Raw genomic sequence first — 72,089 nt, forward strand, 5'->3', positions numbered from 1 at the left:
TGAGATTATTGTTCAGTTCTTTTGCATGAATTATGTTCCTAATGAATTAAATATGTGGTCTAGAGAGTTGGAATCGAATTGGGGTTCTTGCACTGAACCAGTCGACCAGTTTAGTTTTGCACTGTAGAACCGGTCTACCAGTTCCCTTTAAGCATACCCCATAGAACTTGTTTACTGATTGGGATTCGGTTTACCGGTTGAGGTAATTTTGGGCATCCTAGATTTTCATGTTTTAGCGATATTTAGGGTATTGCCATGTTATTTATCGATAGGGAAAATTTTAGTTTTAATTTTAAGTCTTCGAAAAGTGATTTAGCGTATCACTCATCAATTTTATGAATATTGTGACTTAGGGGCCTGTAAATCATCGAGCAGCAGTTCTACTCAGGTTGACCGACACACCTAAATTTAGGATCAAGGTAAGATTAGTATAATAATATGCATATGTGATTACATGTTTTGTATACATGTTTATGATTTCCTGTTAGATTACATTAAAATAGTGGTATTAGTATACATAGAGTTATATTGGATACCGATGAATGTATATTTGGCATAAGTACTGATTAATGTTATCACATCGGTACAACTAGAGTACCGAGTATAGGCTGATATTATGGTCAATAGTACTGTCGTACGAACGTTCTAGACTCAATACGCGTGGGACGCGGGATAGTTATGATTAGGTGTATGGGCGCTTAATTATAATTTGTTTTATATTTATTTATGATTATACTTTTCTTACTAAGTCTGTTGACTCACTGTTTACATATGTAGGTATGGGCAAAGCTAAGGCTGAGCAACAGTAAGTGCGAGCAGATGAAGATTGTTTATATCGGAGCGGTTAGACCTGGAGCATGCGATTTTCGAGACAGTATGTTGCATTTTGAATAATCGCTAGGCGACAACTTTTGTATTTTATATTTTGTCATACGGTTGTAAATATTTTAAATATGGGATCCCAGTTTATGCAAAAGATATTTGTTTAATTTAAAGGGTAATCCAGTAAAATTTTAATTAATTATGATTTTTAACAAACCCGTTGATTAGCAACATATTGCACAATTAATATAAAATTTTGATAACATGCCTAAACTAGTAGGGTGTTACATTGGTGGTGGAAGGGATTTGTTGGATATCGTTTGAAGTAGTGTTGGATCTCGGTTTGGTTGCCAGAGGTGGGTGGCTTTGGGGTTTAGTGGTGGCTTCTTTGAGATGGTTGCAGTGGTCGTGACTTTACACTTTGGGGATCTCTTCCTTCCATGATCGTGGACTGTGGTATGTCTTTTTTTTTTTTTTTTGATAAATCAGCAAGTTTTATTATTAATCCACAATACTTTGTACAATCATTTACAATGGCTTACAATGAAGAGCATCTTTGATTCAAAGATCTTATGTACAATATCACCCTTTTTTCTCCATTTTTTTTTTACAAAGAATGAAACCTATCTCTATCTTGTTGACCAATCTTTTGTGGCCAAAACAATTCTATTCTATGTTTTACACTATTTTTGACTCTTTGTACAATTGCCTCTTTACTTTCTAGATGAGTATTCCAAATTTGGTCATTTCTAGCATGCCAAATGGAATAAACCAAGCTTGCAACAACAGCTGCCATAGTTTTCTTCCTAAACTTGCTGATTTTTGCCTTATGAATCCACTATGGTATGTCTTTGGGATCCTTTCTTGCATTTCCAACCTTGGGCACTCCTTGGAGGTTAAAATCGGAAAGGGTAAAATGTGGGTCTGGCCCTCAGGGAAGTGCACCCTCGTGTTATTCTGTCTCTTGCTCCCGGGGGTTCCGATTTGGTATTGTGTTATTGTCTCGATCATTTTGTTTGGTTGTTTGAGGCCTTCTCTAGGTGCAAGTAGTCGGGTGTTTTTTATTCCGTGTTATAATGGTGTTTTGCACTATATCCTTTGTTGGCTTTGTGCCTTTTTTTGTTAGGATTTCCTATTTTTGTCGGTATGGTATGCTATTGTTTTGGTCATTTCCTTGTAAGATCTATGCAGTTTTATTTTTTCCTAACTTGTTAAAACTTATTCTTCCCGTTGAATATATTTCATCTTTCAAAAAAAGATCTCTTACTCAAGAAGTCATTAAGTTAATTTCTTTTGAAAGAATTTTTTAAAATTAAAATTTATTGAAAATCCAAACAACAAACAAAGTAATTTTGGAGTTTCAAAAATTGAAAAATTGATTTCTAAAAATCAAGCCAACCAATTAACCTTTATATTTTATGACAAAAAATCAAGCTAATCTCTCCAATTGAGAATTTGTGAGAATTCTCCTTGATCGAACTCTAAGAATCACAATATATAAGATACAGTTAGGGTGCGTTCACTACTACAAAAAGTATTATTATCATTGATTAGATTTTTTTTTTAGGACCGACGCTAATAAAATTAAGTGACTGTGTAAAATCAACACCTATAACTGAGAATAGTCGTCGATTTTAAACAGTCATTGAGAATAGTTGCCAATTAAAACAACTATAAAATTAAAATGGTGTGTATTTTAATTGGAATCCCCAACAGTTCAAAACTGTCAGATATATTATACCCGACGATTTTAAAACATTGGGTATAGTATACCCTTCGATTTAAAACTGTTAGAGATTCTCGTGATGTATATAAAACCCCAAAATCCATCAAATCTCATATTCATTTGCTCTATCTCTCTCTCTCTCTCTCTCTCTCTCTCTCTCTCTCTCTCTCTCTCTCTCTCTCTCTCTCTCTCTCTCTCTCTCTCTCTCTCTCTCTCTCTCTCTCTCTCTCTCTCTCTCTCAAACCACCTCCAACCACCACCACGAGCATCGGCGAGACAGAATGGATCCACCCTTCCTCCATCTTCCTCCATCCTCTCCACTCGTCAAAAAACTTCAACCGAGAAATGGTATCTGAGCTACCACCATCACCAACTCTTCGTCCTCCTCCCTCCACCACCACCAAGCCACTGGTTAAAATTTTTGACACTACGTGATCTTGACCCCTAAAATATACGACTTGTTAGAAGTTTTCCTTAAAATATATACTAGTACATAAGCATGCCCTTTTATTAGATTTTATTTCTTTTACCGTTAAAAATTAGTATTTTTACCCATGAACTTTAACTAATTCTAAATTTTGCTCAATTTTATTAAAAAAAGTTAATTTTAAAAGTGATAATTTTATATAAATTCTAAAAAAATTTAAAAAAAAAAAAATTAGAAACCTGATAAACGTATTAAATTAATAAAAAAAATATTAAATTTACTTTAAAAAATCTACATTATTCTTAGAAGAAAATATATTCAAATTTTATTTTATTTAAAAACACATATCTTAAGAATTCAATAAATAATTTGAACAAACTAAGATTTTGTGAAGAGAAAATCAAGCTTATTTATATTTACAAATTCATATATTAACAAATAAAGAAAATTAATTAGAAATTCAAGAAAAATATAAATTACTTTTTTTTTTGAAAAAAATAGAAATTAATCTAAAAAAAATGTTATGTTTACTTAAATAAATTTAAATTTTTGGAGAAAAAAATATACTCAAACTTATTCCCGTAAAATTTAATTTTTTTATATCTAAATGGATTTCTTAATAAAAATAATTTATTTTTAAATGGCTCAATTAATTTTAAAATTTTAATTTTTTTTAATTGTCTTAATCATTCAAAATGATTTTTTTAAGATTTTCTAAAAATAAAATGTTGAATCTTTCTTATTTTTATTTGGATAGTTGTCAAAGTTTAAAGGAAAAAATTACTAATTTACAAAGATCACGTCAATATTTAAAATGAATAATGTGACGAAACGTAACACATTGACTAAATTTTTATAAATGTAAAAGTTCAGGAGAAATTTTTAATAAAATGTATATTTTAAGGAACAAAATCAAATAATATTTAAAATTTAAAAAGTAGAAATACTAATTATTTTAATTTTGATACAATAAAACTATGTGATAGCAATCATTGATATTATGATTATAAACAACAATTTTTAACTGCGGTTAAAAGTTGATACTTTTGTTAATAATGATCATTATTATAAGATATTGCTTTTAAACCATAAAAAAGTATTCAACTAAGAAAATAGTGTTTAAAGAAAATGAAACTTTTTTTATATTGTAGGACTAGAATTTGGTGATATGGCTATTTTGTGTGAATACTATTTAGATCATGTATTTTGTAAAAGCTATTATTTGGACCTTTTGTTTTGTTAAATGGCAAAATAGACCCTATATTTTTTAAAATAGTAAAAATAAGATTCTGATTTTAATTTTTAATAATTTTATTTTTTAATATAACTAATTTTAAGACAATTTCTAACACGAACAGATAAAAAAAAATATAACCAGTTTTGTTATAATGTCTCTAGATCATATTGATATTAAGTTTTATTTTGATAAAAAAATCAGTTTAGGGTCTTATTTGTATAATTTTAAAAAATACAAAGTCTATTTTATCATTTAACAAAATAGAAGGTCCAATTAATAACTTTTACAAAGTAAAAGATCCAAAATAGTATTTACTCTTCAAACTAAAATTAAAACACGATAACATCCATTTACAAATTAAGTACCCCATAGTGAGTCACATTTTGTTCAAAAAGAAGTAAATTATTATTATTATTATTATTATTATTATTATTTAAAGTGGGGTTGGAACAAGTTACAAAAATGAATGTACACCTAAAGTTTGGCGTACCTTTCATTGAAACAACCGTGGGTCCAAATGCAATTTTGTATACTCTAAAAAGGACTTCATAACAAAATATTAAAAACACCATTCCAACATCACTTTTCCTACTCTTTATTTTAAATAAAAATATAATACATTCATATTAAATAATTAGGGTGGATTGGTTCAACTTAAGAAAAGGTAGTTGGGTAAATGTTAGGATAGGGGATGAAGTTGACTTTATTTAAAATATATATTTCTCTTATATTAAATTTAGCTATCTAGCTCTCAATCTCCGTTGAAGCTCAATTGAAGCTTCAATCTTCGTCGACTTGAAAGAAAAGAAAGATAGATCTCAACAAAAGAGAAGATATGTCTGAATGATAAAACCAAGACCTCTGTTGACCTTTCTTTGCCCTTTTATGTCGATAAGAAAGCTAGAGAGAAACGAAAAAGAAACGAGGAATCAAGGAGAGAGATAGGACATGAGAGGGAGAGTGTCATTGGGGGTTAAGGTTTCTCGGGGTTAGGGATAATAATAGTGCGGCCCATTTGGGTTGAGGATCGCCGACGGTAACTCCTTAGGAGCTAGGGTTGGTTGTTGCACAAAGAGGAGAGAGAAAAAGAGGACATCAGTTTGTGTAGGGTTCGTGGCCTAAGATTTTATTTTAGAAAAAAAAAAGATAGATGAAAAAAAGAAAAGAAAAAAAATTAATAGAATATAATACTTTTTTTATATAGTTCATTTATTTATATCTGGAAGTGTAAATTGAAATTTTTAGATAAAAGTGTAAAAAGCAAAACGAAATGGAGTTCAGTAAACTTTGCCATCAAAATTTTAATTTATATGATTAAATATTAAAAAAATAAAATTCAAATAATTTTACTACAAATATTCAAAAAAAAAAACTTACCAAAAAAAAACCATAAACAGAAAACTTTTTATTGATATTTATTCCTATTATTATAGAACTTCAACCCATGTCAGAAATCAACAATATTGAAATAGATCTCATTTGTAATAAAGAGCTTAATATATGATCAAATATTTGAGTAAATGCTTGGAAAAAACAAAAAGGTCAACATTAATAAAACTATATATATTAATGTTGTTATTCTTTGATGTTAGTAAAATTAAATATCATGGAAAAGATAGAAATGAGAATGAAAAGACTGGAAAAATTAAAATAAGCAAAATATAAAAATGAAAAACAGAAAGAAAATGAGTGAGAGATATAAAATATTTGGTTTTTTTTTTTTTTTGCTCCCACACAACACAACCATTAATTCAAATTCCATCATTGGAGACCAAAAACACACAACTGGTCCTACCTATAATTATTAAGCTAATTAATAATTAATACTTTCTAAAAATAATAATGAATTTTCTTTTTCATTGTTGTTATCTTTTTCTCTTCTTCTTCTTTATTCTACCCTCCCTTTAAGTTTCACCAACTACAAGTTAATTTGATTTTAAGAATCCAAGCTAGGTTTAGTTTGTTCTTTTTCTAATAAACTATAATTAGGGTTAGCAATACTAAACTATATATAAATTATCTTAGATAAGTTATTAGGGAAATTACCTTACTCTATTTTTTTTAGCTTTATATACTATCTTTAGGGAAATTACCTTACTCTATTTTTTTAAGCTTTATATAATATTTTTAGGGAAATTATCTTATACACCGATTTTAGTTTCAATTTAAGTTGCTTTAGTAATTGTTATAAGAGTTTATGTGAAATTCTGTAAAAATACAAAAAGAAAAAATATTTTAAAATGTAAAATGAAAAATCCTTTTTTTTTCAGGGAAATTAGCTTTTTTTTTTTTTTAGCTTTATATAGACAAGTTTACATAATGCTAATTTTGTATTATTGAACATGGCTTATTTTTTGCCTTAATTAATATTGAGAATTGAGAACTATATCATTGATTTTTCAACGAAATTAATTAGAGGACTTCAACAAAAGTTGAATTGTAATCCTGGTTTTATTTATTCAATTATATGATGAAGATATATGATTTGATAAAAACACCATTTTCTCAGTAAAAAAAACAAAACAAATTAAAATTGATAAAGAAGTTCGATGATCAAGTTGTTACTAATATTATCAACATTGTTGGGTGCTAATGGTGCAGCTTGATCTATACTAGATTTTATTGTTGTTGATATTTGGTGATCATGTAGGGTATCTATGTAAGTACATTTATATATACATATATATAAATACATTTATATATATATATATATCAATTGAGAATAGTGACAAATAATGTAGGCTATTGTATATAATAATAATATGGGGAAAAATAATTGTAATTGTGCCGTGAGAAAAAGCAATTATAATAAAATTAGAGAAAAACGCTGAACTGAATGTTTAATAACTTATAAATTTTAAACTGCTGAAAATAGTTAAGATTTTATTATAATAACAATAATGTTATAATCTAACTCATTATAATCACAAATATAATATAAATAATATGATATATAAATTTTTTTATTATTAATTATTTTTAATTATGTTTTCTTTGTAGTATAAATTTTATGCATTTGATAAAAATAATTTATAATATTTTTAAATTATATTATATCACTTGTAAAAAAAATTATAGTTTATAAAAAATTTTGGTTGATAGAGTATCTTATAACCATCAAGCCCAAGAATATCGGCCCACCTACAAGAACGAAGGAAGCGGCTACGTCTCTCGCTTCACGACCAGGAAGCGGCTACGTCTCTCGCTTCACGAACACAACAGCTATAGGAGCGTCGTCTTCCTCGCCTCACGTCCGTACGTCGTCGGCCGGCGTTGTCGTCGGCCGGCCACCGTCTGAGAGCGGTTCAAGAGCCGTCGTCGTCAGCCGTTGTGAGGGGTTCAATAGCAGTCCTCTGAGAGTAGTTTGGTTCGGTTCAACGACATCGTGTTTCATATTTTTGTTTTCACTTATTAATTTACTATTATTAGTTTAAATCCAATTAGTGTTTTATGGGATTAGAATTTTAATGTTGTGATCGTGTTTATGTGTTGAAACTAATTTAATTTTTTCCATTAGTCTTGTCTTTTGACATGGTTCTTTAGTCTTTTTCTTTAGTTTTTTCAGGTTCGATTCTTGTTGGTTCTTGTTTTCTTTTTTTGTTTTCGGGATGCTGCTGGTTGTGGTACGATTATGGAAGACAGTACATGGGTGCATATAGTAGAAGCATTCAAGAAGGGGACGATTGGTTGTATTCAACTCGAAATTGCTGAGATAATAGGCATTAAAGAAGCTTTGAGTTGGATTGCAACTCATTGGAGGGATAGAGACATGTTGGAAACAGATAGCTTGGTGTGTGTCCAAGCGATTCAGAGCGATATTTTTATGCCTTCACAGTTTGGTCTTATTGTTCAAGATGTTCGAAATTTGTTTTTGGCTTTATCTTTTGTTGATTTGTGTTTTCTAAAACGATTTGCAAATAAGTGTTTATTGCTTGGCAAGAGACTCTTGTTTCTCTACAGGTCGTGTGCTTCAACTGAAGGACTGTTCCTCTGAAGTACGTTCTATTGTTTCGAACGAATTTATTAATTAATAAATCTTATGATTTTTATTCAAAAAAAAAAATATAAATATAAATATAAACTATTTTTTAAAACAAAATTAAAAAAATTAAAAATTTAAATGTTAAATATTTTAAATATTTATTTCCTTCAAAAATAATATTTTTATTTTTTGTAATATATAATATATAATTAAATATATTTTTAGTAAAAAATAATTTATTATAGAGTTTTTTAATCACAACAATTTTTTCTCAAAACTAAGTTGTACTATATCTTTAGTTTTTAGCTGTAATTTTCTCATAAATTCCTCAATAAGTTAGATCAAATGATTCAGAGCGATATTTTTATGCCTTCACAGTTTGGTCTTATTGTTCAAGATGTTCGAAATTTATTTTTGGCTTTATCTTTTGTTGATTTGTGTTTTCTAAAACGATTTGCAAATAAGTGTTTATTGCTTGGCAAGAGACACTTAGTTGTAGGTGAGGTTGACACCAGTTTTGTAAACAACCCGAGAAGAGCAGTGGCGGAACCAAACCACAAAACAAGGAGGGGTCAAACAAAGTGTATTTTTACCTATTTTGTTTTTAGTATATAGTATTATATAAATTAATATAAGAAGTTAAATAAGGAGCTTTATCCAACACATATAAAATAATATAACATATGCAAATATATATCATTGATTGAGAAAATATAAAGACACATATAAATATATATCATGCAAAGTAATACATTGTCTAAAACTGCAACCTACGTTCTTTTAAAGAAACAAAATCATCAAGTATTGAATCTAAATCAAAAGTCTCGGCTATCTCTCTTTCAATATAAACAACTAAATTGTTTGCTAGAAAATCATCTTCTATTTTATTCCGAAGTCTTGTTTTAATAATCTTCATAGCTGAAAATGCTCGTTCACTGGTCGCTGTAGATACTGGAAGAGTTAAAACAAGGCGAATTAGTCTATCAATAAGATAGTATATCTTTGATTTCTCTGTCTCTGTTAATCTTCGACATAATTCTGCGATGGATGACAAATTTTGGAACTTCGAATTAGTAAGCACATCAAGTTCAAAATGCTTCAATTGAAACCTTAAATTAATTCTCTCATTCTCAGAAAAATCAAGAGGATAATACTTTTCTGCAAGACAACATATATCATCAATATTGCAAGATTTAAAAGCATCCTTTGGATCCAAAGCTGAGGTAAGAGTTAAAAGCTTTGTTGCTCCTTCACCAAACCTGCTATCAAGCTCTTGTATCTAAAAGTCAATGGTAGCATTAAATATATCAAAATGATAATGATGCTCTATTGTAATGTGATCACGTTGATGGCGACCACGTCCTTGGACATAACGAGAGCCAAAATTTAGAATGTCAATGTCAAATTTCTTGGAGAAAGAGACAACATTTTCAAGCAAATTTTCCCAACCTTTATTTCTTAGTTCTTGGATAAGGTTTTTTGTAGTAGATACCATATTCATGGCATTCAATATGTCTTGAGATTTCTGCTGCAAAACTTGACAAAGAATATCAGTAATACCCATGATTTCCTTCATTAAGTGCAATATAAATATAATGATGTAATCATTTTATAAGCAGCATTTGCATCTCCGCGTTGATGGTAATTAGATCCTTCCTTAATTAGGTTTTCAAGCACCGAGCAAGTGGCTCCAAACATATTTTGCAGACTACAAATAGAAGAAAAATGAGAGCCCCAACGAGTATCACTAGCTCGTTTGATTGTACGAATTTGATTTGCTCCTCTTCCACTTTCGAGTTCATCAATAGCTATCATATGTGCAATTTGTGTTGCTTGAGCAGCTTGTAGTTCATCATGATGTTTACATGAACCACGACATTGATAACAAAATTCAAATTTGAAAAGAATTCATGCACATAAAGTACCTCTTTAGATGCAGCAACTAATGCTAATTGTAATTGGTGAGCAAAGCAATGAACATAGTATGCATATGGGCAATCTTTAAGAAATAATGCTTGCAAACCTTTCCATTCACCACGCATATTGCTAGCACCATCATATCCTTGTCCACGAATATTTTGAATATCAAGACAATGGTGAGAAAGAACTCTAGTTATTTCATTCTTTAAAGTCAATGCAGTTGTATCTCTAACATGTACAAGATCAAAAAATCGTTCTTGTATAAAACCATCATCATCAACAAACCTTAAGATTATAGCCATTTGCTCCCCCTTAGACTCATCTCGTGCCTCATCAACAATAATACAAAATTTAGAATTCCCAACATCTTCACGAATTTTGTTTCGCACTTTATTTGCAAGAACTTCTAAAATCTCTTTTTGAATTTTGGGTGAAGTATACTTCGCAAATTTAGGGGCATTTTCCAAAACAACTTGTTTAACATTTTCATCATATGAAGCTAGTAATTTAACCATTTCAAGAAAATTACCTCGATTTTTTGACTCAAGAGTCTCATCATGACCTCTGAAAGCACATCCTTGAAATGCAAGCCAACGAACAACATCAATTGATGTTCTCACTTGTAGCCGATTCTTGAGAATTTGCTTAGAACTTTGTGCATTCATTACTTTATCAATATGTTGTGACTGCTTTAATAAATCCTCACATGACTTCAAGGCATTATTATGAGTAGAGCAAGAATCTTCTCCAACATGATTCAAAAAGGCACAATTTTTTCCATCATTAACCTTCTTCCAATTTCTAAATCCTGTGACAGTAAATGCATCCCATCCAAAACGTCCAGAGGCTTTCATTGTAAAAAGATAACAAGGTAAACAATATGCAGCATCCTTTGACGGAGAGTACTCTAGCCAAGATGCAAATTGCACAAACCAAGAAGGTTGAAAGGGACGAGGATGATTTTCAGGACCAGATGGTGGATACTTTGAGAGATTTATTTGATAAGGACCCATTTTTAAGTAAGCTCTTCTTATTTCATCACGTTGATTGACATGATAGCTCCACATAGGTGGACGTAATCCTGGATCTCGTTGTAGTGTAGACAAATCAACTTCTTTATAACCAAATGTTGGAGATGTAAAAGGAATATCATCATGATTTTCCTCTAGTTCAACCCTTGGAATTTTAGAAGAATTTTCTAAAATAGCACCTTCTTTTCTTTTGAAAAATGAGTCAATAGTTTTAAATTTAGACATACCTCATAGACCTATAATTAAAATACAACATATAAATAAAGTTAGATCATGATATTATAAATTAAAAATATTCAAGAAAGTTGCAAATAAAGAAAATAAGAGAAACCCCCAACAAAAGTCATGTAAGAAATTAACAATCCCTAAAAAATTACAAATAAAGAAATGAAGAAAACTTCTAATTCAATAAAAGTCATATTCATATATGTAAGAAATTAACAACCCTTTAAATGATAATAAATTGGAATGATCAAATTATAAACTTAAAAGATTTCAAATACACACATGATATGTCAAAAAAAAAATACACACATGAGATATAATATTAGAGCACATGATTAAAGTTATGAAATTTAATTTAGGGTTTATCACACAAGATTAAAGGTTGATTAAAATCTCAAATAGAAAAAATGTAAACCCTAAAATAAAAATAACAATAAAAAAGGATGAGAAGAGTACCTTAAACCTTTTCTTAGTCTTCTTCTTTATCCTCCTCCTTCTTTCTATTTTTTTAATTTTTTTTATCAATGACCTCCCTTTCAATTTTTTTTCCAAGCTTGAAATAATTTGGGAACTTGGGGAGGAGAACTATTACAAAACTTGTAGAATACTCTTTGAAAAATAAATCACATTATTATATTCTTAATGGACTATTGAGTTATTGGGTTTCTTAATGGCTATTGAATTTTGGGCTTCTTAATAGACTATTGGGCTTTTGGCTTTTTTTAATTTAAATTTGATAATTTATTATTGGATTGGACTTAGTATAAGAGAATGATCTCTTTCATCTATTAACTTAATTTTGGGCCTCTTTGTTTGTTATATATATATATATATATATATTTTTTTAAAAAATCTAGGAGGGGCCATGGCCACCCCACAAATAGGCATAGTTTCGCCACTGGAGAAGAGTAAGATTTCACTACAATAATCTGAGAGTGAGATTGGTACTTCAGCAATCCAAAAAGGTTGATAATCCTTTGGGAAACTACTGGTGTGAAGTTGGCACCGGTGGAAAAAATAATTCGGTTGGTGAGATTGGCACTTCAACAATCTTGTGAGGTTGATAGTCCTTGGAAGAAAATTATTGAGAAGTTTGAGAAAAACCTTGGTAAAAAATTCTCCAGTTGTAAGGGTTAGTCAATCCCGTTAACTTGGCTCAATAGTTGAACTCAAAACTAGATTCATAGCTTTGAAGACCAACGATGTAGGTGGCTTAGTTCTACCGAACATTGTAAAAATTGATAATGCAATTTCTATCCCTAAACTCTTTACATTTTAAATTTATTATTTGTTTATACTTCTGTTTATCTATGTGATTGCATTAAATTTAAATATTTGTATAAATTATATTTGAGGTTTAAAATTTTTGAAAATATTTAAATTTTCAATTCACTCGCCTCTTGGAAACCTATCTTGGACTAACAATATACATTACTATAAAAAGACTTATGCCCGTAAGTTTTTCAATTGGATTTTTTTTAGAACCATCATTAATAAAGTTACGCGACTGTATAAAATCGTCTCCTATAGTGGAGTATTCTCGACAATTTTAAATAGTCGTGGAGAATCCCCAAGAATTTAAAAGAGTTACAAGCCAAAAAACAAAAATAATTTTTAAAGGGCACCCCGACAGTTTTAAACCGTCAACCATAGTATCTCCTATGGATTCAAACCGCCTGTGATACTAATATATATTCTTCTCTTTTATATCCAGCCCCTCACACTTAGAATAAAAAGCCAAAAAATATAGATCTCTCTTCTTATTTTGAAGGTGGTGGTTGGCAGGGACGGAGCAGGGATGGGGGTTCGCCACCACCGCTCAGTTCTCTCTTTTCTTTGGTGTTTGACGGGGAGGGAATTTGAAGCACATGGCCCAAATATGGGGTCTCGTCGAAGCTCCTTAGGCCAAAAGGCCTTCGTGGATGTCTCTGGGGCTCGATCTCAAAAGCCAAACACCGTTCATTCTTTCTCCTCGTCAGATTAATTTTTTGTTTGGTTTGATGTTCTTTGATGTATCTTAAATCACAAAAATTAAGCAATAAAATTTACATTTCCAAACAACATTAAAATTCGAAGGTTGTACCATTAGAATGAGTATCTTGAAAAGAACACCAATTGTGTGCAAACAAGGATGATATGAACTCGAACTACTCTTTGAGTGGGTAACTTTTGCATGTGATAAATAAGGGCAACAAAATAAATCACACATGATAACACAACTTGAAACTCACACGAAATAAATGAGTTTATGACATTTCAAGTAAACAGTTAACTGATCATTTTTGGATTAACAAACCTAACCTAAAATAACCCATTTAAAAGTATGTACACTTACATTTATTACATATAAATATAAGATAATGATAACTAGTTACCATCATATTACTAATAGAGTAAATAATAAAAAAATTGATAACGAAAACTAGTTAATACCACACTAATTTTTAAAATAGCTAGTTACCATTGTAAAGTTTAGTTATTTTTTAAAATTGACGGTAAATAGTTATCATCATATGGCTAATAATTAAACTAAAGAAAGAATATGATAGTGGTACTTGGTTACTACCACATTAATTTTTTCAAGTAACTAAATATATACTAGTAACCTGTTACCATAAAGAAAAAGACAAACTAAATACTGAGTGAAAAAATCAAATCAAACATTAGCTTAAAAAAACAGAAATACCACATTTTGGTGGCATTATTTTTTCTCTATATTTATAAAAACTCTGTTTAAATTTACCATATTTTTTAAAAAAAAAAAAAAAAAAATCTGCCAAAACACCCACTGTTTTCACTATGAGCCACTCCAGAATATGGGCCCAAGTTAAGCCCAAAGGGCTAACATAATATTTTGTTCAAAAGTTATTTATATCACATTTATAAACAAATTTATAATTTTGGATTATAAGCTTTGCACTTTTTAACTGCAGATATTATCTTCAAATGAAATCATGAATTTTTGAAAGAAAACATAAATGTGACGATAAATATTTCCAATACAATAATTTAAAACTAATTAGTTATTAGTGCTGAATTAATGAAGTTAAAATGTGTGGTGATCGGTTAATATGATATCACTAATAAAGTAAAATATATATTGATAGTGGTAACTAGTTACTACCATTTCGAATTAGTTATGTGTAAAATTTATAGTACACATAGTTACCATCCTATCACTAATAAAGTATATAATTTGATAGTAGATGAGTGATACCGTTATTAGAATTTTTTTTCTCATGTCGGTGTTCGTTATGATTACACATTATTCCTGTAAATTTTTTAAAAAATTTTGAATAATTTATAGTATCGAAAATATAATTGAAATTTTTTGAACATGCGTGGTAAATTAGAATATCAAGAATTTTATTTTTGATATTGTAAACTACTCGAAAATTTTTAAAATTTTACAGGAATGATACTGTAACGAATATCGCTAAAAATTTTGACATGTGATTTCAAATATAGAGATTGACTACAATATTATAATAAGAAATTGTAATTAACACTCCTTTTTTATAATAATAAATGATTACTGCCACATCAAATGAAAAACTAAAATAAGGAATAAAAACAACTCACATATAATTTTTTCTATTATTTTAGAAAAACAAAATGTAAAAATATTTACTTTGGTAGGATTATCTTTTTGTCCATATTTTGAAAATCTATGTTTAAATTTATCTATTTTTTTGTATAGTTCCTTTATCAAATGAGCCACACCAAATATGGGCCCGTATTAAGCCCAAAGGGCTTTAATTGTTTAGGCTCATCACTTTAGTGTTTAGAGAGAAGATCACATTACATACTTTTTTTTTAAATTGATGCATTTATTGTTTAGAGGAAATTACCCTGTATCCTTTTTATATTGTTCTTTCCTAGTTTTACTTTCTTTTTTAAAGTATCATTTTTATTTTTTTTAAAAATATTGTAACAATTTTACCTCTGTCACTTCAAGATACTCTCCATGTTACTCTCTTAGGTCAGAGTATGTTAGGTACAATACATATAAAAAGAGGTATGTTTCAATTAAATATAAAATTAAAGGTAAATTTGATTAATTGATTAATAAAAGTGGTATTTTTCAACTTATCCTTAATTTTTATTCTTTCTTTTCAAATCTATTATGTTTACTTACTTTTTCAATCATTTTGCTAATTTTACTTCTATCACTTTACGATAATCTCCATTCTTCTCTAATTAAAATTTTACCCTAACTTTTCTACAAACCTACACATTCATCTCCAAATAATATAGATCTATTATATTGAAATTATGTCTTAGTTATGTGAGAGTATAAAAATAATTTGGGTATAATATTTATAAAAAAAGTTATATTTAAAAATAAATTTAATTAATGTATTAAAAATGTATTATTCAATTTCTCCTAGTATTTCGGTGGTCTAGCATAGTTTTTTCCTCAAGAGTAACTTATATCACATTTGACTTTTATAATGCAAATTGAATTTATGATATTATAAGAAGAGGACTTTTTGACTTTTCTACTTAATGTAGATGCAACATTTGAGTGTCATGTTTTTCAGAGTTTTATCTTCAAAAGATTTTAGATGAAAGACTTCAAATGAAAATCATGAATACTCAAAAGCTAGCTATTTGATTTATTGTAAATACTTTTCCACAAATTAAAATAGAAAAATCATTTAAAAATAACTATGGGAGCTTTTTTTTCAATGGTACATTTTGATCATCAACTTTGAGTATGGCATTTGGTCACTACAAGAAGAAAAATAAATAAACCTATCATATAGAATTTACAAGCCTATTTAATGTAAAGAGAATTGCTAAAAGTATGTTTAGTATTTTTTTTCGGTGTCATACTGCTATTGATATAATTAAGTATCAGGTCCCATATAATTTAAAAAAATATCTTTTAAGAATATCACTAACCAATCGTGAAACGCTACCTATAGAAGATGCATCACGTAAACTACTAGGAATCGCATAATCCAAATAAATACAACTAGCATTTAACCACGAAACTCTAGCCAAATGGTAAGCAACACGATTAGCAGATCACTTAACAAAAATTAAAAAGACATTATTCAAATTAGAAAGAATCCACCTGCACTCTGAAATGAAAAATCCAAAAAAATCATATCTAGCAAACTTCAAATAACTTAGATCGTGACCAAACTGTTCAACTCTACCATCACATCATAACAATTGTGAAGTTTTTAAGGAAAATATTTATATAAATAATTGTTTTATTTGACTTAAACAATCTTATGCAATATAGAATAACAAATGTCACCATTCCGAGGGATGTTATCCGACAACAACATCCTCACACAAACATTTTTATTAGAGGTTTATATATTTTAATAAATTTAATATGAATATCAAAATATCGAGTTGTAAATATTTAATTATAATTTAATTAATTAAAAAAATAAAAATATATATATATATTTTTTTTTTTTGTTAAATAAGTCTATTTTATTGAAAGAAAGAAAAACTAAAACAGATTCATTGCCACAGAGGGGGCAATGTCCCTCAACACACCTTGAGAACCAGACTTAGACCCTCTAGCCCAACCGGCTAAGGCATCAGCCACACTATTCTCAGCCCGAGGACAAAAGCAAAACACAACCTTGTCAAAACACTTACACAAACATCGACAGGATTCAAACACAGGGTAAGTGCCCCAGGCGAGAGGCAAACAACCAAGATTGAGAGCCATCACTGCAACCTTAGAGTCCGAATGGACTTTGATTCTTCGCACGTTAAGCTGACGAGCCAATTGAAGAGCCAGCTGAATTGCCAGCAGTTCTCCTTCTAGAATCCCAGATACTTTTGTGAAATCAGTTGCAACCCAAGCCTGCTCCCCGTCAACCTCTGCCCTCTGAACAGCTGCCAAACCAGCTTCCTCGCCTGAGATTGAAGCATCAGTGTGAAAAGGAATCAAGTCAAATGCGCAAGAGAGATCAGAAAAGTCCTGAGAAGTCAAAATTGAAACTTCCCCAGGGTCTGCGAAATCATTCACAGTCATCTCTCGCACGGATGCCTGAACATCAGAAATTAGTTCTGCAATCGAAAAAGGCCGGCTCCGAAAAATCACATTGTTTCTCCATTTCCAAATCGACGCACAGGTACAAGCCACGAACATCTGCAAACTCTCATCTTTCACAGAAGTCCACCATAAACCAAAATCCATAATGGAATTCCAATGCAGATCATCAATTCGAATGCCCCATTTGCTATGAAACAAAACTGCCTTAAGAGCACTGCAGGCACCAAACAGATGCAAGACAGATTCATTTGCATTATTACAGAGCACACAGTCCTCATCCAACCTCCCAATTCGCGACTTAGTAGGCAAAACATCAGACCAGATTTTCCAAAGTAACAATTTCAGCCTAGGATGAATCGATGAGCGCCAGAGCTTTTCCCACACCTTATTCGGGTCCTTGAACCTATCTTGCTGACTCACCCAGTAACTGCTCTTTACCGAGAAATTTCCCGACTTAGAAGCTTTCCAAAACAACCTATCATTAGAAGATATCAAAGGTCGAATGCTCAGGATAGCCTGAGCCACATTCTCCTCAAAACAATCTTTGATAAGATCTGAATTCCACTCACGACTCCCATCCACAAAAAGATCAGAAACTTTGACGAAGGCATGTCTTCTAGAATAACTGAAACTACTTCGAACTTCCTCCATAGATACCCCAGGGACCCAGGGTCTCTCCCACAAGTCCGAACCACCATCCCCAATAAGAACCCCGGCCCCAATCTTACAAATTTTCCTAGCCTCCAAAATTCCTTGCCAAACCCAGGAATCACTCGCTCTCATCTCCACCCTCCAAGCATCTAATCCTTGACAGTATCTTGATTCCAACAGCTTAACCCAAGGCTTGTCGGCTCTAGCAAGCAAACCCCAACTCAGTTTTGACAAAAGAGCCAAATTAATGTCCCTAAACCTTCTAAGCCCAAGACCACCACATCTTTTAGGTTGACAAATTTCAGTCCAAGACTTAAACGAACGATATCTCTGTTTTTTCGAATTGCCAATCCACCAAAATCTCGCCACGATCCTGTCCAACTCATCGCAAACAGTCTTAGGAACCAAAGCCGTTGACATAGCATAGCAGGGGACACTTTGCAACACCGATCCAACCAAAGTAGTTCTTCCGGCTTGAGACAAATTCTTCGCCCTCCACCCCTCAAGTCGGCTCTTGACCTTATCTTTAATGAAGTGAAAATCCTTTCGCTTCTTAGCCGAAAAGAAGAAAGGATTACCAAGGTATTTTTCTGAATGACTAAGGCCGTTGATGTCCATTATGTTCTTAGCTTCTTCCCTACATCTCAACGGGGTGTTAGGCGAAAACATTACTCCACTTTTCTGTTTATTAACCTCTTGCCCCGACCAGCGTTCATACCGCAAAATACACTCCATAAGAGCTGCCGCATTCCCCCCATTCGCCTTGCAAAAGAAAATTGCATCATCCGCATAAAAGAGATGTGAGATAGGCACCGCATCTCTCGAGACCTTAACACCACTCAACTCCCCATTAGCCTCCGCCCTTAGAATTAACTTCGATAGAACCTCGCTGCAAAGAATGAACAAGAATGGCGACAAAGGGTCTCCTTGACGCAATCCGCGCTTAGGATTGAAGGGAGCCAAAGGAGCCCCATTAAGAAGCACCGAATATGACACTGAAGTTACACAACTCATGATGATTTTGATCACCTTTTCACTAAATCCATTAGCTTTCAAAACTCGAAGAAGGAAGTTCCATTCTAAGCGATCATACGCTTTGCTCATATCCGTTTTAACAGCCATCACACCATGTTTACCCTTCTTTCTTTTAAAGCTATGCAAAACTTCTTGAGCCATGATTTTAATCCATTCAAAACGATATTCACTTCTTTTTTTTATTCGATTTATTTTGTTTAAATTGGGCGGGTTGGAGTAATATCCAAATCTCCAATGTATTAAATGGACGGTTTGGATTATCGTTGTGTTTTTTCTCTCGATTTGGTATGAAAGTTTTATTTAAGTTGGGTAGTTTGTAAAAAGATTTGTACAGGCCTATATTTGATCATAATCTCTCAAAAAACAAACAAAAGAAATATTTGTATTTTACTACATTTGAAGAAACAAAAAAAATGTAACTAGTACTTTTCAAAAATACTAAAATGGTATACAGAAAAGGCCTCAAGTTGTATAACTATCTAAATTAAATGGGCCCAAAATTCGTTTTTATAAAATAGATTAAGGAATAATTACTTAAAACACTATTTTTTGTAAAAAAAATTACATTTTTATGTTTGATGAATATTTTTTTACATTTTTACGGTTTTTCGTAAAAATAACACAAAAATAAGAAAACTATATAAAAATAACATAAAAATAATATCAAAACAACAACAACAAATAACATACATATAATAAAAAATTAACAACAAATTAACATGAATACAATATAAAAAAACCGTATTTTCTATAAATAAAATCAAAAAATTCGTAAAAAAATATTTACAATTCTGTAAAACCGTATTTTTGTAATTTTTTTATTGTTTTTGTGTATTTGTGAAATTATTCCATAGATTAATGGTACCAAAATAGTATTATAAGAAAAGCCACAATTAATGGGCCCAAAATGGTATTATAGGATTTTAGAAAAGGCCTCAAGGATATGGGCCCAATTAATATTTTTGGTGAATTTCCCAAGAATTTAAGATTAGACAGGCCTTGTTATTTATTTATTATTATTATTCTTTAATAAAATGTTATTATATTAAACAAAGACTCATAATATAATAAGCATAAGAGAATGAAGAATTTCTTCCAACTATGAACACTTATCATCTACCGAGAGCATACTTAATTAATAAATGAGTAGTATTATTTACTGATTTATAAACACGAGAGATCTGCACTTTAAGAAAATTAGATAATTAAAGAAAAATGTTTAATAACAAACAATAAAAATTATAAACAAATACTTCGGTAGACTACTATTCTTTAACCACTAAGAATCAATCTCAATATAATGAACTGATAGTTAAAAGTTTTTAAGCCATTGTAGACTATGTATAAGAGTCATTGCTTCTATCATTTTTTTCATTCAAAAACATAGCAGTGATAATTATAAACCATCTATTTTTTAATGAAAATAAACCATCTATTTAGTACCAACTCATTAATTTCTTCTTCTTTTATTTTAAAGTCATAAACAACAGAAAAACAAAACACTTGTATGGTTTACTATTATAATTAGCAAACCATAGAAAAAGTGGTGCATGCATAGCAACCACATAAAAATGTTACAAATAAATATAAGGGTAACTATTATTTTAGATTTTGTGTTTTGCAAAAGTTATTAATTACACCCTTTATTTTGTTAAATGATAAAATGAATTCTGTATTTTTTAAAATTATACAAATAGGATCCTGAACAGATTTTTTTGTACTAAAATAAAACTTAATAATAATTTAATTTAGAGATTTTATGACAAAAATGGTTACATTTTTTTTTGTATTTGTTCGGTTAGAAATTGTCTTAAAGTTAGTTATATTAAAAAATAAAATTGTTGAAAATTGAGCTCAGAGTCATACTTTTACTATTTTGGAAAATATATGGTATGTTTTGTCATTTATCCAATATATAACTAATTCTAATTAATGTATGAAAATATTATATACCCAGTGACCTTCACATGGCTCTTTATTGTTAAAATAGTACATCTCAATTTAAATAAATATGATTCATTGAAAAGAAATATTATGTGATTGTATTTAATTTTGAAAATTTTAAGAAATAGGCTAAAAATTTTAAAACAATGACAAAATACATTAATATAGAAAAAAAATTATTTTTATGCTTTGAATTCTTTTATTAACAAAAATACATTTTTAGTAAAAATAGTAAACTATATTTTTAGTTGTTTTATAGTTGTATTACAGGTTTTTTTATAATTTATTTATAGTTATCGTGAGTTTGATTTCTCGTTGTCTTCTTACTTTTTGCTGAAAAAAGTATAGTTTTGTATTTTTAAAGCTTTACAAGCGTATTTTTGAAAATAAAAAGTTTAGGTCATAAAATTGTAAATAAAACATTAAAAAGATAGTTTGAAATTTTTTGTGGTGTGGTAATTGTGGTTTGTATTTAATAATTGCGGTTCAAACTGCACCGTACTATATATTACATAGTTACCAATTTTTATAATATGATGTTTATTCTTTTTTCATAAAAGAATAAATAAATATATGTGTTTATTATATTATTTTTTAGAGATAATTCAAGATAATGACTTTATAATTAGTGTATATATTATGATGTTAAAATTTTAATTAGATATTTTTTTGTATTGTTAAAATTTAGGATAAATACCATTTTGGACCCTGTGTTTACAAAAGTTATCAATTGGACCATCTGTTTTGTTAAATGACAAAGTGGACCTTGTATTTTTCAAAATGGTATAAATAGCACCATGAGCTAAATTTTTGACAACTTTTTTTAATATGACCAACTTGAAAATACGAACAGATACATAAAATGTAAATAGTTTTGTCATAACACTTTTAGATCATATTATTATTAAATTTTATTTTGACAAAAAATCAATTCAGGATCCTATTTTTACCATTTTAGAAAATACAGGGTCTATTTTGTCATTTAACAAAATAGAGGGTCCAATCGGTAACTTTTGCAAAATACAGAGTTTAAAATGGTACTTACCCTAAAATTTATTAGATTGATTTTTAGATTTTTATTATAATGATGATAGTGTAAACTGTTCAAAGTGCACTGTATTTTTCACGGTATATTTTTTGCAGTTTTAAAATCTTGCAGTACAGCTGCAGTTTGAAAAATTATAAAATCACTGCAGTTTGGTTTGAAAACAGTTACAAACTGCACCACTCGTACCGCTAAAAAAAATATTAATAAAATGTTAAAAATGCTTAACACGTGAGCAAAGAGTGGGGGTTACATGTGATTTGTTGAACCAAACAAAAGTAAGACTCTTGAGATATTTACCTCTTTTAGTTTTTGTTTTGAATTTTACAAATACTTTTCTTTATTTTTCATACTATATATAGTCTTTTCTTAAATAGAGACCCTATAATATTCCTCATTCACAGAAAACAAGAAGAAAATATCTATTTGTCTTCGATTCCAAATATTTAGCTGGATTTTTATTTTATTTTATTTTTGGCCATTTTAAGTCCTAATTTTTGTGATTACATATATGTATTTTTAATTACATAATTATGTCATATATAACAAAAAGGTCAAAATGCATACTTTTTCATAAAGATATAGTGTGGTCCTATTTTTCTATTTTTTTTCTTTGCTTAATATCAAAGAATTCAGATTTTTGCTTAATATGTATGTAAATCAATTTTATTTTTATTTGTACAACCTAATTTAAATAATAATTGATATTTGTCAAGATGTTTAATTTGACTTTTATTAAACTAATAAATAATCTCATTGTGAACTGTTTTTAACTACAGCATAGACATATATTTTTTTAGCAAATTTTTACATTTTACATTTACACTAATTTTTCAAAAAATTAATATCAACTTCTATTACACGCGAAACACCGAGCTAGGGTTACTCGGAGACCCGAAGCGCTAGGAAAAATTAATGTCTCTTTAGGTGTTAATCATACTTAAATTAATTCTCAACCCTCTTTAATTTCTCATTGTCGCCTATAAATAGAGCATGAGGATTCGCTCGTACGCAAAGTTGGCTTATTTTTTTTTTGAAGAAAAACGTTCATATATTAGATAAAACGATAATTAGACCTCGCGGTCATTACAAACAAGGTGTTTAGGGATCGAGAGAATAGGAATAAATTCAAATCTCTGGTGGGTAAACGCCCACTTAGCCACATTATGGACAGCAAAATTACAATTCCTACTAATATTAGAGAAAATACAAGTAAGGAAAAAGGAAGAGGATCTAATACAAGATGAGACATAGTTCTCAAGCTCCCACCTGGACTCAGTCCGGTTAAGAGCGTTGATAACTACCCTCGAATCACTTTCAACAATAATAAACTTAAAGCCATAAGTCTTCGCAAAGTCCAGCGCAGTGCAACAAGCCGCCGCTTCACCACATAACGCGTCAGCAAAATCTAATTTAGAAGTATGAACCCAAATCACCTTACCAAGATGATCCTTTGCAACAACAGCAGTGCACATAGTGTCCAACCCCACCTTAACATCACAGTTCAGTTTTATCCAGTCTATTACACAAAATTGGCTTAAGTATTAAGTAGTTTCCGCTATTACACAAAATGTGATTTTTTTTTTATTATATATACATAAATTAAAAATTTATAACTCAAAGTTTAAAAACAATCTTAAAAATATAAATAAGCTGGTAATAGAATCTTGTCTTAATGTACAAGAATTTTTTTTTTCTAAATGCATGGCCGAATTTTAATTTGAAGAATATATAATTAGAGCCGAAGCTTTGCCCGAGTTGTAATCCTAAGATCACTTGACGTCCAATGCAAGTTTAATACATTAATTTGTGGATTAAATTTCATTAACCTCTGAACTATATAAAAATTTTAAGTATCATTCCTCTAACAAATATTTAATAAATCTTTTTTTTATTGGTCATAATAAAAAACAACATATATATATTATCTATAAAAAGTATTACTTAATATAACTGAGATCAATTTAATGATAAATTTTAATAATTCTTTAACAAATTATAACACATCAATATCTAATATTTTTATAGAATAGTATATACTTCTCTTTGAGATTCAAACAACCATGCATATTATAAATAATGACCTATATATAACTATTTAAAAATAAAAATCATGTATACCCGTGCCCTAATTGCTAAAACTTATAAATAATATAATTTTTACATATTTTTATGTGAAAATTATAATTTATAAAACTCAAACTTTAATTCAAATAGAAACAAAATTTCATCATCATATTTTTCGTACAGTTTCAGACTCTAATAAATTATACTACAAATTAATTTACAGTTTTCTTCTCCAATATATTAAGTTAACTAATAATATTTACTTAATTATATATTAGACAAATATTTCAATAATATATATATTATTTTCAGGGTCGGATTTTTTCTTTCTTTTTTTGTAATGCATTTATGCATGCCCATTCAGATATTGGAAACGTTAATTAAGAAATTAATTATATGATTTTATTGATCATGACCCTATAGAGCTATAATAAGGCTAAATAATTCGTATAGAATTAAACATATATATTGAACAGTATTTATTAATACATATATATATGAATTATATATTAATATATATAGTTTGCATATATATATATAACTAAACACATTTATGTGTAGATTGGTATTATTTTCAAAGTTTTTGGCCCTTAAAATAGTAATTAGATTAGATAAGACAGGAATTTGGTGTTTTCGTTTATAAATGTGCTTAATTATGTTATATATATTTATATAGAGATATAGGCTTTTGGATGGTTCAATAGACAAAATTGAACTGTTAATTACACAAAAACGTTCAGCCGCTTATAATTAATTATAATTTGCTTCCATTAATATCAATAAATTATAAAACTAATTTATACATTAATTACGTACGTTACCTCTCTTAATTCTCCATTTATATAAATATATAAAAATATAATATAACGTGTAATTCATTCCATCTTATAATTAACCAAAAATAAACCCTGTTCAATTACATCAGGTTCAATATAATTATGACAGCGTGCTATATATATATTTCAACTCTTAGATTTTTTTTTACAAATATATTGAACTCTATATATAGTGTAATTATACTGCTAAGATTATTAATTTTAATTTCATGCAATTTAAACATTAATTATACAAAATACATATTGATGCACTGTATTATCTTTTCAATATGTAACCCAATAATTATATATATAATAGAATATATTGTACATATGTTTAACATTTTGTTAAATTTTTAAAAAAATTTACGTATACATCCAAAAATTACACTTACTAGTTACTAAACTCATGTGACATATGTATATATATGACATATTTTTTAGTCAATCATATTATGATCTAGTGAAGATAATTAAGATCTATAACTTAAAAAAGTATTGTATCGATCGATGTAACATTTTGGTACATATTTTGTGTGTGGATGTGGAGATAAATATTATTACTCTATTTAATTATTATATAATTATTCGTAATACATACTATCATATTATATTTATATATATATATACATATATTTTAATACTCTTTTCATGTCATTTTAGATTTTGTCAAGTTGGGTGGTGCATGTTTAATATTGGATGGTTCAACTTCAAAATTTAGTATTTGTTTTTTTTTTATATCTTTATATATTAAAAGTGTCTATCTAACGACATTTCTTGGTTTAACAGAATATACCTTAAAAATAAAAGAATATTCTGTTAAATTTAACGATCTTAATAGGTTTGATCTCCCGTTAACAAATAAACCCAATAATTAAATCTAAAAAATTAAACAATCTTTTTTTAAATTAAAAAAAATCAGAAAATTAAACAATCTTTTTTTAAATTAAAAAAAAAATCATCTTAGCCACATATCTCTCTAACAAACCATATAAAATAATACATTTTTTTTTTTCTAAAAACATAAAGTTACAGACTAATTTCATTAACAATCATCAATATAAAATTTAAACTCTATATTAAAAAATATTTTTTTTTTCTAAATGCATAAAGCTACAGACTAATTTCATTAATACAAATATTCAAGTATGAATACATCAGAACAATTCAAAATCAAAACCAATAAATATTCAAGTATTTCAATAAATTCATAAACAAATAAATCAGAACAATTCAAAATCTCAAATCAAGAAAATTAAAAGTTTAGATTTATAATCTTTACAAATATAAAAAACTTAAATAGATCTATCATCTTAGCCACATATCTCTCTAACAAACCATATAAAATAATACATTTTTTTTTTCTAAAAACATAAAGTTACAGACTAATTTCATTAACAATCATCAATATAAAATTTAAACTCTATATTAAAAAATATCTTTCTTTTTTTTTTCTAAATCCATAAAGCTACAGACTAATTTCATTAATACAAATATTCAAGTATGAATACATCAGAACAATTCAAAATCAAAACCAATAAATATTCAAGTATTTCAATAAATTCATAAACAAATAAATCAGAACAATTCAAAATCTCAAATCAAGAAAATTAAAAGTTTAGATTTATAATCTTTACAAATATAAAAAACTTAAATAGATCTATCATCTTAGCCACATATCTCTCTAACAAACCATATAAAATAATACATTTTTTTCTAAAAACATAAAGTTACGTACTAATTTCATTAACAATCATCAATATAAAATTTAAACTCTATATTAAAAAATATCTTTTTTTTTTTCTAAATCCATAAAGCTACGTACTAATTTCATTAATACAAATATTCAAGTATGAATACATCAGAACAATTCAAAATCAAAACCAATAAATATTCAAGTATTTCAATAAATTCATAAACAAATAAATCAGAACAATTCAAAATCTCAAATCAAGAAAATTAAAAGTTTAGATTTATAATCTTTACAAATATAAAAAACTTAAATAGATCTATCATCTTAGCCACATATCTCTCTAACAAACCATATAAAATAATACATTTTTTTTTTCTAAAAACATAAAGTTACAGACTAATTTCATTAACAATCATCAATATAAAATTTAAACTCTATATTAAAAAATATCTTTCTTTTTTTTTCTAAATCCATAAAGCTACAGACTAATTTCATTAATACAAATATTCAAGTATGAATACATCAGAACAATTCAAAATCAAAACCAATAAATATTCAAGTATTTCAATAAATTCATAAACAAATAAATCAGAACAATTCAAAATCTCAAATCAAGAAAATTAAAAGTTTAGATTTATAATCTTTACAAATATAAAAAACTTAAATAGATCTATCATCTTAGCCACATATCTCTCTAACAAACCATATAAAATAATACATTTTTTTTTTCTAAAAACATAAAGTTACAGACTAATTTCATTAACAATCATCAATATAAAATTTAAACTCTATATTAAAAAATATCTTTCTTTTTTTTTCTAAATCCATAAAGCTACAGACTAATTTCATTAATACAAATATTCAAGTATGAATACATCAGAACAATTCAAAATCAAAACCAATAAATATTCAAGTATTTCAATAAATTCATAAACAAATAAATCAGAACAATTCAAAATCTCAAATCAAGAAAATTAAAAGTTTAGATTTATAATCTTTACAAATATAAAAAACTTAAATAGATCTATCATCTTAGCCACATATCTCTCTAACAAACCATATAAAATAATACATTTTTTTTTCTAAAAACATAAAGTTACGGACTAATTTCGTTATGATAATCATCAATATAAAATTTAAACTCTATATTAAAAAATATCTTTCTTTTTTTTTCTAAATCCATAAAGCTACAGACTAATTTCATTAATACAAATATTCAAGTATGAATACATCAGAACAATTCAAAATCAAAACCAATAAATATTCAAGTATTTCAATAAATTCATAAACAAATAAATCAGAACAATTCAAAATCTCAAATCAAGAAAATTAAAAGTTTAGATTTATAATCTTTACAAATATAAAAAACTTAAATAGATCTATCTACCATTGTTGTTGCCGTTGCTCAGTTACTGGATTCTTAAACAAAAACCACTAAAACTTATATAAAACTAATATTTACGTGGTTTGCCACGTAACTCTCATCTAGTATAATATATATATATATTTATGTATGTATAGATTCTGGCCAAGCAAGTAAAACACTAATAAATATAATGATGGGGAGACAAGAAAAGATGAGTTGGTTTTTCAAAATTAAAAGCAAAAGAGGACCTTACATACATACATTCATGTCCCCTTATATATATCTCTATAAATGTTTATATATATAAATTACGTCTAATATTTTAAAACAGTTGATGAAGCCTTGAAGGGTAATATAATAATATATACAAATTCATGATATTTATTCTTGACCACACATTATGATATATATAATTAAAAAATATTTAACTATATTCTCCCTCAATCAAGTAATAATCATTTCCTTTATCATTAGCTTACCCTTTTTTCTTGCTTTTGTGTTGTGTACTTCTTAGCTTTACAAATATATATGTAAAGTTTTATATATAAATGTGTGTGGCTATAGAATGAACCATCTGTCACATGTATATATAAATACTAATTAGTTCAATAAGCTTATGACATTCAAAGATTTTAACCAATTAAACCGATTGACTACGTGCCTTCATCATATTATAATTAATTTGATTGGCCTTTTTGGCTTATTTGATAATAATAATAATAATAATTCATAAATTAATTAATTTATTAAAACTCGATCTAATTGCTACATGTACGTTGTTACAATATAGGCAATAGATTTTCTCTTAATTCTTTTTTAACCAGAAAAAAATATACTTATTAAACGAGAAATGTTAAAGAGCATCACTATATATTATGATCTTCTTATGAGTTACAATTAAGTATATAAAATTTCATATAATTTAATATAATAATTCTTAAATTATATTGCTAACTATAAAATAACAAGTTTAGAAAGTAACAATAATCGTACTTAATTAAACATATAACAAATTATCCTCATATGTATATATTATTGTAAACTATTTTATTTTACAATTAATTAAAGTACTGGCGTAGCTTTATATATATATATATGTTTTACGAAAAGACTTGAGATGTGTGAAGACAATAGTGATGAGTGAGTAAATTTCGACCTCAAAAAACCCCTAAAAAAATTTCACTATCAAAACTATAGTACATGCTCGAAGCCAAGACTTTCTTTCTCTAGTTCTAGTCCACACACATATATATATACATATTTATATTATATATATATATGTAGCTAGGGCAATCACAGTACTCATTAATGACAGAAAATAAAGACATTGGAATAAGGTGAAAGACTTGGCTGGCTAGGGATTAGGGTATATACGTACCACTTTATTATACTCAATACTATAGTACTTTTCTTTATAATAATAATAATAATAATAATAAGCAATATTAATTTTCAGGGTCTTCTTTTAAGCATAACCAAAAGTAATGTTTTTGGAACCCAAAATATGATTTTTTTTTTTCTTATATAATATATAACTATCAACATTTATTTGTAATAATTTTCTAAATTTGAAAACAGATTTATATTTAGACATAAATACATGATAGGGAGATTCTTTGGCATTATTTTTGCTCCTACCGATATGCATCTCTAATGCCTCTAAAGAAATTATATATATATATATTTATATATACTAGGTTGAAGTTACGTGCTATGCACGTATATTATATTTTAGTTATTTTTTTCAAATCATATATTATAATTTTTAATTATTATAACATACAATAATATTGATAATTTAATTAATTAAATAATTTTATTTTAAAACAAATAAATATTTAATATAAAGTAAATAAAAAGAACATATTGATATATTAAAATAAAAACAACGTGTAGAGTTTTAGAAATAAGCTCTTAATTCTTGTTTATAATTTAAAATAATTATAAGATGTGTTTCTAATCTTTGTCGATATAATGACTTAAATATTAGGCTTAGTAGCCTTGTTGGATAAATCAACAACCACCGAGTGTTGTGATATTTTGTTAGTATAATAAAATAATTATCAATAAATAATAGTAAATAGCCTATCCAGTGAGTGTTCATACTAAGATATTTTTCGAGTAAATACTATTTTAGATCTTGACTTGCAAAAGTTACCGACTAAACTATCTATTTTGTCAAATAATAAATTAGCTTCTGTATTCTCCAAACTATCTCATAGTTTATTGATACTTGATTAGAGAAAAAATTCATTCATTAATTAGTTGCCTAAAATCTAATGTCACAAAAAGAAAAGAAAAAATTCAATAACTTTAGTACAAGGTCATGAACAAATATTTACTTCCCACTTGATGCTTCTTATAATGCATTGAGCTGCCAAGTAACTGCAAGAAAAATTACAATTATTAAGCAGAAGGCATTTAATTACAGCTTAATTTTTGAAGATTAAAGCTAATACAAATAACCTTGCTTACTCCATAAGTTTAATAACACATGAATTTACTGCCAAATGATAATGAGGAATAGTTTGCTTTGCAAATAATTTATGTGAAGTTGTGACTTATTGAAAGTATATCAGAGTATAACTTCAGAAATGTAAACAATAGAATGTGGTCCATATATGGTAGATAATATAACAGAATCCAATCATCTTAGAATAAAAAATAGTAAGATTACTTGCAGCATAGTTATGAGTTTAGAAACTACCTTTCCTATTTGAGAGTGAGGGCATTGTAATTGTAATATACATCTGCAGGAGTTGCATGCCAGCCTTGGCAGGTGCCTCTTTGCTGCAAGGTGCTACATCATTGGAGAAAATTATTATATTAAAATCTGGCATTGATCTAAATTTACTATTCATCATTTTAGAAAATTGAAGAGAGAAACAATACACATGCTATACAATTAAGAGAAAAAACATATAAGTATTAACCAAATTAAGTTCAATAAAATTAATACTGATTTTCTTAAACTAACATTTAGAATTGAAAAGCAAATTGTATCATTGAATTTTCCATCAAGGTACTAAATTTTAAACCATAAATATCACCATTATGTCAAATTAAACATGAAATTTAAAATACATATACACATGTAGAGAAAGATAGTTACTTGGTGGCAGAGGCAGACTCTTCTTCAAGTTGATTTCTCATGTGTGCTTAACATTTTACTTGAAGATTGAGGTGGACTGCTTTACATCAAACTTGAGAAGAAGAAAGATAATGCTAAGACCAATCAGATGAGAATAAAATTATTATAAGCCACTGAATCCAAGTCATTTTTTTTTCAATTTCAACAATATAAACAACGCTAATCTTAGTTTCAAGAGTTACTTGAGCAAATTTATATAGTTACAAATACTATTGTAGGTATATACACATCTGCAAGTTTAATACTCAACAACATTAAAATGAAATGAAAGCATGATCTTTCATAATTAGATATGATACAACAACATTCCATAATCATAACCCAATATAACAATTAAAATTATTCATTCATTCATAATTCTAAAATATAATAACAATATACAAACCATACCAAGGTAGAAGAGGATGGTAGTTACTTTATCTTCACCTTGTAATTAAGAAAGCCCCCCTTGAGTACATGCTATAATCTTCACTCTCTGACTTTTGGTGTGGTATTCTACAATATCAGAAACTTAGAATATCAATAATACCAGTACAATTCACAACTATAATACATCAATTATTTGAACTTCTAGGCTAATCTTCATCTCATACATTTTCTACTTATAATTAATGAATATTAGTTCAACAATTCACTTACGTACACAACTTCAGTTTTCTACCACTATTTGAGAATTTAGAGCAAATTTTAGACAAGTGAAACTTTATTAGTTGAATCATATTATGTTGTAGCTTTTCCAACATATAAAATTAGATTATTAGCACAAGAGAAAAAATCAGCACAAAAGCAATTCAATGAAAAAAAATTTAAATTATTAGTTGCCAACCAATAAGTCATATAAAATCCAAAAAAAAAAACATTACCTTGGTTGTAACAAAGATGAAGAATCCTTCTTAAAGATGAAGTGAAGGCCTTTCTTCACAAATATCAAGAAATCAATAAAAGATCTTATTAGAATTCATAAAACAGTAAGGTAGCTAGCTCAAAAAAAAGGAAATCTAGGAATTTACCAAACATAAATAAAAGCAACACAAATGCAGAAACTCAAGTCAATCAAATACTTAATGAGACAGCAAATAATCTTGTGCAAACAAGAAAAAATTTATGGGCAATGTCAAATCCACCTAATAAAAAGGAAGCTCCCCCAACTCGTCACCGCCTACATTGTTTGACGTGTTTGCATTGAACATTGATGAATTGGAGGTTGCAGACTTGTCAATTGGGTCTCAGAGCCTTGCGGAATCTTATCAAGGACCACGACGAGTAGTCATCGTTGCGAGGGAAATTGGGTAGTGCTTTTCTAGATTAAGATCCACATTCAAATTAGAAAAATGAAAATTGAGCTCTGATGTAAAACCATGGCTATGGGTTCTCCCTCTTTATGGACACTCGACGAATTGGGATGGGTAGGATTCATGTCTTTGCTCCATAGAGAGAAGAAGAAAAATGGCTGCATAATTGATTCATGATTTTTCTAAATTCGATCCGATTTCCCCTCATTTGAGGTTTGACTGAGAAAAACGTTAAAGCTAGGTGAACGCTGTTAACTTCAATCGTTATAGTAGAGTTTTTTTTTTATAACAAAAAAAAATCGTTAAAAAATCATAGAGTTTTTTATATATAAAGATTTTTCTTTTTTAAAAAATAAATAAAAAAATTTATTAATATTCTCCCGTTTGTTAGAGAGATAGGTGGTTAAGATAATTTTTTTAATTTAAAAAGAGATTATTAATATTTAAAAGATTGTTTAATTTTTTGGGTTTAATTATTGGGTTTATTTATTAACTGGAGATCAAACCTAATCGTTAAATTTAACAGAATATTCTTTTATTTTTAAGTATATTCTGTTAAACCAAGAATTGCCGTTAGATAGGTACTTTTAATATATAAAGATATATATGACATTGCTGTATATATTGTAATTACAATAAACATCTCACTTGTTCTTAATTTTTTTAAATAAATAAAATTCAAAATTATATGTTGCATGCTCCTAATTATTTTGGTATGACATCACATATATATATATAAATATATAAATATATATATATATTAAGTATTTTGTCTGTTTTTTTTTTTTAAATTTTGAATCATTAATTACAATGTACTACCGAAAATAAGTTTAGGGTTTAGGGTTTTTTACATTTTCTCTCCATATACACCGAAAATAGTGTTGGAAATTTATAGGTGCTTCAATAGAAAGACCAAAGTCAAAATACAACTCAAAATGAAAAGTACAAGAACAATAATATTGATAAAATAATGTTACAACTCTAGACAAAATATACACATAAGTATAGAAAATAAGATGAAGAGAAGATTATAAAATACAATATAAATAGTAGTATATATATAGATATGAGAACAATCTCAACAACACTAACACCAAGTGTCAAGTAGGGGAATCAGAAAACTTGAACAAGGTTTTACACCTTTGTCCAAAAGCTTGTTTCCCCCTACCACAAGCACTTAGGGAAGAAAGAAATGGAAATAGCTTTCTGGAATTATCAAGCTTATAGTTTCTAGCAAGGTGTTCTCTTTGATAGAAACTCACAAAAAAATATTGTCTTTTTTTCAAGTGAAAGAAAACCTCTATTTATAGTGTTTTAAGATCACATATTTTGAAATTCAAATAACCTACACCCAAGGGTTGTTACCATTTCTTAATGGGGTGTAAATGAGATTAAATGGGTGATTTGGAGGTTATGAGAGTTGTTAAAAGCCATCCTTATAGCCAAAAAACGTTCAACAATTAAAGCTGAAAAAAACAGTAACTAGTTACTAGTTACCAAATTTTTCAGCTTTTGCAAACAACTCTCCAAACCATTCCAAACCATTGCCACTTTATTTTATATCACTTATACACTTTATAAATGACAAAATTCAATCCCCAACAACTATATTTGAATTATGGTTTTGAATTTCAAAACAATTAAGTTGTGTAACCACTCTTTACACACTTAATTAGTGATCATGTGGAAGTTACAAAATATGAGTAACTCCACCTCTAATGTTACAATTTATGTGAATATTATTATATGTATGTAACTCTCAATCATATTATATACATTAATCTCATATTAATATATAATATGTCTCATTTTAATATTTTAATCTATCTTATATTATAACAATATAATATAACAAATAGAAAATGTTACAAATTTTAGTATAACTACCTCAAATTTAGTTAAATTGCTACCAAAAAAAATATTAAATTATTTATTCAACAAAAAAAAAAGTTAAATTATAATTTTAATAACCTGTGTGACGTAATTAAGCAATTGATGATTAATTAATATTGATGACTTTGATCATTGCAAAAAAAAAAAATATTGATGACTTTGATTAATTATATTTTTAACCAGGGCATCATTAATAATTTATAGAAGCTGGCAAGTTACTGTAAGAATTTGTATTATATAATAATTTTTATTTTTTCACATGTAATAAGAAATTTTTAATTAATATTTTTTCTTAATTAATTACTTATAATTTCTTTTAAGTATGAAATAAAGATATTCCTACCCATATATCCCCCTATGTTAATTTCATATATATTATTTGGAAAAAGATCTGGTAAGTAATAAAATAATGTGATTTTTTTTTAGAATGATTTGCGGTGAAACTCTCTTATATTTTAATTTTTATACACTTAATTTTCTTTTTTTTTTTTTTTTTGTGGCAAAACTTTATTTATTTTTCTTTACAAATTTGACACGCCAGTTAAATATTACCGTTAAATATCAACTGGATGACCATTATATATACCTGTGTACATGTAACAGTAAAACCTCGAAGTCGATATACAGTAGTAATTTAATTGGTATTTAACGGTAATATCTATCTTAAAACTTAAATTTGCAAGAAAAAAGTAAATTTAAAGAGGTACTTTGCCACAAAAAAAAAATAAATAAGAGAGTTATAAGTAAATAAAACTAAAATATAAAAGAATTTTGCTGCAAATTTCTCTTTTTTTTTTTATAAAAATTTATATAGCAACCTACATAGTAATTAACAAGTAACTTAAATCACAACTAAAATTCACATAACAACCTACATAAAAACTACATAGATAAACTAGCAAAACAACACAAATTATAAATTTAAAAGCTAAATTAAAAAATAGTATATAAAATAATTTCTCTAAAACAATTTATTAGGAAACTTAGACATTATATGGAAAAGATATAAAATAAGTGATTATTTTTAGAGATTTTATAAAAGGAAATCAAGATATTACAACTCTATTGCAATATAATACAATGACCAACAAAGAGATTAAATAAATATTACAACACATAATATATAATATATATATATACACTATATTATATACATATAAGAAAGGTAGAAGAAATGAAAAGATTACACAATATTATATAACACACATATATATAATATGAAGAAATATATATATACTCACTTACAACATTGAGTGTAGATTAGTGGGGATCACCATGACTTGAACAAGATATTACACACACTACAAGAAATGTCACTTTTGCCAGCACATATTTGTGCTGGCAAAAGTTAGTTTTGCGCTGGTAAAATAGAATTTACTTGTGATGTGTTGGCAAAAGGGAGTTGGCAAATCAATGTTGATATTAAAACTTTTGCCAGCATAAAATGAAAAGCGCTGACAAAAATAATTTTTCCCAACGTGTAAATGCGCTGGTAAAAGTTAGATTTTAGCCACTGCAAATGTATGCTGGTAAAATTTTGACCTCTTTGTCAGCGCAGTTTGCGAAATGTGCTGGTAAAAGTTTCTTTTACCAGCACAGTAGCGAACTGTACTGGTAAAAGTGACATTTCTTGTAGTGACATATCCAAAAGCTTATTTCCCCCTATCTCTCAGCACTAAGGGAACTCTTTAGGAAATAGCTTTAAGAATTATCAAGCTTTTTAGGGTTTCTTAGCAAAGTGTTTTCTTGACAGAAAACTTCTCTCTCACTTCTCAAATGAGCACTAAAGACCTCCTTTTATAATATGTATAGGTGATCACTTAGAATTCAAATACACAATCCATCATTTTTCTCATATAAATGAGTATTAATATAGATTGTAACAACTATATTTCATAACATTTGAATTCTATCATCAATTTTGTAACAACCCTTTTATCACACTAATAATGTGTTATCAATGAGTTACAAGTGATAACAAATTGTAACTCTTCTCTAAGTTACTATGTAGGTTACAAAAGTATAAATTAAAATTATAGGCTATACATTTATTTACTATACACTTAATATATATTATTAACACAATAATAATATAGGGATATGATTTTGTCCCGTGATGTACTTTCACGGAATATATTCCGTGGTACATTAGATGGATCTCATGGTACATTAAATGAGTCTCGGGGTACGTTTCTACTTTTTAACCCTAATTACCCCTAGATCAATCTCAACCGTCAGATCAAATAACTCCCTCATCTGACGGTTCCCGTACACCACGGATTACAATCCGTGAAAGTACAATAACGGAACAAAATCATATCCCATATAATATATATTACCACATTTTAATCTACATATTATTATATTAAAAATAATATAACAATTATAAGTACGAAAAATACAAAGAGTCAACATAATGATTATAAAAGCTAGAAAAAAAATGATACATAATTATTTTTTTTATGAAGAAAAAATGTGTAGTAGAGCTCATTATTAATAGATCCACAAAAAATATTTTTTATAAATAAATTTATGTATATTAACGTACGGGTCATTTTCGTACTCTTAGAATAAAAGAATATAAGCCAAAAATAGAAAGAGTTATTTCTTAATATTTTATTAAGTGTTTTAATTTTTCTTGATTAAAGATGTGTTTACTAATATAACACTATAACTTACAATTTTATAAGTGACCATTCTGATAATGAAGGGTTATAATTATTTTACACATATTTATATATAAAAATATAAATATATATATATATCTAATTTCAAACATGCATGAGCACTACTAACATATATATAATTAAAAATCTTAATTATTACCATTACGTAATAGGAAAATAAATTATTTTATGTGTTATGGTAAGATATTTTTGAAGAGAAAAGTATATTTTTATTTAGATATTTATATTAGGATATATATATGTATTTATGAAACTTTGACCGTTTACGACATCAACTACTGATGATGATATGTAATGTAACACTTGTGTTGTGTATATATATAGCAATATTTCCATTTGAAATATTTAAGAGCCACAAGTCTTTTTGTCCTCTCTTCCATGAAATTTATATATAAGTATATAAATATATATAATTAGGGGTTCATATTGATTGTAAGAATAGCTATATTAATTATAGGACTGGCTTTTGGATGGTTCAATAGCCATAATTAACGAGCCGCTGCATACACATTAATTATTATTATTATTATTATTATTATGGTGAAATATTATTCAATCTATATATAATTTTGATAATGTGTACTTATTCATTACACTATATTTTTTTTTATAATAATTAAGCTCAAGTATCTTACAATGTGAAAAAGAAAATCAAATTAAAATTATATGTTTGATTATTTTTAATTATGAGATTATGTAATAAAATTTAAGCTCATAATACTATGTATTTTTATATATTTTTTAAAATTGTATATATTTTATTTAAACATATATAGGCAAACTTATATTTTATTTATAAATGTTATAAGTAGAATATAATATTGTGTCAATTAATTAGTAAAGTATATATAATAATATTGTGAGTTATTAATATATGTTGCATTATGTAAATATATATATATATATAGAACAATATAAAAAGTTTGAAAACATTCACAAAATTAAAAAAAAAAAATTGAATCTTAAATTTATAAGACGCGTCATATAGATTATTATTTATTTCAATAAAAATATAGGTTGGATTACAATTTGATTTATAGTTGTTGAAAAAAAATTGCTAATAAAATAGCTTACCTAATTAAACACAAATTAATAATTAACCTAAAAAGGAAAATATATATACATATATATATATATTAGGTAAAAGTTACGTGCCGAGGCACGTAAATATTAGTTTTATTTTAGGATTTAATTTTATTTTTATGTGTAATTTTAAAATAAATAATGTTGAATATAGAGTGACTATTGTAAATAACATATTAGTAATTTGGAAAAAAAGATTAACTAATATATTGTGTAAAGTTTTAAGAAACATATAGTAATAATAGTTAATTTATGAAATTGAAAGTCAAATAATGAGTAAAGTGTTGATATTTATATTTTTTAAAAAAGAGAAAAATATGTGACAAGTTTTGTTAAATGAAAGAAAAAAAAGTGTGAAATTTTCAAAATTAACAAAAAAGCTAACAGTTTTGATAATTTTGATAATTAAAGGGATGAATTGTTAAATGAAGTGTTAAGAAAAAATATCTAAAAGAAAACACTATTGAAAAAGGCCCAAAATCTTTGGAAAGGGCATATAGTTGACCTTTTTTTTTTTTTTTTTTTATAGGGGCATATATTTGAATTAAAAGGCATATAGTTGAAGATCTCTAGATAAAAGGATACATAGAATATTTATTAATACATAGTGTAGAAATTTTTTATATAATATGCAGCTGATTTTATATAATATGCATTTCATCGAATTCGTAAGATCTATAAAAACACAACAAAGGTATACTGGCTCTCTTCTAAATTAATGAAGTGGGAGGCCTTTGCTTATAAACTTATTCTCTATTTATAAGTCATTATCCATGAAGTAGACTGTAATAGTCCCTGCATAAACTTGGATTTGAGTGCTTTCTCTACTTAGTTCTTATCTGATTATCAAATCTGTAATACCAATAAAAAATATCAGAATGCAGTAGTACGATAATCTATACATGAGAACACTAACGCACAAAAACAATAATACAACATAAGCAGCAAATTTAAATGGAGCCCAATTAGTAGAACAAACACAAGGAACTACTATGAAGTGTGAAGCGAGAACAATGAGCTATGAGTCAGATAAATAACTCTGTTGGCAATTTAGGAATGACTTGCAAAGTGCCTATCTACAAGTACGACTACCACATGCATAGACAACAATCTAAATAATATAATAATGTTATTTTAATATCCAAAGACACCATTATAATTTATATTGTATACAAGATCGATACCAATTATTATAAAAGATCTACTGAATGTGGGTTAGGGGAAGATCTCATCAGACCCTAACCCATCCTCTCACCAAAATAGAATCATCCTTCTCTTTCCACAATCCTTCCCTCTAACCCTTATTCTACCTTTAAATCCAATCTATATCGTATGGTATTTTAAATAAAAGTCAATTTATAGTGCTAATGAAGTACATACTACTTTTAATCTGATTAACCAATACTAACAAAGAAAACAAGCAACTAAAGATAATCAATCATGAATACTATGACATCTTATAAAACATTTTTACCTCTACCTAATCAGTTGTCACTTTCCCATATCTAATCACAAGTTTGTGTTGCTGTGTTTCACACAAACATTTTTCACTCTACCTGATCTACATGATTTCAAGGAAAAATCATCTCATGCATGTGTTTTATAAAAGGAACTAACTAAGAAAAAATCTTAAAACAATTGAAGCGAATCAAATACATTTTCAAACAAAGAATCAGAAAAAAGAAAAACAAAAAGACTAACCAGAACGATCAATTTGTCCTTCTCAGGCGCCGCTGGAGGAGTGTCTATCTTTAAGCCAATGTTGTCCAGAGGCTTAGCCAAGGGAACCACTTCAAATACAGTTAGATGTTCATGGAACGAGTCCACCATTGGAAACCTGTGGTTGCTGTAATGTGTTTCTCCCCATCGAACCAACCCTTTAGATGTGATATCTCTTCGCATGTCAAATTCTTGCTAACAGAGCAAATGAATTATCTCCTAAAAATAACAAACTTGATGGAAAATATATATTTCAATAAAGCAAATGAACACATTAAAGCAACATTAACTTAAAAATGGATATTTCAATCTCACATAAACTTGATGGAAAATAACAAACCATGAGAAACTTTTTCAAGTCCTTTCCAGATGCAATATCACGTAAGACTGCAAAACCCCGATTGATTTCAATAGTAAGAGCAGAAACAACCTGAAGAAATGGATCTTCCAGAATCTGTACTTGTGGGATGCGAGGTGGACTCCTGTAATGGAGTTTGCAATTAAGAAAAGAAGGAAGTGGGAGAGAGAGAGAGAGCTGAAGATAATGGTCACTTGAAGGAAAATAAAAGGACAGACAAAAATGACTCATAAAAGTTATCATACTTGTTGATAAAGGTATGTGCCTTTGACCACAAGAACAAGAGACCAAGTGCAGCAATCAAAATGTGACAAACAAGAGTAAGTAGATGGTATTCGAGCAATTCAAAGAAGATCCAAGCTACTGTCACACTCCCAAGAAAGCTTGCTGAAATCTTCTTGTTTCTCCACAATAGCACATCGGCAGCTGCACCAACCAACATATTGAGACAACAATAACATTAACATTTAGCTGAAAGTTGTGATATAAAATTGAAACAGGTAATCTTCCAGAAATTGAGTGAATAGGTCTCTGGATAGTTACATGGCCAACTATAGACTTACAAACGTTTTATCACAAGCATGAATTATGCCATAGACCATAGGTCAACCTTCTCAAAGAAACTCCATTAAATAAAAACTTGTTATTTAGCGTTGCTGTGTAGAGCAACAATACCACTACAAGGTTGTGTTCACACGATCTTCTAAGCAAATAAATTAATAATTTCTTTATTAAATAAAAGGAATATTCAATTTCCCAGTCCTTTGTGTCGTTCTATTTTATTTTAAGGCACAACGATATTTAAAGAATATCAACTGAAACTATCAAAGAATTCAACAAATATTACGCTTTAAACAAGGTCTCAAAATCTATAGGTAATAAATCTAAGAGCGTAAGGTTAGCAAATTAGTGAAAGACCTAGAAGACAAAGCAAATCGGGATTGAAAAAAGAAAAAAGATAAAAATAGTGAAAGAGATCCTTACGTTTTCCTCCACCGAAAACTTGGTGAACTGGTATTTCTCGCCCAAAAAGCCTGAAAATCTTAGTCTTAACAGAAGACGGAGATTCCGGTTTCACTTGCTCCGATTCAGAGTCATATACCCAAATACCCATAAACCTTCACAGTTTCCTGACACAAAATTTTTAAATTTTGAAATATTACATTGTAAATTACCAGTGATATTATTACTCGGCACAACTTCAATTAGAGAGCCATTAAGAAAAATGGAGAGGCCGGAGCTGGGAGATGCCGAGTGTCGAGAAGGGGGGAGAGATGAGTGAAACAGAGAGAGAAGGGTGGTGGAGATCGACGCCGGCAATAAGAGCCAAGAAGAGGGAGGGAATCGTGGAGGGTGAGAGTGAGACGCAGAGAGAGGGAAAATTACAGTAATTTGCGGCAGCTTAATAATAAAATATCAAAAATTGGGGATATACGGTTTGTTAGAGAGATATGTGAGTAAGATGATTTTTTTAATTTAAAAAGAGATTATTAATATTTAAAAGATTGTTTAATTTTTTGGGTTTAATTATTGGATTTATTTATTAACGGAAGATCAAACCTAATCGTTAAATTTAACAGAATATTCTTTTATTTTGAAGTATATTCTGTTAAACCAAGAAACGTTAAACCAAGAATTGCCGTTAGATAGACACTTTTAATATATAAAGATATGACTTTTCTTCATTTTATACATATAAATTTATTTATTTAATTAGGTTGTAATTGCTTGGTAAGGAATAAACGTACGCGTAGAATTTTTTTTTTTTTTTTTTGATACATAATACAGTAAGTTTTTATTTAGATATAGTTTAAAATTGTATATTTTAAGTAGTTGAATATCATATATTCTACAATATTATTTGGAGTAATATTGATCATGATGGCCCAGCAAAGATGACAAGGCATTATTAGACTTAAAATATATAAATTTATGTCATTTATTTATTTTTTGAAAAAAAAGGGAAAATATTAAAATTAATTGATGAAATTGATTCTTAGCCATAAAAAAGATTGCTCCTTTTTTTTTTAAGAAAAAAAAAACAAAAACAAAAGAGTGCCCCCACACACAATATATAACATCACTTAACTTTTTATATTATTAGATGTTTGCTTTATCTTTTTGTTTTTGTTTTTGTTTTTGTCTTATAAATTCAAAAAAAGAAAAAGAGTTTTAATAATCCAAGTATATATATAGCTATTGTCTTTTTACCTCACTATACAACTTTGCCTTTTTTTTTTCTCAATAATAGAGTTGAAGCATGTGGTCTTCCATATTTATATACATATAAGAGATACATGACAAATATATATATATATATATATATAACCTCACTATATATATATATATGAAACTGGATAGAATGATATATCCAATTCTAATCTATATAATATATATAAATTATATATGTATGGAATTGGATTAGTATGCTTTGAAGGTTATTATGGTCAATGTGGTTAATTCTCTCTTTTTATTTAGTCATCTCCAGAAATGTTTTCATTATAAGTCTTGTAAAGTTGAGTACACTACCAAAAATGTCATTTTTATCACTATAGTTAGTTACTGCACTGATAAAAGTTAGCATTTCGTAAATTACACTGATAAAAAGGTCAAAGTTTTACCAGTGCACATTTCGCTAAAATCTAACTTCTACTAACGCATTTACACATTGGAAAAAGTCATTTTTGTTACCGCTTCTTATTTTGTACTGGCAAAAAATTTAATACCAACGTTGATTTGTCAACCCGTTTTGTTAACATATCAGAAGTAAATTCTATTTTACCAGCACAATACTAAACTTTTACCAACACAAAAATATACTAGCAAAAGTAATATTCCTTATAAGTCTATATATTTTATATATTGTATTGATTTTTAAATTAACCTTAGTGAAAATTAAATAGTAAAGACAAAATTGCATTAATGATAATCCAAATTGGATTCTCTTTTTCTTCTTCTATGTAATTATAATTAATTAAGTTAGCAGATTCATCTTGAATTTTAGTGGATTATAATAATAATAAAAAATAATAATTACATAAGGTACTATTTTTTTAAAAAAAAATTATGTTTTTACGTGTGAATAATTTTTTTTTATATTTTTACAGTTTTTATAGAAATAATACGAAAATAATAAAAAAATTACACATAAAAGTAACATCAAAATAACATCAAAAAAATAACAAAAAATAACATATATACAGATAACAAAAAATTATCAACAACAAATTAACAAAAGTACAACATAAAAAGACCGTATTTTCTATTAATAAAATAAAAAAAAATCGTAAAAATATTTAAAATTCCGTGAAATCGTATTTTTGAAATTTTTTTGTTGTTTTTGTGTATTTGTAAAAAAATTGGTTGTTATTAAAAAAAGTTATAATATTTTAAATCAATAAAAAAAAATATGTATTTTTAAAAGAAATTTTTTTTTGAAGCCCTAAATACAAACCTAGCTCGTGGGTGCAATTATAGTGTGTATGTTTTTAATTAATTATAATGAAAATGTTAATGCATTTGGATCTAAATTAACTTGACCTAGCTAGTCTCAATCAGAATTATATTATATTCAGAGGAAAATCTTTAAAGTTAACATGAATGCATTGTTTATCAAGACTTAATAATTCAGATTTATATATTTAACATCTCAAATGCCCGGCGACATACGCTAAAGTGTCACTAAAATTCTTAACAAATCAAAACCAAAAGTTAACGCAACATGCCGAGCAACTTAGATGTTGCGAAAAATAAGTAAAATGTCGTGTTAACTTTTGGTTTTGACCCCATGAAAATACTTTATACAAATTCTCAACCCTATATTTTGACATGATGATTAAATACCTCATATTTTCACTCAAATTAAATAACTATAAAAAATGTCAAACACTATTGTTTTCTATACGTTAACTTGTGTAAGATAATTTCCACATTAATTACATTTATCAAAAACAAAAAAAAAAATAAGATAATTTCCACATTAATTACATTTTACTAAAATTATATAACATAGAAACATTGTGTTCGGGAATTTTAATAATAATGTAGACATATATACCATTTTTTTCAATCACAATTTTACAAATCATTGCATGCAATCAAAATAATTATTGAACTTTTTTATTGCAATTATTTTGATTTAAAAAAATGAAAAAATAATTGAGCTTAATAAGGATATTGTAATAAAGAATAGCTATCTTCTCTTTTGCCTTTTTAATCGTATAAATTAATAATATAGGTGCGTAGTTATATAACATGATGTTGGAAGTTGGGAACCTCTTCCAAAATCAAATTAAAAAAATACCATATATATTATTTTTTAATATTTTTTTCAAATTTACAATTTACATTGTTTCGGTAGTTTCTATATGAGTTATTATATATGTAAATTTTAGTTGCAATTAAGCTATTTCGTTAATTGCCATGTGGGTTACTACGTACGTGAATTTCTGCAAAAATACAAAAAAAAAATTATTTTAAAGTGTAAAAATTAAAAAAAAAAAACCAAAAAAATCCTACTATATATATATATAAAAAAAAAGAATAATAGTGTAAAGACCGCCTATGAATAATACTTTGACTTATTAATTATTTAAAGATTATGTATTAATAATTGTGGAATGCATATTTTAGAAATATATTTTATATTATTTATGTTTTTATGCTATTTTATATTTATATTTATTTACCTAATTTCTGTGATTGTGTCCGGAAGCTGTGGAAAGCGACGTTGGGCCTAGAGAGTTGCATTTTATAATTTAGTTTATTATCGGGACATTATCGTTATATGGTAGAGGCGTTAGAATTTTCGGGGATTAATATTGGACCATTTTGCCCTTAAGGGTTTAGAATTAATTTATTAGGGTCAAGGGGCATTTAAGTCTTTTCCCTCTTTATTTTGGCTTGTAGTTGACTCTTAATGCAGCCATATATTATATGGAATTAGAGGAAAAACTTGAGGAAAGTTTATGGTGAAGAAATTAGGAAAAAACTAAAGGAAAATTCTCAATTCTATCTCTCTCTCTCTTTCGAACCATTATCCCAGCAAGGAGAGGATTATTTCTCTGCTTAAGTCTTCTAATCTCAGCAAGTTATTGATCACTTTGAATCAAGGTAACCCTCTTAGCTTTCTCTTGATGTTTTAGTTGAATTTTGAGTTAAGCTAGGTGGTTTTAGGTTGAATTGAGGGGCTGTGTATATTTATTCAGTTTGAATTTGATTGTTGAAGTTGATTAATAGTTATTCCTACTGTTTTAAGTTAGAATTAAGCCCTAGGTTATGAATTACTCAAGTTAGTGTTTAGAAAGCTTAAAGTTAGGTCATCAATGGTGTTTTTGGAATTGGTTTGATTTATTGAATTTTGTTGATTGGAACTGGTATATTTTAGTATATACAGGTGTTCTGGAAGTTTTTGTGAAATTTGGGGATGAATTGAGGTTTTGGGGTTGATGTTTTGGTTCCCAGACCAGAACCGGAATTCCGGTTCCTGGGAGCCTGTGTCAACCGGTCGACCGGTTGGTCCCAGGAACCGGACTTCCGGTTGGGAACCGGCCTGCCGGTTGAGGCTTTTTCCCGAGCCCTAGCTTTTCCCGTTTTTGGCTAATTTAGGGTATTGGCATCCTTTTCATCGATAGGGTTAAGCTTAGTTTGTATTTTATATTCCCGATAGGTGTTTTAGCGAGTCTCTCATCGGTTTTCGAATATGTTGGTTTAGGGCCCTGTTGTACGTCGAGCTGCACTTCCACTCAGGCTGACCGGCACACTTGAGCACGGAACGAGGTAAGATAGTGTAAGAATATTTATATATATGAGTGTTTATGCTTGTTTGGATGTTATTATAAGTACGGTGTTACCAACACGAGTACCCTGGGTACGTTGTGTTCGTGGTACAACACTTAGTAATACTCGGGAGTACAATCAGGGCTCTACCAACACAAGTACGGAGTTGGTACTTTAGTGCATTTGGTATAGTAGTCGTACTACCCTTAAGAACGTTCTTAACCATTTGGTGAGCTTCGTTGTTAAGCTCAGAGCAGCTTGATCATAAAGCTGGTGTCGTGCTACTTTTATATTTCTTGCATATCTTACTGAGTCTGTTGACTCATCAGTTTGCTACCTTGTGTAGGTAAAGGAAAGGCAAAACTGGAGGAACAGTGAGGTGGAACTCGGCATGATTGTACATATTGCGGCAGTGCAACCTAGAGGGTTTCGGTTTATAAATATCTTGGAGTCTGTATTTTGAAAATGCGTGTCCGCAAAGTCTTTAAAAAAAAATATATATGTATATGTGATAGTAAAATACTTTTAACCTAAATTTTGATACTCGGGATCCCGATCCATATGGTTATTAATATATAAATTATTAAAGTTATCTCCGAGTTTCTTATTATTAAAATACGGGCGTTACAGTTTGGTATCAGAGCCACTGGGTTGTCCACTGAAGACCGTCAAGATATGTACAATCAAGGCCAGTGTCGAGTTCAACTCACGGTTCCGTAAGCTTTATTTCTTTTTGCAAACTGTTTTAAGATATGTGGTGTTGTATATATGATTAAATAAATATTAATTGCGGTCTTGAAAGTATGTTGACCACTGTCTGACCTACGTGCCTTGTGGGTTCGCAGGCTAAGTCCTAAATAATGGACGACCAGCGAAACGTTAGAAGGCAGGGTGAATTGGTTGAGACCGGAGGTGGTCGGGGTGCTAGAAATCCCCAAAACCCCCGAGGACGCGGTAGAGGCCGCGGTCGAGTTCCGAGAGGTGGACAGGAGAATCCACCTCAGGCCCCTGTTGATTGGGAACAAAGGTTTGCTGAGATGCAAACTAGAATTGATCAACAAGAAGAAGAGATCCGGCGACTCAGGCAACGGGATGCCCCTGTTGAGCCTCCCCTGCAACCGGCTGTTGCAATCCCTGCAGCCCCTGCGGTGCCGGTGAGCACTATGTTCGTAACCGCATGGAGCCTTTGTATGAAAGGTTCGGGAAGCAAGCGCCTCCGTTTACGGAGGCCACGATGTTCTTAAAGGCGGCGATGGTTGTTGTTGAGAGAATACTGAACTTTATGGGAGTAGCTGGTAATGATAGGGTGGCATGTGCCACGTTTCAATTTCAAGAGGATGCCCTGATCTGGTGGGAAATGGTATCCCTCACCAGAGATGTAACTAGAATGACCTGGGAAGAGTTTCGAGAATTGTTTAATGCCAAGTATTACAATGAGGCAGTCCGCAGTGCAAAGCGGAAGGAATTTATTGAGTTGGTACAAAGTGAAAGTATGTCAGTGACCGAGTATACTACCAAGTTTGACCGCTTGGCCAAGTTGGCCTCCGGAATTGTACCAACAGTTTCGGCAAGAAAGAAAAGTATTTGGGTCAATTTGAATGCCAAAATCAGACATGACTTGGTTATTACAACAAGTGATACCACAACCTATGCAGAAATGGTTGATAAGGCTCTTCGAGCCGAAGGAGCAGTAAAATTTCTACAAGAAACCCGAGAGTCTTCTGGTGTTGGTAGGGCTACTACTCTCCCTATATCGGGTCCTGAGAAAGAGAGTGGGGGTTCTACCTTTGAACAGAAGAAAAGAACTTTTCCATCTTCGGGAAGTTCAGGGCAAGATAAAAGGTTTCGAGGAAACCAGAATAGAGGAGGACGTCAGACTTATTCTTATCCTGAGTGCCCGCGTTGCAAGAAGCATCATCCCGGGGTTTGTAACCGGAGAGCCTGTTTTCAGTGTGGTTTGGTGGGACATCTCAGGAAAGACTGTCCTCAGCTGAAGAAAGAGGAACCAAAGTCTGAGGTCAGACCTGCACCTGCCCCTGCTCGCGTCTTTGCTATTACTCAGGCAGATGCTGCTGCCAGTCCTTCAGTAGTTGCAGGTCAGCTTCTAATCAATGGTTTTGTTTATACTGTTTTATTTGATTCGGGTGCTACTCGGTCTTATGTATCATCAAGACTTTTAGATCAGTTTGTTAGACCTAGTGAGATTCTTGAGACGGGGTTTGGAACCCTATTGCCTAATGGGGAATTAATTATTTCAAGAAAGTGGATTAGATCAGTAATAATTAGAATTGAAGATAGAGAGTTGAATGCCGATCTCGTGGAGTTACCATTGGCCGAATTCGATGTTATACTTGGTATGGACTTTCTGTCCAAATACTCTGCTAGTATTGATTGTAAACGGAAAATGGTGACTTTTGAACCAGAAAATGAGGAGCCTTTTGTTTTTGTTGGCTCGGTCCAAGGTTCTCGTGTCCCTAGAATCTCAGCACTGAAAGCTAGGGATTTACTACGAGATGGATGTGTTGGATTTCTCGCAGTGGTAGTGGATTCCAGTAAACCTGTGTTACTTGGGCCAGAAGAAGTTGATGTGGTTAAGGAATTTCTGGATGTATTTCCAGAAGAATTGCCAGGATTACCACCTCAGCGTGAGATAGATTTCATCATTGATTTAATCCCTGAGGCAGAACCTGTTTCAAAAGCACCCTACCGAATGGCACCTGCTGAATTAAAAGAACTGAAGATACAACTCCAAGGGATGTTGGATCTAGGGTTCACTCGGCCTAGTGTGTCACCTTGGGGAGCTCCTGTGTTATTTGTGAAGAAGAAAGATGGAACTCTTCGGATGTGTATCGATTATCGGGAGCTGAATAAGTTAACCATCAAAAATAAATATCCTCTGCCCAGAATTGACGATTTGTTTGACCAACTCCAGGGAAAGACTGTATTCTCTAAAATTGACTTGAGGTCTGGGTATCATCAATTGAGAATTCGAGAAGAGGATATCCCGAAGACAGCTTTTCGAACCAGGTATGGTCATTATGAATTCCTGGTTATGTCTTTTGGGTTAACAAATGCTCCGACAGCTTTTATGGATCTCATGAATAGGGTATTCAAGGATTTCCTCGATAATTTTGTAATTGTATTTATCGATGATATTCTTGTGTACTCTCGGTCAGAAGCAGAACATGGGCAACATCTTCGAATGGTTCTGCAGCGACTTAGAGATCATAAACTCTATGCAAAGTTCAAAAAGTGTGAGTTTTGGCTGTCACAAGTGTCTTTTCTGGGGCATATTGTTGGGAAAGATGGAATTATGGTTGATCCAGGAAAGATTGAAGCAGTAAAGAATTGGCCTAGACCTAAAACAGTCACTGAAATTCGGAGTTTTCTCGGTTTAGCGGGTTATTATCGGCGTTTTGTGGAAGGATTTTCCAAAATTGCGATGCCGTTATCCGAGTTAACCAGGAAGAATCAACGATTTATATGGTTGGATAAGTGTGAAAAGAGTTTTCAAGAGCTGAAGCAACGATTGATTACAGCTCCTGTTCTAGCCTTGCCCTCTGATCAAGAAAAGTTTGTAGTGTATTGTGACGCTTCAAGGCAGGGTTTAGGCTGTGTGTTAATGCAAGCAGATAAAGTCATAGCTTATGCTTCTCGGCAACTGAAAGATTATGAGCAGCGTTACCCAACTCATGACCTAGAACTTGCAGCAGTGGTGTTCGCCCTAAAAATTTGGCGACATTACTTGTATGGTGAAAAGTGTGAGATTTACACTGATCACAAGAGTCTCAAATATTTTTTCACTCAGAAGGATTTGAATATGAGACAGAGAAGGTGGTTAGAATTGGTAAAAGACTATGACTGTGAAATCCTGTATCATCCTGGAAAGGCAAATGTTGTGGCGGATGCCTTAAGCAGAAAAGGACCTGATCAGATAGCCAACATGGTTATGATTTCCTCACAGCTAGCCTCGGAAATGACTAGAGCAAACATTGAGTTGGTGACTGAGGAATTATTTAATCTGACACTTCAGTCAGATTTGTTGGAAAGAGTCAGAATGGCTCAGTTAGAAGATTCAGAACTGACTAAGATTCGAGAAGATGTCTTAGCAGGCAAAGCTAAGGACTTCTCCATTGCTGACAATGGGATACTGTTGTTTAAGGCACGGGTGTGTGTCCCTGATTTCATTGCGCTTAAAAAGGAAATTTTAGAAGAAGCTCATACTACCCCTTACTCATTACATCCAGGAACCACCAAAATGTATCAAGATTTGAAACCCTATTTCTGGTGGTATGGGATGAAGAGGGATGTAGTGGACTATGTCACTAAATGTTTAACCTGTCAGCAAATCAAAGCTGAACATCAGCGACCAGCGGGGTTACTTCAGCCATTAACACTTCCAGAATGGAAGTGGGAAGACATTACAATGGACTTTGTGGTTGGTTTGCCTAGAACCACAGGAATGTACGATTCAGTTTGGGTCGTGGTAGATCGTTTTACAAAGTCAGCACATTTCTTACCTGTTAAGGTAACCTATTCAGTGGATCAGTATGCTGATTTGTATGTGAAAGAAATTGTTCGTCTTCATGGGGTACCGAAGTCAATCATTTCAGATAGGGACCCCAAATTTACCTCGAAGTTTTGGATGAGTTTGCAAAAGGCTATGGGAACTAATTTGAAGTTCAGCACAGCCTTTCATCCTCAAACAGATGGTCAATCTGAACGAACCATCCAGATACTTGAAGACTTGTTACGAGCTTGTGTTATGGACTTTGGAGGGTCATGGAGTAAGTATTTGCCTCTGATTGAATTCTCCTATAATAATAGCTATCAAAGTACCATAGGAATGGCTCCCTACGAGCTGCTATATGGAAGAAAATGTCGTTCCCCAATTCATTGGGACGAAACAGGAGAACAGAAATACTTGGGCCCTGAATTAGTCCAGAGAACGAATGAAGTAATAGACAAGATCAAAGCTCGAATGCTTGCATCTCAAAGCAGGCAGAAAAGTTATGCAGATCCCAAGCGACGGGATGTTACATTCCAACCTGGTGATCATGTCTTTTTGCGTGTATCCCCGATGAAGGGAGTCAGACGTTTTGGGAAGAAAGGTAAACTGAGCCCTAGGTTTATTGGACCTTTTGAAATTCTGGAAAGGGTGGGGCAAGTGGCTTATAGATTAGCCTTACCTCCAGCATTATCAGCAGTACATAATGTATTTCATGTTTCTATGCTGAGAAAGTACGTGTCTGATCCAATGCATATTTTAAGTTACGAAGCATTGGAATTGCAACCTGATTTATCATTTGACGAACAACCAGTGCAAATTCTGGATAAAAAGGAAAAGGTTCTCCGAACCAAGACCATATCATTGGTCAAGGTACTTTGGAGGAACAGTAAAGTGGAGGAAGCCACTTGGGAATTGGAATCTGATATGAGGGCCCAGCATCCTGAGTTATTCAGGTAGATTTCGAGGGCGAAATCCTTTTAACGGGGGGATAGTTGTAAAGACCGCCTATGAATAATACTTTGACTTATTAATTATTTAAAGATTATGTATTAATAATTGTGGAATGCATATTTTAGAAATATATTTTATATTATTTATGTTTTTATGCTATTTTATATTTATATTTATTTACCTAATTTCTGTGATTGTGTCCGGAAGCTGTGGAAAGCGACGTTGGGCCTAGAGAGTTGCATTTTATAATTTAGTTTATTATCGGGACATTATCGTTATATGGTAGAGGCGTTAGAATTTTCGGGGATTAATATTGGACCATTTTGCCCTTAAGGGTTTAGAATTAATTTATTAGGGTCAAGGGGCATTTAAGTCTTTTCCCTCTTTATTTTGGCTTGTAGTTGACTCTTAATGCAGCCATATATTATATGGAATTAGAGGAAAAACTTGAGGAAAGTTTATGGTGAAGAAATTAGGAAAAAGCTAAAGGAAAATTCTCAATTCTATCTCTCTCTCTCTCTTTCGAACCATTATCCCAGCAAGGAGAGGATTATTTCTCTGCTTAAGTCTTCTAATCTCAGCAAGTTATTGATCACTTTGAATCAAGGTAACCCTCTTAGCTTTCTCTTGATGTTTTAGTTGAATTTTGAGTTAAGCTAGGTGGTTTTAGGTTGAATTGAGGGGCTGTGTATATTTATTCAGTTTGAATTTGATTGTTGAAGTTGATTAATAGTTATTCCTACTGTTTTAAGTTAGAATTAAGCCCTAGGTTATGAATTACTCAAGTTAGTGTTTAGAAAGCTTAAAGTTAGGTCATCAATGGTGTTTTTGGAATTGGTTTGATTTATTGAATTTTGTTGATTGGAACTGGTATATTTTAGTATATACAGGTGTTCTGGAAGTTTTTGTGAAATTTGGGGATGAATTGAGGTTTTGGGGTTGATGTTTTGGTTCCCCGGACGAGCCGAATTCGGTTCTGGGAGCCTGTGTCAACCGGTCGACCGGTTGGTCCCAGGAACCGGACTTCCGGTTGGGAACCGGCCTGCCGGTTGAGGCTTTTTCCCGAGCCCTAGCTTTTCCCGTTTTTGGCTAATTTAGGGTATTGGCATCCTTTTCATCGATAGGGTTAAGCTTAGTTTGTATTTTATATTCCCGATAGGTGTTTTAGCGAGTCTCTCATCGGTTTTCGAATATGTTGGTTTAGGGCCCTGTTGTACGTCGAGCTGCACTTCCACTCAGGCTGACCGGCACACTTGAGCACGGAACGAGGTAAGATAGTGTAAGAATATTTATATATATGAGTGTTTATGCTTGTTTGGATGTTATTATAAGTACGGTGTTACCAACACGAGTACCCTGGGTACGTTGTGTTCGTGGTACAACACTTAGTAATACTCGGGAGTACAATCAGGGCTCTACCAACACAAGTACGGAGTTGGTACTTTAGTGCATTTGGTATAGTAGTCGTACTACCCTTAAGAACGTTCTTAACCATTTGGTGAGCTTCGTTGTTAAGCTCAGAGCAGCTTGATCATAAAGCTGGTGTCGTGCTACTTTTATATTTCTTGCATATCTTACTGAGTCTGTTGACTCATCAGTTTGCTACCTTGTGTAGGTAAAGGAAAGGCAAAACTGGAGGAACAGTGAGGTGGAACTCGGCATGATTGTACATATTGCGGCAGTGCAACCTAGAGGGTTTCGGTTTATAAATATCTTGGAGTCTGTATTTTGAAAATGCGTGTCCGCAAAGTCTTTAAAAAAAAATATATATGTATATGTGATAGTAAAATACTTTTAACCTAAATTTTGATACTCGGGATCCCGATCCATATGGTTATTAATATATAAATTATTAAAGTTACCGAGTTTCTTATTATTAAAATACGGGCGTTACAAATAGTTTACTATTATACTATGCTATTAATTATTTAATCATTTTTACGTAAAGCATAAATAATTAAAACTTAATTAATATATCAAATTTCGAAACTGTACCATGAATTTTTTTTTTTTTATTTAAGCGTTTATATATTACAACCATGTTTTACTTGGACTCGAACCCACGACCTCTAAGACACACACCCACCTATGGCCACTTAAGCTAGTCTCAAGTGGTTGTACCTTTACATGAACTACACATAGGGCTTAATTAACCAAAAAAAAAACATTAAATTATTTAATTTTTTTCCAAATGTAAAAGTAAATTAATAATGAAGAAAATTCCATGCACCGAAAATAAAATGTACGTTTTGTTTGAGAATTTTGAGAAATGAAACTACAAAAATGATAAAGAATATTTATTATTATGGAATATAGGAATATTAGTATAGGCTATATATGTTGATGATAATATTGGGGGACCAATCGTATGACTTATTAGTAGAATTAGGTGCTCTGAAAAACTAGGAAGGAGTTCGAAGAAGATAATATAATAAAAAACAAATATGGAACAAAATAATTGTAGCCATATGCATGACCAATAATAATATATCTAAATGTATATATATGAGTTCTATTATTCTAATTTATATTAAAATATGAAAAATGTTAGAATTTGAGGATAAGATGAATGAGGTTCCATCCCAAAACCAATTGGTTGGGAGGAGTAGCTCTTTCATCTTATATATCACAATTTATTTCCACACATTAGCAATGTGGGACTAACTCTTAATACACCCTCACTACTACAAAAACACCCTTTAGAGGCGGTTTTTAAGCCCTTTAGGCGTCGGTTTTCGCGAAATTCGCTACCGACGCCTATCAGGGCGACGCTAAAGGGTTTATATGAACCGACGCCATAAATACCCCTATGGCGTCGGTTATTAGCTAGGAACCGACGCCATAGGGTTATATATGGCGTCGGTTCCTAGCCCATAACCGACACCATATATGGCGTAGGAACCGACGCCAAAAGTGAGCAGATTTCAGTTTTTTTCATTTTTTTTAATTTAATTATATAATTTTAATTTTATATTTATTAATTTATATATTATTATATTTAATTTAAATTACATATTTATTTAAATATTAAATTACATATTTATTTAATTTAATTATATATTTAAATTAAATAGTAATTAAATTTGGGTAAAAACATAATTTGATTTGATAAAAATAATTAAATATTACACAAACATGTAAAATTAGTTAAAAATATTAATAAGTTAATAAATCTAATTACAAGTTAATCTATAAAAATTACATAATGAAGAAAAATTCTTCGACCTTTGAACCTCAATCGTCACCGTGAATCACCGCCATCAATTGTTCGATCCACTTTCGCTGTAGTGGTAAAATTTCTGTTTTTGGATCGTATTGCTTCTTACCCCCAAACTGTTAAAAAAATTAAAAATTTATATTAGTTTATGTATATGTATATTATATATTTGTTATTATAAAATTTATATACTATGATCAATAATTAAAACTTACAGCTTTTTGATCTTCTATGTAACGGTTGGGGTTGGCACGTGCGACGATGTCAGTGATATATTTCAAAACATAAAAACCGCATTCTTGGCTTTTAGGTTGTCTTGGATAGTTTGCTTGTGAAATTCCTTGCCACGGGCCAAGATACTGATGTGCGTCCCCTATATACATGAATGCCCTGTTTGGGAAAATTATATTAGCATTTCAATTCGTTAGTTAATTTAAATTCGTTACATAAGAAGTCATTAAATAATTACCTTCCGATCATTTGTTCTATTTCTTCGGGAATTGGGCGGCCTTTTAGAGGGTTTAAATGGATAATTTTCCTTGGCGCAACCACCACTAGCGTCCAATGCATCCTAGAAAATTATATTGGAATATAAGTAAGATAGTATAAAAGTAATTTGAAGACATAATATAGAAATGAACAATTAGCACTAAAGAATTTAATAAAGTTTACCCGATATTCCAAGGAATAAAGAACATTTGGTGGTTGTTGTTCATTAATGATAACCAATTAGCCAATCGTCTTGCCGCATCGTCAAAAGACTGACTCTGTTCTTCATCGCTGATCCCATGCAACCTTGTGAGAAGCTGCGGGTCGTAAAACTTGAAAATTTTTCTCAGACCGTTGATGCTCTCCCATATGTGCCTGCCAAAAAAAGTGTTAGTGCCTTATAATAATTTAACTATAATTTGATATAAGGTTAATTAGATTAAAGAAGAGTATACATCATTCCAAACAGCATTCCCTGGTTGCCGATGTAGTTACACGTAGCAACCTGCTGCAAATCCTCTCCAGATAAAATGATCTGGGTACGCGGTGCAATGAATCCTCGGGAGACAGAAATTGTGATTATATCACGTTTATCTTTGAGCCTTAGGAATTCATGAATCATCCATTTTAGCGAATTAGGGATCAACGCCATCTTCTCTTCCGTGAACAACTCATCTTCCCGTGCACCACGGCTTTGTGGAGAAAGCATCGGAGCTTTCCCCTTTGACGCATCACGTCTTGAGGGCGGTTGAGCGAGTGGACCCTAAACAAAACAGAACATAATATATATATCAAATTTTATCTAAATTCTACCGAAATTTCGGCAGCATAACGGTTGTAATTGAATGACCCCAAAAATTTTGAACATGGCTGTATAACGACAAATAACACATATATAACAGTAGTTTGTTCATCCATCCCACCGCAGGACATATATTCGCAGAACCTACTTCACTACGGATGAATATTGAAGATATTCAAACTCCACTAATCATTAATAATTAATTTCAGTTGAGAAGTTACCTCGGTTGTTAAAATTAAGTGTTTAGGCCAAGGAAGGAACATCTGGTACACGTCCCTAACATATCTGAACTCTTCAATTGGGACTGGGATTTCAGCGTCCTCTTGCAGGATTTCCGAAACCATGATCCGAGCATGTGAATCATCGTAATCCTGGCAGTGAACTTTGATCTTACCCACATGCTCGTACAAATACCCTCGGGCCACAATATTGTCGATGTTGTCAGAGCAGAGATGTACTTGCTGATTAAGGGCCGCATGGTCATCAAAATTGTATAGGATACCTTGGTCGTTGAGGGAAATGAACTCCTCAGCATAAATTTGTGGTTGTACCTCATCCTGAGGAGCGTATGGTTGTGGAACATACGCCTCACCAGCCACCTCTCCTTCTTCCTCTTGTTCGGCAGCGTTCCTCTGCTGCTTAAGGGATTGGACTTCGGCTTTTAATTGTTCAATCTCCTTCGCTTGCCGAGCCACAACATCAGACACTTCCCTTTTCTTCTGCCGAGCAGTTGAGATGCCACAGTCGGGAACCTACAAATCATAAAATGCAAATTAGCAACGATTTCATTTGTGTAACTAAATAAATAACATTTGAAGTAATAGCATACCCGGCAGCCACGACACGTCCGGGATGCTGCGGTGTCCCGAGCGCTGCGTGAGGATATCGTTTTGGCCCTGGACCTGAATTTGTCCCTGACTAAGCTTCTCCTCTAATTGAGCCTAATGCACGCATATATTCAAGCAATTAGTATATGAATTATATACACTAACTCATGAGTAGAACTCAATTAAGGATTAATATATACTTACTATCTTCTCGGCAATTTCCTTGTCGTAATCAGTGACAAGTTTTCTACTCTTGGTGCGAGATTTAATCCAAACACGGTGGCGGGGAGGATCTGCAACTTCGAGGTCCTTTTTCTACATAACGTTATAACAATGAAATGAGTACCAATTAAATTGTATAGCACATTATAGCACATTAAATTTTTAGTATTACTTACCACAGCTTCCCGTACGTTCACCATTCCACTCCGACCACTTCGATGTCTGGATTGAATTTTTGAGGAACGTTCACGTTGCACCTTACTCAATTCCTACAATGCCAAAAAAATACATTAGATACATGTACTTGTATTTAAGAGTTTATCTTAGTGTTAATATAATTAGCGTACCGTAAATTCAGGAATTAGTCTACTTTCAACAAATTTGCACCAATCAGCAGCGTCGATCTCCGGGTGCTTTTCAGGGACTTGTGCCAGTCGTCCCAGATCATTCTCTTTCAACGCGGGCATTATGATGTCTTTTGTCATCCTATTCTTGAAGTCTTTCATTAACGTCCCAGCTAGGATGAGACAATCATGTTTGAAGGTGTCCGGCACAATGAACCCCGTCTATTTTGAAGGAAAACAAACACGGTTAGAGTCAACATTTGGAGTAATAGAAAAACAAATCAAAATTCTAACAAATAATAGCTTACCTGAATGTCTTTCCAAACTTTATTTTTAGTCTGGTTGACTTCTTTCCAATTTTTATAAGCCAACCCTATTGTCCGCCGACATCCGACTCCCGTAGTGGATACGAGCTTCGCGTAGCTTTTTCCACAGTATTGACCTTTATCATTAACTTCGAGGGCCACTCTTTTGCCCTGATCCATTAATTTGGATATTTCATTCATTTGCGTCGGCCCTCGTGTAGGTATTGTGGTTGGACACTCATTTTTCGCTCCCGAATCGGATCCGATTACGAGTTCACCATGTCTACACCATTAACAAACAAACTTCAAAGTTAGCTACATATATAACAAGTAGTGTATATGAAATATTAAAAGCATAAACAAATTGTTAAGTATTCAGGACCATTCACAACCACAATATAAAGTAAGCTATATATCAAGTTACCAATTAGACACGTTTTCTTTTCTTTTTTTGTTTATGTTTGCCTGAATCACAATTGACCCATATTCCCTCATTGATATCGTTTCTAATGTATTCAGCGTCGTCTTCCTCAATGTTACGATCAATTCCCATGAGTTGCTCATGAATTGGTTGTCCAACAATGAAGTCATCGTAACATAAGTCAGCATTCTCCTCATCCTCTTCGCCCTAAGAACCTCCTCTCGGTGTCGATAAAACAATAGACCATTTATCATTAGCCGGATCAGAAATGTAAAAAACTTGAGCTGCTTGGCTAGCCATGATGAATGGATCATTCTTGCTTCCTCTCTTACTTAAATCAACCAAAGTAAAACCAAGCTCGTCAGTTTTTACTCCAACGTTGTTGTCAGCCCAAGAACACTTAAAAAGTGGAATTCGGAACGTAAAATAATTGAGCTCCCATATTTCTTCAATGACCCCGTAATACGTCATAGTACCTAAAACAGGGTTTCTATCTTTTGCACTTGCAAAGTGCATAGTTTCTGCGACGATACGTATACCACTATTTTGAACCTCTCGAGCATCATCTCTTGACTTTGTATGAAAACGTTTACCCCTTACAATGTACGCTTCATGCTTTGCAACCGCAAAAGTTGGTCCAAGGGCAATACGACTCAACACATCAGATACTCCATGATTCGGTTCGTTCAACTTTGCTATAATGGTATTCCTTAACCACCCAATGAAAGTTTGACGATGTTGGTCTGCAACCCATTTTTGTTTATTTTTTTGATTTCTTGGAACCATTGATTGTAACAGCTCCATATGGTCACTGTAAAACAAGTAAGATAAATCAAGTTATTGTTCATCGTGACTTAAGTAATGTTAATCAAACAAAAGGTACTTACGTTATATATGGTTGAACCTCTGCGTTATTGTTCATCCCGACTAATTGAGCTTGATCTAGTTCAAGCTTGGACACTGTCACCATTGTCCCTTTGCCCCTTAATCCTCTATCAACATCATCTGGGTCAGTTCTTGGTTTGCTAATTCCTATTGCCTCAACTCCGGCCATGTACTGCGAACAAAATTCCACAAGCCTCTTCGGATATGTAGCACTCAACCATACATGCTTCGGCCGATAGTGGTTACGCACATAACTTTTAAGTACCTTCATATTTCTTTCAAATGGATACATCCATCTCGCCCACACCGGCCCACACGGCCTTGCTTCTCTCACTAGATGAACCATTAAATGGATCATGATGTCGAAAAGATGGCGGAAAAAATTTTCCAGTGTTGCACAATGTTTTGACTACATGTTCATGTAATGCATCTAACTTATCCAATTCTAATTCCTTCCCGCACAGCCTATTAAAGAAAATGCAAACATGTGTCAAACACTCTCGAACATTTTTTGGCAAGACTGATCTAATGGCAATTGGAAGTAGATGTTGCATTAACGCATGACAATCATGTGATTTCAGACCCATTAGTTTCAATTCAGTCTCATTCACCAAGTTTTTGATGTTAGACGAGTAACCATCGGGTACTTTCATATTTGCAAGTGATTTGCAAACTGTTTGTTTCTCTTTTTTGGATAAAGTGAAACAAGCAGGAGGCAAATATAAACGTTCACCTTTCTTCTCAGGTGCCAGAGATTGTCGTATACCCATTTCAACGAGATCTAAACGACTATTTAGACCGTCCTTAGTTTTGCCGGGAATATCAAGTAAGGTACCAATAATACTCTCACACACATTTTTTTCAATATGCATGACATCCAAACAATGTCGAACTAGTAGACTTTTCCAATATGGAAGACGAAAGAAGATTGACTTTCTTTGAAAACAACCATTAGTTTTTTTATTTTTTTGCGTCTTTCCATACTTAAAATCTACAAGTTGAACTTGTTGGAGAATTTGTTCCCCAGACAGTGGCAAAGGAGCCATATCACCCTCTTCAGTACCATCGAATGCTTTCTTCTTCCGTCTATCAGGATGATTTGCAGGCAAGTACCGTCTGTGACCCATATAACACATCTTGTGTCCATTTGCCAAGCGACGAGCCGATGTGTTAGTGCAACAAATCGGACAACCTTCGTAACCTTTTGTGCTTAAGCCTGATAAATTACTATAAGCAGGGAAATCACTGACAGTCCACAACAACACAGCTTTCAGATTAAAAAATTCTTTTTTAAAACCATCATAGACCTGAACCCCGTTCTCATACAATTCTATTAAATCGTCAATCAATGGTTCCAAATATACATCGATATTATGTCCAAGTTGTTGCGGGCCTGATATCATTAAAGAAAGCATGTTAAATTTCCTCTTCATCACTAACCAGGGAGGAAGATTGTACATAACTAGGAAGACAGGCCATGAACTATGACGACTACTTAGAGATCTATGTGGATTTACTCCATCCGCAGACAGACCGAGACGAATGTGTCTTGGTTCAGATTTGAATTCAGGGTTTAAGTCTCTCACACAATTTATTCATATTAATCTAAAAATTACTCAAATTTTCGTTTTACATTAGTTCATGTTATTAGGTTGTTTAGTTGATTATAATGTTGGTAAAATTAAAAAGTTTTCATAAATGTGAATATTATTATTTTTTATGTGACCTAACTTCTTATTACTATGTTATAATTAACTATATTATGAATGGTTTTAGTAAGATTTATCCTAATTCTACCGAAATTTCGGCAGCATAACGGCTGTAATTGGACGTTCCCAAAAATTTTACAAGTGCCTAAAATAACAAACAAAACAGATAAACAATACAAAATTAATCCACCCATCCGACCGCAGTACATGTATTCGCAGAACCTACTTCACTACGGATGAATATTTAAGATATTCAAACTCAACTAACATGCATTGATAATTAATTATATATTAAGAAAAAGTTAGTAAAAGTATATACCTATAATTGCAAGCCCAAATACGCTACACACAAAATTATGCCGAACCCCTATAATATAAAGAAATACAACGAAATTACAAAATTAATTATTTCATAACTTATAACTAGTTATAAAAAATTGTAACAAGTTACTTAGTTACTAAATTATACATACATATATATAATCAATTATATCTCACACTATTATCTCAAAAAAATAAAATTATATCACACACTAATTCCATTTTAAAATTTTTATTTCTAAACTAATTTTTTTTTTGAAACTAATAAAATCCCTCCAATGTCATTTTATTCACAATAAATATATATTGCAAAAAATATATAAAATACAATTACAAAATTTATTTTCATAAAAAATATACACACACTATATACACACACAATATATACACACATTATATACAAATATTCAATAAAATATACAAATACATATATATACTATACATTGTGGTATAAATTATTACCTAATAACCGCAATCCGACGACCACCGTAAAAAATCCCGACACTATACACATAAAACACAATAATATTACTAATAAAATAAAAAAACTCAAATAATAATTTACAAAAACATAAAATAAAACAATATACATAATACAATAAGAATAGAAGCAATATTTATACCTTAAACGAGGTTGAGATTGAACAATTTCTCAACAAAAATGGGTGGCCGGATTTCACACCCAAAGTTTACTATTTGGGTTCGGATGACACTTAAAGAGGCTAAAAAATCAAAACTTTTTAGGTGTATGTTATTAAGTATCGAAAATGGAGGATTTAAAAAAAAAATGGGCTAAAAAGGTTAAGAAATGGGGGAGATAGGGTGGGGAGAAGGGGGCTGCGGCGAGGGTTTTTCTGGGTTGATGAAGCTCTCTGGTTTGGTTGCTGAGTGAAGTGGGAAGGAAGAAGAAAGGTCGAACAAACATATACTCTGATCGACCCTATGGCGTCGGTTCCTTCATAGGAACCGACGGCATAGGGTACACGTGTCGCCGGACCGTGTACCCTATGCGCGTCGGTTCCTATGCAGGAACCGACGCCATATGGTAGTTCAGAAAAAAAAATAAAAATTAATTTCCAACCGCCTCTAAATGGTATAATGCAATTTTATACCTACGGTTTTTATCAAAAAACCGCCTCTAAATGTCAATTTCGAACATAGCGGGTATTTTCACACCCTTTAGCTTCCCTTTTTATAAATGGGGTTGAAAAAACTGCCTCTAAAGGCTAACATTGTAGTAGTGCCTCCTCACGTTTGGGCCTGGAAAGTGTGGGTATAACGAACGACCTTTAAGAGACTACAGGACCGAACGTGACATTTGAAAGAATCCCACAAGGCCAAATATCGGGAAACTTGTGGGTGTACACGTCGGGAAATTTGTGGATTTTGAAACAGGTCAAAGACCCAACACTGAAAATTGGCACACATTGGCCGAAAGGTCCCAAATGGAGGTTAAAGGGAGACAGCGGAAGTATCTGTTTGGACCGGCGGCACTTTGGCTCACAACGGATCACAAACGGCTTTTTGGACCGGTGGCAATTTGGGCTCACAACGGATCACAAGTGGCTCTGATACCATGTTAGAATTTGAGGATAAGATGAATGAGGTTCCATCCCAAAACCAATTGGCAATGGGAGGAGTAGCCCTTTCATCTTATATATCACAATTTATTTCCACACATTAGCAATGTGGGACTAACTCTTAATAAAAAATAAAATGATAAGAATTAATTAGTACGTCACATACTATATTAGTACTCTTTTTATCATATACATAACACAATTAATAATTATATTTGTTTACTCTATGTATCACATCAATAATGAAACTACATTTATTTTAAATTTTTTATTTCTCACGAGATTATAATTACAGAAAAAAAAAAAAAAAAACTAAGTGTCAGAAGTGCTAATTTTTAGAAAGAGAAGCTCTGATCTTTTGGGTAGTTTTCTAAATGTGAAAAATAAGTTATAGCTCTCCTTTTACAGGTGAAGGAGACCAACCAAAATAGGAAAAAAAATAAAAATAAGATATTTTTGACCTTTGATTATGATATAACGGTAAAAATTAGCTTTTAGTGGTGATGACCATTTTTCGAAGCCTGGTGGGTAACTCAGAGCTTATTTTCGTAACTCCCTTGGGTGAAATTTGACGATGATAGCTTCATAATTATGTCTGGAGTTTGAGACATGACTTGATAGAGAATTGAATTAGCTTTGAAACGGAAGTTGAATTGCATATATTAGATCAAAATAGAGTGAGTTATGGTTGTTTTACTAAAAGTCGTTCATGACCCAGCGCCCAAGTTGACATATGACGTAAACCTGAATGCTGGTTAAGTGTAAAAATATCCAAGTGATGTATTTTAAGATGACTAAGTGATATTTTGATATCACTTAGTCAGTTTCTGTGTTTCGACGAAACTGGTCAATAGTTCTCGAAGATGTTGATGTTCTGCAGAATAAGACACACGAAACTCTTTATTTCAGAGTGAGCCGAAAATCAGAAACGCAAAGTTATGAATTTAACTTTCATGACTTCATGAATCTTAGTTATTATGAATAACTAGATAGACGGTCGAAATGACAACAAAATCGGATAAGCAGCACCCAACGCATTAGGCCATTTATCAACCTAGGGGCTAGGTACTTACTCCCGAGCTCCTGAGATCTCATTTTTGATACTTCCAAGGCTTCTAAACTTGAGGACGAGGTCTCTTACCCTATTTTTGACCATTTTAGATTCATTGATCGCATCAGAGTTGGCATTTGAGCAATTAAAGGAAGCGTCCCAGGATGATTATCAACTTGGGCACTAGGCCTTATTTTTAGGGCTCGAGCTTGTGATTTTCTTCTCGAGTTTGCTTGAATCTTCATTATTTCTGATGATGGAAAAAATGCTCGAAACACTTTTTGGTAAACTCGATCGGAAACAGTCCAAGCTGACAATATGTCAACCTGGGCAACGGGCCCAGCTCCAAGTGTCAACCTGGGCGTTGTGTCCCATTTTTTCCCATTCAGAAATTTCGTTTAATCCCCAAAAATAGTTGAATCTCAATATTTTCTAAAAATAAAGAAGATGCTCGGAAGTGTTCTCAAAATACTCCATTTTAAATGCTTCAGGTTGACAAAATATCAACCTGGACGCAGGGCCAGCCCTAGGTGTCAACCTGGGCATTGGGCCCTGTTTTTAGCACCCAGGTTGTGTTGTTATTTCTTCTTCAAAATGACTTATTTCCCCAATTTTGATGAAGACAAAGAAGATAGAAAAGTCAAATCTCCGATCTGATACTTAGAAGGCACTTAGATTGACAGATTGTCAACTTGGGCGTTGGGTGCTCAGAGACCGGGGCCCCAGGTGTGCAAAAAATGAACTTACTTAGATTTTGATTCTGATGCCTCAAATTTGTCTGTGGTACGTCTAGTTGTTGTCTCAATACAAGTTTTGACCATTTTGCACTAAGACAATCCTGAAAACTGAAACTCTAGTTGGATACGTCAACCTGGGCGTCGGGTGAAATCCTAAATGTCCAGGTTAGCTTTCGGATTGCAGGTTTGTGTAATTTCAGCTCTCAGGGCTTAGATTAGGTTGCTCAATGTCTTCATGGTACATAATATCAAAAGTTAGTAAGTTGGATTCAAGTTATTGAAGTCCAAACTTCCATCCCAAAGATCCTGAAGTCAACCTAAGCACAAGGCCTAGGGTCCCCTCCCAAGTCGACTGCTATAACTCAAGTCTACTCAACTCTGTGGCGTCATTCTTTACATGTCAAACATTGATGTCCACATCACCAGAAAAAAAAAATTGGGTTAACAATATGTTAATAATGAGGCTTGTTTGTATGTCGAATATGCTCTTATATACAATGCATTCATATATAAGTGAATTAGTATGGTAATATTGTTGGAGAACACTTGCGCTCAGAGACGGACCTATTTGGCAGGCTATAGGGGTGAGGTTGACAAAACAGGTCAGACACAATAACATGACTTTAAATCTGCACGAAGATTATAGCAGGTGCGGGTTTGCTTTAAATGAGTTCGAGTCGTGTTCGGGTTTACACGATTAACATGAAACTAACCCATTAATAATTTATTTAAAGTTATTTTTAATACTTTAACATATCATAAATAGGTTATAACGTGCTAAACATGTTATTAATATATTAATGAGTTAATATGTTTAAACAAAAATTATTTATAAATGGGTTACACGATGTCGTGTCAACCTATTTATCGTGTTTAGATTTTATTTTTTTTATATGATTATTAAATAGATTGTATTTGGGTTGAGCATATATACCTATAATATATATGAATTTATCGACACAACGCAAAAGCAAATACAAATTGTCACTCTATATAGGGTTGTAGTCCCAACGGAAGAAAAAAAAAAATCACATAAAAAAGAATTTTGACTGTTTTATTGACACCTAAATATTAAAAAAAAATAACTTGATTTTTATTTAACATGGTTAAATTTATAACAAAATTTACCCCTTAAATTATTTATCACATATGTAATTAATATATTCAAACATTTAATTAATTTGACTCTTACATATATAATCATGTTGTAATTTAACATATAGTTAGCAACATAAATACATAAATTAAATTAATTATGAGAACATGCCAACATGATATCCATTCCAAATATTCATATGGCTATAAAAACAATTAATTAAAATTAAAAAAAAATACTTGTTAATATAATAATTGTTTTTCATTAGTATTATTTACACAGCATTTATCTCTTTTCCCAAAAAAAAAATTCTGTCAGAATTAAGAAGATGAGCTTATTAAAGAATATCATATGATCACTTATATAAAAAAAAAGATATTGTTGTCAGTTGTTATTTTACTTTTTTTACTTTTAAATATTATTAAATATATAGGATTTTCTCACATGTAACAACGTGTAAAATTCCTATTATTGCTATTATTTTAAATCAAAACATTATATAAAGACAAATTTTACAGCCATTCTTGAAAAGAAAAAATTAACAACTATGGCTGAACTTTATAAACAATTAATTATATATTAACATTCGTGCTAATTAATTAACCAAAAAATATACAATAATAGTTATTAAATAATAGAAGAAAATGAAGTAGGTTAAAGATTGTACATTGTATCAAATAATTAAAGTCATTAGTAAAATGTCATGTAATTAATTAAAAATAGAGACGTGCATGTATATTTGTATAAATTAATATAATATATTGTCGGTACATATAAATATAATTATATACAATTATTTTAGTTGTTCAAAAATCTAAATTTCGGTTGATTATTGAAGTGATAAAAAAAAATCTAAATTTCTAAATTAATTAATTATAAAATGGATAATATTTCCACAAGTTAATATAATATAGAGAAATGTGGGGGCTAACATGTTTGATGGTTGTGATCTTCGTATATAAGTCGTATTAATTAATTATTAGCTATATATGCGGATTCCATATATATATATACTAGGTGAATATACGTGCCGAGCGACGTATTGCTAGTTTCATTTAAGATTTTGGTCTTTTTAAGATTTTGAATGTATTTTATTTTTAAAGATTACAAACTTTTTGTTTGAAAAAATTAATATTTATATTTGAAATATTATTTAATAATGTATTAAAAATAATATTAGTGTAATTATAAAATTGTAAATAAATTTATTATTGGAGTAGTAGATTATTCTATTTAGTTCTTTTTTTAACATAGCATTGTAATGTAAGTTTATATCTATAAATATTATGTAAAGTATTAATATTATATGAACATCTCCATTTATATAAGCTAAAAAGTGGGTCAATGACAGAAGTGGTATATCTGCAATCACACAAAACAAAGATAGAAGTGGTATTTCTGCTTCCTATGCTTATCCAGAGAAAACATTAGATAACGTGAGGTTAACTTTAATATATAAAGATCTTTCTTTTTTAAAAAATAAATAAAAAATATTATTAATATTCTCCCAAGATAAGTTTGTTAGAGAGATATGTGGCTAAATAATTTTTTTAATTTAAAAAGAGATTATTAATATTTAAAAGACTGTTTAATTTTTTGGTTTAATTATTGGGTTTATTTGTTAATCGTTAAATTTAACATACATTCTGTTAAACCAAGAAATGCCGTTAAATAGTCACTTTTAATATATAAAGATATAAATATGCTCACTTCAATTATATTACTTATCAAATTTTTGATGTAAATAATTGCAAGTATGAAGTATACACTATTTACCATTATATAAACAAAATATAATCACAACCATACATGTATTAAAAATATTAAATATATTGCATCACATGATTTTAATTTTTACAAAATTAATTTAATAACCATATAATATATAAAATCGATTTATCGATTAATTTGTTTTTTTTTTTAATTCAATATTGCTTCAAATATATTTACAACTTAAACAACACTTTAAGGTAGGCATGCAATTTTTTTATTAATTTTAAAACATACTATATTTCCTTCAAAATAAGGATTCAAATTTTTTTTTTTTTTTCTAAAGCTCATTATATTTCAGAATCAACTCTCCTCAAAGACCTAATTATATTTCATCTATATATTTTATAAATCTTTACAATATTGTTCAAACTATTCTATATCCATTTGTTTCATCTTTTGTGGCAAAATTGTTAAAATTCTCGTCTTCACGCACCTCATTACAAATTTCAAATATGTTAGTATCGTCTTGTTCCAAAAAAAAAACTATTTCTACTCCTCCAAATATCATTGTAGGCTCTGTATACTAATGTTGTGGCAAACACCTGCTACCGAAACTTGAACATTTATACCCTTTTAATAGACCCTAGGAGCTATCGAAGAACTGGTCGTTCCAGTGGTTTTCTAGCCTAACTGCTACTATAAAAATAATTATCTTTAGTGATAACTTTTTTGTCACAACATATTTTTTTGTAACTAAATGTGATTTTTAAGCACAATAAAAAGTTACTTGTGACTAAAATATAATATTTAGATACAAATTATCACTAATTTACTTTTAGTCACAATAAGTGTTGTGACTTATAATAACACATTTAGTCACAACAAAATATGATTTTTATAACTAATATTTTTAACCCACGAACTTTTTTATCATAACGTGTGAATGATAATTTATAATTAGCTAGTCATAATTTTTTTTATTTTTAGTCACAACTCAAGATATCTCCATGAAGTAACACGGTCAATAATTTCATCAGCTTGATCATAAATCATGTACATGTTTCATCTGAAACAATGTCGAAATGTAGCTTTCTATTTATTATTTGTAACTAAAAGTAAGATTTTAATCTGTCTTTTGTTTATTCATAAAATTTATGATAGATGAATGAGTGACCGAAATAGCTACGTACAAAGAAACAAGAAACATCATTTTGATCATGTCCGTTAATTCAAAAAAAAATTGAACATTATAATTCTCCATTATATAGATATACGTGTGTAATACTTTATTTTTGAAAGCTATATATGTGTAATATTAATCATGAGAATACATTGTGTTTAATTTATTCAGGCTAGCTTTTAAGATGAAGCAAAATATTACTTTGATTAATATAATACTATATATATGCGTGTGTATAATATCAAAGTCAAACCCTATAATAACTATGAAATTCAAGTTCTCATTGATAAGAACTTCTTTTAACAGTGTTCACATTACCCTTTAGTTTACCAAACTTAATTAACTTGGATATATATTGACCAATTAGGATTGATTTGGTACAGTGTATTATATTACATTAAATTTATATTGTGTTGTTGTGACAGTCAGTAGTCCCGTGATCCGTAACGGGAAATATCGGTTAAGCTGTGCAATCTCACACCGCCTGGGGAAGGTCAAGTGGGATGATTCTGAGACTGTGTAGGTATGGGACTACACAGTTGAAGAGGGCTTAAATAGATTGATTGGTACTACCTATATCAACAAGGTGCATCTTGTTTTTCGGTAGCCCATCTCGAAAGAACTCCACAGTTAAGCGTGCTTGACCTGGGAAAATTTCAGGATGGGTGACCTCTTGGGAACTTTTCTCAGGAAGCGTGCAAGTGAGGACAAAACACGCTGGAAATACTTGTGTTGGTCTGTAGGGTCAGTCATCAATCCAGGCAGCAGCCAGAGTGGCGTACTCGTGTATAAGAGCCATTCATTCTGTGGGTGTAAGGGCCCAATGGAGGCTTGAAGCGGGGATGTTACAGTTGTGTTAGTATTATTTAATACAATACTATATTTGATATATAATAAGTTGTATAAATTTATAATATTTTTTTTAATAAACTCAACCCCAGCATCGACTACAGGTCAGGTCTAGGTCTGGTCTAGTGTCTGAATCCGGATCTCAAGTCTCAGGTCTGGGGTCCAGGGTTTGAGTCCCGGATCGGCTCTCAGTCCAAGGTTCAGGTCCGGTCTGGGTCCAGGTTGGGTCTCGGCGGTCTTGAGTTTGGGTCCTGGGTTCGAGTCCGAATTTGGGTCACGGGTCCCAGGTCTGGGTCTAGGTCACAGGTCTGCGGCTGGGTCTTGGATTCCAAGTCGCGGGCTTGGGTTCGGGTCCCTAGGTCTGGGTCGGAGATTGGGGTCAGCTTCAAATCCTTTGTAAATATTATAATACAAACTAATACATGTCATTTGTTATGAATTAAATAATACAACTTACATTATATTAAAAAAATTATCGTAATAATTAGGGAAATTTGCGGCAAAAGTCCCCAAAAAGTTCACGTTGATGCTGATTAGTCCCCAAGGTCCAAAAATAGCGGCAATAGTCCTCAAGGTCACACTTTTTATTTGTCCGTTGGTCTCCAAGTTAACAGATCTGTTAAACCCAATTCAAATGCCACGTGTTGAAATATTATTGGTGGGTATTATTATTTTAATTTAAAAAAATAAAAATAAAAATAAATAATTTAAAAAAAAAATTCCTTTTTTTTTTCTTTTTCTTTCTTTTCTTCTTCATCTTCTTCGTATTCTTCTTCTTCTTCTCTTCTCACTGCCAGCACCACCAACCACCAACCCCCAACTCTCAACCCCAAACCACCACCACCACCACCACCACCACTCCCAAATAATTTCCTATGCATTAATAAAAAATCCCAAAACCCCAAAAAATAATTTAAATTAAAAAAACAAAACTAAAAAATCTCATCTCCAATCTTCTCTGACCATCTTCGTCTTCTTCATCTCCGACCACACCCTCACCCCCGTTCAACTGACCAACACCCATTCCCAGCCACCCCCTTCAGTAACATCTAAGGTTCCATTCTATTTTCCATCAACAAACCCTCAATCAAAACCCCCAAATTAAAACCCATAAATTGTTAGATCTGTAACACCAAATTCACACAAAGAATCGCCAAAATAAAAATAAAAAAACAAACAGCAGAAAAACCCACAAATTAGAGATCGAGAGGATGAGCTTTTGGTGGCTGGTTGATAGGTTACGACTGGGCGACTGTCATCTCCACCACTGGCTTCATCTCCGGCAAGAAAAAATCCACAGTAAGTCGTCGGTCGGGGTTTGGGGATTCTAATATTTCGTCGGCTACGATTGTGGCGGTGGTGGTGGTGGTTTGGGGTTGAGAGTTGGGGGTTGGTGGTTGGTGGTGCTGGCAGTGAGAAGAGAAGAAGAAGAAGAATACGAAGAAGATGAAGAAGAAAAGAAAGAAAAAGAAAAAAAAAAGGAATTTTTTTTTAAAATTATTTATTTTTATTTTTATTTTTTTAAATTATAATAATAATACCCACCAATAATATTTCGACACGTGGCATTTGAATTGGGTTTAACAGATCTGTTAACTTGGAGACCAACGGACAAATAAAAAGTGTGACCTTGAGGACTATTGCCGCTATTTTTGGACCTTGGGGACTAATCAGCATCAACGTGAACTTTTTGGAGACTTTTGCTGCAAATTTCCCTAATAATTAATATAATACATTAAATTATTTAAAAACAATATTATTTATTATTTAATACAATACGACCCGCGTACTAAGTCCTTAGTAACTTATATTTGTTGTATTTTATGTTTTTTATATATAGTAATTAATGGAATTATAACATTAATGATAATAATATAAAAATATCATCTTTACAATAAAAAAAATGGCATTCAATTGCCAAATAAGCTTAAAATAGATATCATGTGTTAATATTAAATTATGTTTAATTAGTGTTTTAACTACAAGCTCCATATGGAAAATGAGTGAGGCATTTTGAGATGAATGGTAGAAATTTCTAAATTATTATTTGCCTCTATTTTATAAATCCATCATTCATCATAATTCTCATACATATGGTTGGTCTCCCTATTTTGGGGGATGGTTTATTATTTTTAGCTTATCTAAGTTTATTTAACTACTAAACTAATGATTTAATATGTAATTAATTAAAATCTTCTAGAAAATATGGCGGGAAATCACGTTGAATTTTCCTTCAAACTTTGTCCACTATTTCAACCTACGTAAACTTATAAAAAAAAACTCAAGGGCTATTTTCGTAATTAAACAAAAAAAATAAATACAGTCAAAATACATATATTTATAAACTCAACTGTATTATATTTTCCTTCTCCCAAAAAGATAGCTTAAATTAAATACGAATATTAATAATAACCGTATCTTGTTTTCAATGTACACCTAAACACGTGGCTTACATTACCACCGTCATAACGGTATTTTTTTAAGTATAAATCAAAAACGATTACGTGTAACGCCGTTAAGCTTATTTAACGGCGTTAAAACCAAATTCCCCACTCTCCTTTAAATACAAGCTTTATGGGTTTGGCGTAGAGTAGCAGAGTTCCAACATTTCCCCAAAAAAGAGAAAAAGAAAAGAAATTTGGATTAATTGGATTGACTGCTCCTTCTTCCAATCCATATTCGAATTTCAGATTATTTGAATCCGAGATTTTCCATATGCTTTGAGAAGAATTTATTATTATTATTATTATTATGCCGGAATTAAGTGGATTTGATATTACCGGCAACGGCGATGTTTCATCATCGGAAAAGGTGTTGTTCGGGAAATACGAGCTCGGAAAGCTTCTCGGCGTTGGAGCCTTCGCGAAGGTTTACCATGCGAGAAATATTCATACGGGACAGA

At 30.6% G+C, this 72,089-nt stretch overlaps 2 protein-coding genes, 1 long non-coding RNA gene and 1 pseudogene across 5 annotated transcripts in view; 1 reads left to right on the forward strand and 3 right to left on the reverse strand.

The window, feature by feature from the left end:
• Positions 1-8,897: 8,897 nt before the first annotated feature.
• Positions 8,898-12,047, reverse strand: LOC115702559 (uncharacterized; annotated as a pseudogene).
• An 18,207-nt stretch (positions 12,048-30,254) lies between these two features.
• On the reverse strand, positions 30,255-32,697 carry LOC115720914 (uncharacterized). Of its 3 annotated transcripts, XR_009683417.1 has the most exons (5): positions 32,032-32,685; positions 31,559-31,663; positions 31,130-31,220; positions 30,725-30,817; positions 30,255-30,402 (listed from the first exon to the last, which is right to left on the reverse strand). It is a non-coding gene; the product is annotated as an uncharacterized LOC115720914 (long non-coding RNA). The 3 variants fall into 3 exon arrangements; XR_009683418.1 differs by having other exon boundaries at positions 30,255-30,817; positions 31,130-31,242; positions 32,032-32,697; XR_009683416.1 differs by having other exon boundaries at positions 30,255-30,817; positions 32,032-32,686.
• Positions 32,698-38,359: 5,662 nt separating this feature from the next.
• On the reverse strand, positions 38,360-41,314 carry LOC133029199 (reticulon-like protein B1). Its single transcript, XM_061101687.1, has 3 exons — positions 41,185-41,314; positions 40,446-40,626; positions 38,360-40,324 (listed from the first exon to the last, which is right to left on the reverse strand). Exons 1-3 carry the CDS (start codon positions 41,312-41,314, stop codon positions 40,117-40,119), a joined length of 519 nt encoding a protein of 172 aa, XP_060957670.1. The 3' UTR covers positions 38,360-40,116.
• A 30,032-nt stretch (positions 41,315-71,346) lies between these two features.
• The window catches only part of LOC115697460 (CBL-interacting serine/threonine-protein kinase 14), a 2,445-nt gene continuing 1,702 nt past the window's right edge, over positions 71,347-72,089 (forward strand). The window contains exon 1 of the mRNA XM_030624475.2: positions 71,347-72,089. This exon is cut by the window's right edge and continues 1,702 nt beyond it. Within this exon, the coding sequence (XP_030480335.2) occupies positions 71,939-72,089 (151 nt within the window). The 5' untranslated portion in view covers positions 71,347-71,938.

Source organism: Cannabis sativa, chromosome 7, assembly GCF_029168945.1.
Source record: "Cannabis sativa cultivar Pink pepper isolate KNU-18-1 chromosome 7, ASM2916894v1, whole genome shotgun sequence".
NCBI lineage: Eukaryota > Viridiplantae > Streptophyta > Magnoliopsida > Rosales > Cannabaceae > Cannabis > Cannabis sativa.

Coding starts and splice junctions, on each gene's coding strand:
- LOC133029199 (XM_061101687.1), bottom strand. CDS start 41,314: ATGGGTATTTGGGTATATGACTCTGAATCGGAGCAAGTGAAACCGGAA. Junction 40,627..41,184: donor AGTTTTCGGTGGAGGAAAAC/GTAAGGATCTCT, acceptor TGGTTGGTGCAG/CTGCCGATGTGCTATTGTGG. Junction 40,325..40,445: donor GCACATACCTTTATCAACAA/GTATGATAACTT, acceptor ACTCCATTACAG/GAGTCCACCTCGCATCCCAC.